This window comes from Nerophis lumbriciformis, linkage group LG12 (assembly GCF_033978685.3).
Source record: "Nerophis lumbriciformis linkage group LG12, RoL_Nlum_v2.1, whole genome shotgun sequence".
NCBI lineage: Eukaryota > Metazoa > Chordata > Actinopteri > Syngnathiformes > Syngnathidae > Nerophis > Nerophis lumbriciformis.
Window position 1 is genome coordinate 30,731,656 of NC_084559.2, and position 72,089 is coordinate 30,803,744.

At 40.1% G+C, this 72,089-nt stretch overlaps 2 protein-coding genes across 5 annotated transcripts in view; both read right to left on the reverse strand.

The window, feature by feature from the left end:
- Window positions 1-12,940: 12,940 nt before the first annotated feature.
- ap1b1 (adaptor related protein complex 1 subunit beta 1) lies at window positions 12,941-55,477 on the reverse strand. 4 transcript variants are annotated; one of them, XM_061986336.1, is made up of 24 exons: window positions 55,424-55,477; window positions 47,841-47,901; window positions 44,690-44,795; window positions 44,471-44,606; window positions 43,457-43,702; window positions 43,170-43,360; window positions 42,875-43,096; window positions 42,662-42,782; window positions 41,840-41,935; window positions 39,427-39,542; window positions 38,460-38,625; window positions 38,082-38,180; window positions 37,660-37,919; window positions 36,121-36,325; window positions 35,910-35,930; window positions 32,698-32,784; window positions 32,262-32,291; window positions 32,038-32,175; window positions 31,814-31,959; window positions 31,595-31,724; window positions 25,192-25,276; window positions 24,462-24,548; window positions 22,601-22,755; window positions 12,941-13,932 (listed from the first exon to the last, which is right to left on the reverse strand). In XM_061986336.1, the coding sequence occupies exons 2-24, from the start codon at window positions 47,875-47,877 to the stop codon at window positions 13,858-13,860; spliced, it is 2,955 nt and encodes a 984-aa protein (XP_061842320.1). In that variant the 5' UTR covers window positions 47,878-47,901; window positions 55,424-55,477; the 3' UTR covers window positions 12,941-13,857. The 4 variants fall into 4 exon arrangements, with proteins under 4 accessions (XP_061842320.1, XP_061842319.1, XP_061842321.1 ...); XM_061986335.2 differs by lacking the exon at window positions 55,424-55,477 and adding an exon at window positions 55,151-55,410; XM_061986337.1 differs by lacking the exons at window positions 32,698-32,784; window positions 55,424-55,477 and adding an exon at window positions 55,151-55,410.
- A 9,564-nt stretch (window positions 55,478-65,041) lies between these two features.
- gas2l1 (growth arrest-specific 2 like 1) overlaps window positions 65,042-72,089 on the reverse strand; it is an 85,097-nt gene continuing 78,049 nt past the window's right edge. Inside the window, exon 5 of the mRNA XM_061986339.1 lies at window positions 65,042-68,409. Coding sequence (XP_061842323.1) covers window positions 66,597-68,409 — 1,813 coding nt within the window. The 3' untranslated portion in view covers window positions 65,042-66,596. The remainder of the gene's footprint in view (window positions 68,410-72,089) is intronic.

Here is a 72,089-nt window from a genome sequence, read left to right on the forward strand (position 1 = left end):
TTGCCTCATTTGTATTTGAATTTATTAAAGGCCTACTGAAACCCACTACTACCGACCACGCAGTCTGATAGTTTATATATCACTGATGAAATCTTAACATTGCAACACATGCCAATATAAAGTGCAATTTTAAATTTCCCGGGAAACTTCCGGTTGAAAACGTCTAGGTATGATGACGTATGCGCGTGACGTCAGTAGTTGAATCAGACATTTTGGAATAGGTCGGTCACCAGCTTAAATCGTCTTTTTTCATCGGTAAATTCTACAGTATTCTGGACATCTGTGTTGGTGAATCTTTTGCAATTTGTTTAATGAACAATGGAGCCTGCAAAGAAGAAAGCTGTAGGTGCGATCGGTGTATTAGCGTCTGGCTACAGCAACACAACCAGGAGGACTTTGACTTGGATAGCAGACGCGCTATCCGACGCTAGCCGCCGACCGCATCGATGATCGGGTGAAGTCCTTCGTCGCGCCGTCGATCGCTGGAACGCAGGTGAGCACTGGTGTTGATGAGCAGATGAGAGCTGGCGTAGGTGGAGAGCTAATGTTATTAGCATAGCTCTATCGAGGTCCCGTAGCTAAGTTAGCTTCAATGGCGTCGTTAGCAACAGCATTGCTAGGCTTCGTCAGGCGGTACAGCATTAACCGTGTAGTTACAGGTCCAGAGTTTGGTAGTATTGTTGATATTCTGTCTATCCTTCCAGTCTAGGGGCTTATTTCTTTTGTTTCTATCTGCAGTTAAGCACGATGCTATCACGTTAGCTCCGTAGCTAAAGTGCTTCGCTGATGTATTGTCGTGGAGATAAAAGTCACTGTGAATGTCCATTTCGCGTTCTCGACTCTCATTTTCAAGAGGATATAGTACCCGAGGTGGTTTAAAATACAAATCCGTGATCCACAATAGAAAAAGGAGAGAGTGTGGAATCCAATGAGCCCTTGTACCTAAGTTACGGTCAGAGCGAAAAAAGATACGTCCTGCACTGCACTCTAGTCCTTCACTCTCACGTTTTTCATCCACGAATCTTTCATCCTCGCTCAAATTAATGGGATAATCGTCGCTTTCTCGGTCCGAATCGCTCTCGCTGCTAGTGTAAACAATGGGGAAATGTGAGGAGACTTTCAACTTGTGACGTTACGCTACTTCCGGTACAGGCAAGGCTTTTTTTTAATCAGCGACCAAAAGTTGTGAACTTTATCGTCGTTGTTCTCTACTAAATCCTTTCAGCAAAAATATGGCAATATCGCGAAATGATCAAGTATGACACATAGAATGGATCTGCTATCCCCGTTTAAATAAAAAAAAATTCATTTCAGTAGGCCTTTAAAGGGATTTATATTAATGTTTGGTGCCGCCGGCCCGGGGCATGAGGGGATAGAAAGAAAAAAGAAGGAAGACAGATTGTGGGGACAGGAGACGGATAAGACAGAGAGACAACAACAACAACAGCAAATACAATATGTACAAATATGATACCAAAAGTGATAGCAAAGAAGCAGTTAGTGAAGTAAATAATAATACAGAAATGACAATGAACATTATTGCACTACAAATGGAGATATAAAAATACCAATAGATATAGCACTATTGATGAATAATAATAATTACCTCTATTAGCAACAATACCATTGTTCAAATGCAACAATACATATATGTAATGATAACTTGAATCGCAAAAGAAAGCAGATAAATGGAGGGGAAGAAAGAGAAGCGAACTGGGGGCGGTAAAGAACCAAACCTCATGAATGTTTTTTTGTGACAAACAAGTATGTGCTCCAATCACTTTGTCACAAAAAAATAAGAGTTTTACAAATTATTGGAAACTCAAGACAGCCATGAAATTATGTTCTTTACAAGTGTATGTAAACCTTTGACCACAACTGTATACACAGTGCATAAATACATACACACACAGGCACACCTACACATACATCCATATCAGTGACGTGCGGTGAGGTTCATGACTGGTGAGGCACTGACTTCATCACAGTCAGATTTACAAACATATGAACCCTAAAGAGTATCTTATTCACCATTTGATTGGCAGCAGTTAACAGGTTATGTTTAAAAGCTCATACCAGCATTCTTCCCTGCTTGGCACTCTGCATCAAGGGTTGGAATTGGGGGTTGAATCACCAACAATTATTCCCGGGCGCGGCGCCGCTGCTGCCCACTGCTCCCCTCACATCCCAGGGGGTGATCAAGGGATGGGTCGAATGCAGAGGACAAATTTCACCACACCTAGTGTGTGTGTGACAATCATTGGTACTTTAACTTAACTTTAACTTTACACATACAAACTGTAGCACACAAAAAAGCACATTTAATAAAAAAACGTTATTATGGTCTTACCTTTACTTATAAGTGCGGGAACAGTGGTGTTCGTGTTGGAGGAGTTGTGAATGAATGAAATATGACATCCGTGCTGCAGTCTGCAGGTGTCCCTAATGTTGTGTCCCTGCAGTCGTTCACGGCTCCTCCGGCGCGAGCAATGTTGTTTTTGCACTTTTTGGCTTCTTGTTAAGTGACTTTTTTTGGGTGGATTCGGTCTTGCACGTGGAGGGTTTGGGTGTGGGCTTTGGTTGGTGTGGCGCTCCCGTCGGGGGGTGCACTCTGCGGCGAAGGTGCCTTAACCGGCACCAGGAGGCGGGGTTACGCGAGCCTCACACAGTGCGTCTTCGCAGCAGTTTTATGATTGCTCAGCACAATAAATACTTTACACACATACAGTTGTTGACAAAATACACTGTACATTATATACCTCAGCTAACTAAACTATGGAAATGTATAATATAATTCATATAGCAATACGGTCTCACTGCACAGCAGGCCAGCAGTTAGCCGAGTCCGCAATCCATGTTGAGGCACAACTGAGTGACGTGCCTCAACTGGCTGCTGATCACCGCACCGTCTCTTCTCAGTATTTGAACGGCAAATGTGAAAATTCAGCGATTTTGAATAAAAATAATCTAAAACTGGTGAAGTTAAATGGAAAATAACTTTATAGTATAATAATTGGATACATATAACAAGTTAATTATCTTTTTTTCTTTTTACATTTGGCCCCGCCTCACCTGCCTCTAGTGACCGCACGTCACTGATCCATATATACACACACATATACATATAATTAAAAGATGATTAAGAAAAAGATCAAATGAATACCACCTAAAAATAAAATAATAAATAAATACATTTTAAAAAGAGGAGAGGGTAATATCACAGGGCAGTTGGGCAGCGCCGCCGGGGCCCCAACAGAGGAGGCAAGCGACCACCCCAAGCCGACACCAGACGGGTCTGCACGGCCGCAGTGCAGGGCGGCCCAAGCCAGAACCCGCCCAACCCCGCCAGAGTATGAAGGAAGCCTAAGGAGACCAGAAGACAGAGGGGCACGGGCTGGGCCCCGCCCGACAGCGGGGAGCCTCCCAGACGAAGCCCCCCACCAAACCACCCAGGAGAGAGACAGTTCACCGCCAAACCCAAGGCGACCGCCCCCAGTCCCACCAGTCAAAATGAACAAGTAACACAGTAGATTTGGACCAGTTGATGGAGTATTCTGAACAAGAACTGAATTTTATCAATGACAGATTGTGTCTTGAAGAAAAGAATGTGGATTTTGTTGGGGAAAAAAAGTAATACATCATCAACATAAAGGCTTATTTTGATGAATGGTTGCCTTTAATATTTGCATGCTGTCAAATTGCGGTTGCAAGAGGTTCAATAAATATAGCAAACGGTGACGGAAAAAGTGGACAACTTTGCCTAGTGCCCCTCATAAAATTACACCTTGGAGAGATTTGGATGTTAGTTCTAACTGAAGCTGAGGGAAAACTATATAGAACCTTGATCCATGCTATAAATGAGTCTCCAAATCATAATTTCTGTAGAGTAGCTAGAAGAAAATTCCAATTCACACTATCAAACACTTTTTTAGCATCTAATGAAACAAAACAGCGGTTTTCAGATTATGAATAACAGAATAGTCTATCAGATTGAGTAGACGGTGAACATTGTTGTTGGACGATTGTCTCCCTTTGATAAAAGCCTGTTTGATCAGGATTTACTATTTATAGAATGACTTCTTATAATCTTTGAGCTAATGCTTTGCAGATCATTTTAAGATCAACGTTATTTAGGAAGATTGGCCGGTAACTGGACGTAAGAGTTGGGTCTTTATCAGGTTTTAGCAAGAGACTGATTATAGCAGAGTTCATATTTGACGGGCTCTGACAGTGGTTTGCGCGTATGCGCCAAATGGCAGTCCGGAGTACCCGACCTTCTTGAGGACCCTGGAGGACTGCGTCGTTCTACTGGGTGACTTCAACGCCCACGTTGGCAGCGACAGCGAAACTTGGAGGGGCGTGATTGGGAGGAACGGCCTCCCTGATCTGAATCAGAGTGGTGTTCTGTTATTGGACTTCTGAGAGAGCCACAGTTTGTCCATAATGAACACCATGTTCAAACATAAGTGTGCCCACAAGTGCACGTGGCAGCAGGTCGATAATCGACTTTAGTCGTTTCATCAGATTTGCGACCGCATGTCTTGGACACTCGGGTGAAGAGAGTTCAGGGTCTCCGTTGTGGTATTTTAGGGTTCATAATGCACCACACATTTTCAATGGGAGACAGGTCTGAACTACAGGCAGGCCAGTCTAGTACCCGCACTCTTTTACTATGAAGCCACGTTGATGTAACACGTGGCTTGGCATTTTCTTGCTGAAATAAGCAGGGGCGTCCATGGTAACGTTGCTTGGATGGCAACATATGTTGCTCCAAAACCTGTATGTACCTTTCAGCATTAATGGCACCTTCACAGATGTGTAAGTTACCCATGCCCTGGGCACTAATGCACCCCCAGATAATGGCTTTTGAACTTTGCGTCTATAACAATCCGGATGGTTCTTTTCCTCTTTGTTCTGGAGGACACGACATTCACAGTTTCCAAAAATAATTTGAAATGTGGACTTGTCAGACCACAGAACACTTTTACACTTTACATCAGTCCATCTTAGAGGAGCTCGGGCGGCGTTTCTGGGTGTTGTTGATAAATGGCTTTCGCTTTGCATAATAGAGTTTAACTTGCACTTACAGATGTAGCGATGAATTGTAGTTACTGACAGTGGTTTTCTGAAGTGTTCCTGGGCCCATGTGGTGATATCCTTTACACACTGATGTCTGTTTTTGATGCAGTACCGCCTGAGGGATCGAAGGTCACGGGCATTCAATGTTGGTTTTCAGCCTTGCTGCTTACGTGCAGTGATTTCTCCAGATTCTCTGAACCTTTTGATGATATTACGGACCGTAGATGGTGAAATCCCTAAACTCCTTGTAATAGCTCGTTGAGAAATGTTCTTAAACTGTTCGCCCCATCCTTGTTTGTGAATGACTGAGCACTTCATGGAAGCTGCTTTCATAACCAATCATGGCACCCACCTGTTCCCAATTATCCTGTTCACCTGTGGGATTTTCAAAATAAGTGTTTAATGAGCATTCCTCAACTTTTTCAGTCTTTTTTGCCACTTGTGCCAGCTTTTTTGAAACATGTTGCAGGCATCAAATTCCAAATGAGCAAATATTTGCAAAAAATAAAGTTTTCCAGTTCGAACATTAAGTATCTTGTCTTTGCAGTCTATTCAATTGAATATAGGTTGAAAAAGATTTGCAAATCATTGTATTCTGTTTTTATTTACGATTTACACAACGTGCCAACTTCACTGGTTTTGGGTTTTGTAGTAGGATCAGGTGGCGGGGGAGGATGCGGAACAGACTCAGCAGGCCCAAATGTTTAGTGAGGATAAGTAGGGAACGTTTGACAGAGGCTCCCGTCCGCCAGATCTTCAACTCGCACCTCTGACAGAGCTTCAACTGCATTCCGAGGGAGGTGGAAGACATTGAGTCCGAATGGGCCGTGTTTCGTACTTCCACTGCGGCTGCTGCTAGTCAGAGCTGTGGCCGCAAGGCGGTTGGTGCCTGTCATGGCGGCAACCCCCGAACCCGATGGTGGACACCAGAGGTAAAGGGGGCTACCAAGCTGAAGAAGGAGTCCTACCGAGCATGGCTCACTTGTGGGACTCCCGAAGCAGCTGACAGGTACCGACAAACCAAGCGAGTCGCTTCCTCGACGAGGGTGGAAGAAAAAAACTCAGGCATGGGAGAAGTTTAGGGAGATCATGGAGCAGGATTTTTGGTCAGCCTCAAAGAGATTCTGGCAGACCATCCGACGCCTCGGGATGGGGAAGCAGTGCCCTGTCCACACGGTGTACAGTGGGGGCGGAAACCTGCTGACCACAACTGGGGATATAGTTGGGCGGTGGAAGGAATACTTTGAGGATCTCCTTAATCCTACAGACACACCCTCCGTAGAGGAGGCAGAGTCTGAGGTCACAAACCCGGACATGTCCATCACTGGAGCCGAGGTTGCTGAGATTATCAAAAAAACTGCCCAGTGGCAAGGCTCCAGGAGAGGACGAGATTCACTCCGAATACCAAAAGGCTCTGGATGTTGGGGTACTGTCGTAGCTGACACGTCTCTTCAACATAGTTTGGAAGTCTGGGGCGCTACCACTGGATTGGCAGACTGGGGTGGTGGTCCCCCTTTTCAAGAAGGGAGGACGGGAGGGTTTGTTCCAATTATAGAGGGATCACACTTCTCAGCCTCCCGGAGAAAGCCTATTCCATGGTGCTGGAGAGGAGAGTCCGGCCATTAGTCGAGCCTCGTATTCAGGAGGAACAATGTGGTTTTCGTCCTGGTCGTGGCACACAGAACCACATTTATACTCTCGCTAGGGTACTGGATTGGGCACGGGAGTTTGCTCAACCAGTCCACATGTGTTTTACGGATTTGTAAAAGTCAGGGCGTGGGCGTGTCCAGTTTGGTGGCCAAAGGATCGCATCTCTGCTTTTTGCAGATGTTGGGGTCCTTGTTGGCTTCATTAGGCTGGGACCTTCAGCGTTCACTGGGGGGGTTTGCAGCGGAGTGTGAAGCTGCTGGGATGAGGATTAGCACCTCCAAATCTGAGGCCATTGTTCTCAGTCGGAAAAGGGTGGACTGCACCCCTCGGGTCGGGAGTGAAGTTCTGCCTCAAGTGGAGGAGTTCAAGTATCTCGGGTTTTGTTCACAAGTGAGGGAAGAATGGAACGCGAGATTGACAGACGGATTGGTGTAGCGTCGGCAGTGGTGCAGTTACAGCACCGGTCTGTTGTGGTGAAGAAGGAGATGAGCCAAAGGCGAAGCTCTCGATTTACCGGTCTGTCTACGTTACTACCCTCACCTATGGTCACGAGCTTTGGGTAATGACCAAAAGGACAAGGTTGTGAATACAAAAGCCAGAAATGAGTTTCTTCCGCAGGATATTTGGGATCACCCTCAGGGAAAGGGTGAGGTGCTTGGTCATCCGGGAGAGACTCAGATTAGAGCCGCTGCTCCCTCACGTCGAGAGGAGCCATCTCCCTGGCATCTACTACGGATGCTTCCTGGACGCCTCCCTGGTGAGGTGTTTTGGGCATGTCCAGCATGGAGGAGGCCTCAGGGCAGACCTAGGATACGTTGGAAAGACTATGTCTGGCCTGAACTATGGATGGATGGATGTGTGTATCTAGTTAAACCATATCCAATTGTATTTCCAATCCGCAAAGTATGTGAAAATACCATTTAAACATCACAAAATGCCACAATTTTAGACGGCCATTTAGAATATTCCGCTCCGAATGTCTTCGACAATTTTTGTAGATTCGGGGTAGGATGACATCACGATGGGAATGCTTCTGCACTCTGACCGTATCAGCATATCAGTCATACTGGAAATATGCAAAAATTATAAAGAGTAGTGCTGTCAATTATTCACAATCACTATGAACACATACGTTTTCTTTTTTTTTAATGCATTCTAAGTCGTAAATAAATACATACATTAATAAAAAGTCTGCTAACAATGGAGTTAATGGGGGATAACAATACTCTATTTACATATCGTGACCTGAATATTAACCAAATATTAGCAATGTTGTTGTTATAAGTGCTGACGCAGACAAGCTATTTTGATAACAAAGAGGTAACTAAAGCTTATGCTGCAGCATTGAGCCGGCCGATGTCCTGCTGCTGCCGCTGCTGCATTGTGTCTAGGCTCGTCAGAATCTGCAGTCCCTTCCAAAGGTTCTCATTGTTCCCATTGAGTTTAGGTTTTTTTTGCACAGATGTGGGGATCAGAGGATGTCATTGTGGTTTGTGAAACCCTTGGAGGCGTTTGTGATTAAATGCTATAGAAAATAAACTTTGATTGATTGATTGATGGATAATGGCTTCATTATAGAGGCAACTTGTTTTTCCATTCTACAGGTACTTTAAGTGGAAAGCACATCTTAGTTGTCTATTAAATTGCCATATTTGGAAGTGTTTTGAAATCGCTAACGCTAATTTCTTGCACGTACTGTATATGAGATATTCAATGTAAATTTGCTTCAAGCTAGCGCACTTATGTTAAAGGGGTAATTTTATGATTTTTTTTCTATATTTAAAACACTTCCTTGTGGTCTACATCAGTGTTTTTCAACCACTGTGCCGCGGCACACTAGTGTGCCCTGAGATATTGTCTGGTGTGCCGTGGGAAATTATGCCACTTCACCTAATTGGTCCAAAAAATATTTTTTGCAAAGCAATAATCATAATAATGTGCCGTTGTCTAGTGCCTGCGCTGTGTAGAGCTTGGCAATCCCAAAATGCAGAGCATAGCGGGAGACAGCGTGCAGGTAAAAAGGTATGTAATGCTTAAACCAAAAAATAATACAAAAGGCAAGTCCCGCTAGGAAAAAGCACTGAAGCATAGGGGTGGCTATGTAAAACAAAAGTAAAACTGAACTGGCTACAAAGTCAACAAAAACAGAATGCTGGATGACAGCAAAAACTTACAGCATGTGGAGCAAAGACGGCGTCCACAAAGCACATCCGTACATCACATGACAATCAACAATGTCCCCACAAAGAAGGATAACGTACGCACAACTTAAATAGTCTTGATTACGAAAACAAAGCAGGTGCGGGCAGTAGCACTCAAAGAAAGGCGTGAAGCTGCTACAGGAGAACACCAACAAAACAGGAAAGGCCACCAAAATAACAGCGCAAGACAGGAACTAAAGCACGACACAGGAAACAACAAACTGGGGGAGTTTCATTTTTTTAACCTTTTCTGCTGGTGGTGTGCCTCCGTATTTTTTTAATGAAAAAAATGTGCCTTGGCTCAAAAAAGGTTGAAAAACACTGGTCTACATAACATGTAACAGTGGTGCTTTGGTCAAAATTTGCACAGATTATGTTTTCTAGACCTTTTTCAATCCGCTTTCTGACCGTCTCTTCAGGATGCGTCGTTTTGTGGGCGGTCTTATTTACGTGGCTCCACTTCTACTGACAGATATAACTTAGAACTATTCGCTACTTTGTATTAGCGAAGGATGCATGTGCATGTACGAGCCAGTCTGCTCCACAACAAGAACATAAGAGAAAAATCGACGTCCCATTTGGGGTTGTGAGTTTTTCCTTGCCCTTATGTGGGCTCTGTACCGCGGATGTCGTTGTGGCTCGTGCAGCCCTTTGAGACACTTGTGATTTAGGGCTATATAAATAAACATTGATTGATTTATTGATTGAAAAAAGGAGCGTATTGACTACATTGTTGGACTACCATGCCGGACTTGTGCAAAGCTCTTCGGATACATTTTTACCATACAAGGAGATATCCACTGACGTCACATGTTGCAAAACGTCACAAATTAGGCAAATTCCAAGCAGCTTGTTTGGAGGGTGTATGAATGAAGGCAATATTGTTTTGTAAATATCTTCGACAAATTTAGCGGGCTTATGCACATCCCCAATACACAAAAACAGGTACCGATAAGTAAGAAAAGTTGGTTGTGCATAATATTTCCCCATTAATTGTTACAGAAAAAATACATGTTTAGGATATTATAAAGCAGATGTTTCAATGCACATCTTAGTTGTCTTGTCAATGTAATTGTCATGTTTGGAAGTGTTCAAAATCGCTATGTATAATTTCCAATGCTAATTGCTCGCACGTATGGGATTTTCAATTTAAATTAGCTTCAAGCTAGCGCACTTATGTTAAAAGTGCCACAGAGTAATTACATTTGAAGGCTCTCATATCAGATGTTTAAATGAAATGTGTAACGTCCGTTGTCTTCTTTATTTAATTGTCATAGTTGGACGTGTTTGAAATCACCATACAAAATCGCTAATGTTAATTGCTTGCACGTAAATGGGATTTTCAATGTAAGATAGCTTCAAGCTAGCACACTTATGTCAAATGTCACATAGAAATTAAATTTGAAGACTGTTAAACATCAGATGTTTAAATGAAATGTACATTTTAGCCGTCTTGTCTTTTTGTCATATTTTCAAGTGTTTGAAACATGTATATGGGATTTTTAATGTAAGTTAAGTTAGCTCTGAGCTATGATGAATGTCACTAATAAATTATTTTGTATGTTATGCAAGTTATGTCTGACACGCCTTCTTTGTGTTTGATCATTTTTGCAGTGCTTCAAAGTAAAGGCTCGGCAATGGAACACAACAGGAGTCTTCATTGAGAACCTGATATTGGTCTGCTGAGCTAGAAGACAGAAACCAATCTTCAGCGGGAGCAGAATAGAAAACCTCAACTCTGAAATCATTGTGAGTTGTTGATGACACCTCATTGTTCTTGAAATGTTCATTACTTGACCACATCATTTTTGCACTCTCAAATACAAGCTGCACTGCCTGTCCATAAAGTGAGGAATTTTAATTACAGTTTATTACAATACGGTAAGGATTGTCGCATGTTAAGAATGTGACGTTGAGTCCTGTAATAAACCAGAGAGAACCACTGTCGTGATCTTAAATTGTACTCATCAATCCAAACCCAATCAATAAGTGAGTCACCACATTGGACTTGAAGCTGTGCATGTAATTAAGCGTTCACTGGGGGGTAAAAGGACGTTTACGATTTCTGACAGTTTGCGTTTTCCACAAAGTATTCCATATAGAGTAGAAACTAAATGAATTCCTTGTTCAAATCAATATGGAAGTCAATCTTGACACCACGAATCTTGTGTCGAGTTCGGCGACGCCCCCTGTTGGCAGGCACTTACACCATCAGATCAATATTATTGATCATCCACAGAGCCGGGACAATAGCGACCGCTTTGCACACAGCACGACATTGACTGTGGGGAGGAGGAAGTGGAGCGCGGTCAGCAAATCAGCATGTGACCTTCATCACTTGAAGCGGCGGCCATGAGCGCACACGAGAGGGTCCTCGGTCTCTATTTAAGCCGAGCGGCTGAAATACTCGCTGAGCTCTCTAAAGCGACGTTTCAGAGAAGCCGCTCTGAATCGAGGATGCACTCGGTGGGTAAAGCTCAAAGACTTTAGTAGAGGAGGTCGACTCTGTATGCAGAGTGGAGGAAGCTGCAGCTTCAAGAGCCTAAAGGCCTCCAGGGGTCATGCAGTGCACTTTTTAATGCTTAAAGGACCCACTCTAATGCTGACAACATTGGCACTTATTTCATTTTTGTAGGAATGAAAATTATGTCTACAGGTAAAATTCCCCCCAAAATAGACACAATTGTAATTTCAGGCTTGTTTTCTAACAAGATTCAGCACATTTTGGAACACCGACTTTTATCTCCAAAATATGGGCGGGCCTGCATCAGCCTGCTGATATAACCTGCAGAAGACTGGCGGCCATTTCATATTGTGTAGTTTGTGCTTCGGTAGCATCTTCATCCGGAAATGTTTGCGCAGAATTTGAAAGAATTATGAAATATGGCTGCCAGATGCATTGTTGCAAGTTGTAGCAATGCAACTAAAGAAGGGGTTAGCCTGCATATATTTACAAATGATAGGATTATGAGGAAAGTATGGACCTCTCCTGTCAAAAAGTGATTTTACGAATCATTTTAATGATTCTAAATTCGAAGAAGATTCATCATGGCCGGAAAAAATTAGAAAAACTCAAGTCAAATGCAATCCTGAAAATCAGGAGCACCCTTGAGGGGAGAAATATGAGTCAGAATCTGCAGGAAAAGAGAAAGAAGAGCAGACCCGGCGTTTAAAAATGAGAAAAAGAAGCTAGTATACTATTTTGTGTTCTCTTCTGATGTTTTCTTCAAGATGCTTGAGGAAATGCTGAAAGAGCAGGCTTATCTGCAGATGCATTGCCTGCGGCCGGGGCCCGGTCAAGAATGGCCTCCCTTTCCTCAGCCTTGGCTTCAGGCTCAAGACAGTACAGTTAAAGTCCGCAAATATTTATATTCAGCTTCTTCGTCAGCATAATCCTAATAGAGTCTCCGACCCAGAACTTGTGTCAAGAGCCATCTTGCAAAGATGCCATTTTTGTCCAAACTAGTGTAATACACAATATTTTCAGATTCTTTTATATTTTTCTTTTTTGGCTCATAATGGCAACCGTATCAGTTTGGAAGTAATTATGGCCATGGGCGACAAAAACATGCAATGAAGTGATCAAAATGATAGTTTTACATGCCTTTATCCACACTGAATATACGTGGAATTGGGCTCCAGTTCTGTAGACGTCACACCAACATATCGAGTCAAGGGGCATTACAAGTACTTCATTATCTACCCATTACACAAAAAAAAATTTATAATATGAGAAATGACTGCCAGAATAATTTTCATGAGCAGAAAATACATAAAGTATTCAGTCACATTGATTACGTCATCACCTATGCTATTTTACAGCCACTCGGGTCCAATCTGTAGAAATTGCTATGATAGATGGTGATATAACCAATATTATATTTATTACCTCTCTGGCATTTTCAGTTAGCTGACAGCATCGCTTGGCCTTCAATTTAACGTTGAGTCATAAAACTGTTGAGGATTTGTGATGCATTGGCCTGAAACACACATAAAGAAAAGGCAGCGCATATGAATTGATCAATATTTTTTTATTATTTCTCTTTTAGATGATATACACACAAAGAACAAAATTATGTCAATCAAAAAAAAACACACGATCCAACATTATTTCTTACAGCGGCTGTCCATCACGGCCACCTGTGTATCGATCGATAAAGAAGGTGACGGATGCTTACATCCTGCAGAGCCGATGAAAAGGGCATCAGTGCCTTGACTGGAGGAAAAAAGGACTCCAATTAATCTGCAGAGTACGAGGGTGACACACAGTGTTGTTCTGAGCAACCATACTAACATGCACACTGATTGCTTGAGTGTTACAAACCACAACTTCATCATTTCTCCTCAGCCTTCATCTTTTCAGGCCACAGTGGTGCCTAAATGCAAATTAGACTCACTCCTCAACATCTGGACCAGTTTTCCACAAAAACAATGGAATGACTAGGATAGACAGCAGAGGGCTGCTTCAGTCTTAAAAAAAAAAATCCAGATATGAACGTAAACATGAAAAAAATAACATGATCTAGCCAAGACAGCCGACCTCCGCCTGATACCCACAGAAGCAGAGTTAAAGCCTGCATTGAATATCGCAGTTCAAAAACTGCAAATTGCAAACTAAAAACATGACAAGTTGCAAAGCTCGACGGCAATTTAACGCCTCTTAGCCACAGAAGCAGTCGAGATGATGAGGCGGCTGAGGCAGGGACCATCCTGGCTATTTAATACAGGACACATTAAATTAGGTAGGGAAAAAACAATCATTGATGAGAAAACCAGCAAGATAAATGTGCAGTCTCAAATAAAAGATGCACCTGAATAATAGAGAGCTGGACAAAAGACAAACTGCACTGCACGATAGTGTGACATGGGCCAAAAGGCTTAGAGGAGGACACCGACTGGCCCATCAGTGTTTTGTGTTTTTTCTTTCTCAGTTCTTCAGCACAGCTTCGTAGCTCTGGAACACACACTGGGAAACTTCGGGAGCTCTGCACTTCAGGGAAACCTGAGAAAGACAAGAACAAAAGAGCAGGTAGAACATGGTTATGCGATGTCACATTAGATCAGTTCTTCTCAAATAGTAAGGGGGGGTTTTTGTGTGCCGAGCGAGAGTTGGTCAGGTGACCTGGGGAGCCATCTTCGAACTGGAAGCACACTGAATGTTTTTTGTGTGACACCGGGAACATGCTTTATCAGTATCTAATAATGCTTTATCAAACCCTGCTTCAAAAAGCTGTGCACTAAAAAATGTGCTCATTGTAGCCATTAACCCGGACTTTCTCATTTGATATAAAAAAAAATCAGCAGTTAATGTTGCCGATCAATTTGCATTTAATCTTATTTATTGAGTTCATTATTGAGTGTACTTTTCAGTATCAAATGGTTCAAAACAGTTAATATTGTTTTATACTTTAAATAAGGATTTTTGTTTCAAGCAAATTGATGCACTTTTAAATATTTTCTGTTACAGATTAAAAACGATGTTCATAAAGTTATTATTTGCTGTAAATTGATCTATTTTTCTTTTCTTCAATGTTAATAGGGTTACAATGTTAGGCAGAGGTGTACATCTAACCATTTTATAGACAAATGATGCTATTTATTGCAACAGTGGAGAGTAGGTGGGATCAAAATAATTGAGAAACACTGCTTTAGAGTAACACGAGGTACAATTTTAGTAAAAGGTGGTTTGGTCTGTGCATGTATTGGAAAAAGTTTTAGAAAAACAGTCTGGATAGTGACATTCGAGATCTTTTAGCATGTAGATGAGGAAAATAGTTTTTTGTCAGTTTTTGGTCCTTTAAAGTACATGATACCACCATTGTGTATCATTACATCCCTTTGATATAAAAAAACATTAAAAAAATACATTATAATAAAAAAGTAATTCCTATAGTTATATTATGTATGTGAATTGTTGTATATTATATCATATATTTATTAATGTTGATGAACTTGCTGCAGTTTGCAATAAAATATTGAAACCAAAAGTTTTAAGTTACTATATTTTGTGTAAATTTAAAAAATTTACCACGGAGGTTTAACAATTTTGAGCGCAACAGTAGATTAAATATTATTCAAACTTTTATTATTCAAAAAATATTTTTATATCCATTTAATAGGGGTGTGCATCTCTACCTTAAATGGCGATCCGATATAAATCTCGATACACGGGTTACGATACAATTCACTAAAAATACTCTTTAAAACGTCACGATTCGATGAAGGTAGAAGCTTTGCATGGTGAAAAGAAAACGTATCATGTCAGAACAATGTCGTGTGTTTATTTTTTTAAAAGACATACAAAACAGGCGGTTCCTGTATTAATTATTAGCAAATAGTAGAACTATCAACTTCAAGGCATTGCAATCCATAAACTTGAAGAAAAGAACATGTGTGAGATAAAAAAAAAATGCAATTTATGATTCGATCTGTAAATTAATTTTCTTCTGTTGATTCTTTGTTTAGCTGTATTTTTATTTGTTTGACATGGCTAAATGTTAAAGTATAAAATTTGATCAAAAGACTGAAGGGTTGTGATATTCACAAACGAACTAAATCTAATGACTGGCTGATTAACATGAACGGTAGGTTTGGTTTTATTTGAGGTGTGACAGTGATCAAACAATTACATCTCAACCAAGGCAGAAACAGCGGCAACTTTGTACTGAGCAGGTGTGCGTCGCTCTACTCTGACGAGTATAGAATAGACTTCACTGTTATGGCACTTAAAAGTACAACAAAATGTATTTTCAGTACAAGCTGTCTAAAAGCAGACATTCAGTGGACAGGGGACTGACCGCCTGTGAGGAAAGGCTCACAGCAGCACCGCTTGTATGTTAAGGACATTAGAGTGTTAGGCGCTTTCATGTCTCCAAACATCCCAAAAAGTTGCTAGATTTGTCGCTAGTCGCTTTAGAAGAAGAAAGTCACTAAAAGTAGTTGGAAAGAGTCTTGATTTAGCGAGAAAGTCGCTAAGTTGACAACATGGGCTAAGGTGTGTGTGAAAATTAAAAACGCAAAGACCCGCCTTAGGTTGCTTCTGATTGGTTTACATTGCGTGGTGCCTTCCGTGGTTGGCTACATTTAGGCACAATAATTTATGAATTGGTCTGTGATTGGTTCTTTCGGTAAGTCAATCAGAATTACAGGATATGAAAGCTCCTCTTGAATGATGTAAATGCGCTGAGATTGCCTAAGAAATGTCTTTAGAAATGGATTCTTTAAAAAGAATTAAAATGTTTTCTTTATGTAAATTGATTTAGTTGGGTTTTTTTCAGCACCGTTTGTACATAGCATACTTCAGTGGCTGTGTCAGTGGTCACACAGTTGCTATGGCAACGCAAAATGACACAAAAGAGTGTTAAAAAAGAAAGACATGCCCCACTGAAACCTAAGAGACTGTAATCCCCACATCCCCCCAAAAAAGCAAATCTTAAATTTTTTCTTTCATTTCACTTTCATGACGTTGTTCTTGCCTTCAATTTAAGCTAATATTCAGTCAAACCTGACAGAAATGGAGTGCAGAACCGGGAGAAAGCTGTAATATGCAAGTACAAGGAGCGAAGCATCAAGGGAGAGCTGAAGCCAATTAAGTTGCTTCCTTTGGGGAGCAGCTAAAGTGAAACTATTAAACTTTTGTGTTCAGTCAGTGTAACAATTAGTGTTAACATATGCTTCAAAAGTCCCCCCCGAAAAAATAAAAAAATAAGCAGTGGCAGGACTTTATTCGTTCTAAAAATAGCCTCGGCTGGCCATGCCAAGGAAGAAAGTGCCGCAGCCAGCAGCTCGGAGGCAAGCGTCTGAACAAACAGTGAACATGGAACACCAGCTTGCTCTTTTCATCCCTAATGAGCAACAACCTCAACGTCGTGTCTAAAGCACACAGTGTGGCACACCCAAGGCAGGGCGTGAACTTAACGAGTGAACACGGGGAAGTACGATGCACACACAGCCAACAACAAATACTAAACGTAAAGTAACAAACATCAATAATTACAGAAGAAATCTGCTTTTACATCACTGAATGCTCCAATAAGGAAAGTCATTCACTGACCACAACATTAGGTACACTTGAATTATATACGATTAATACCAGTACATTTTTACTTAACACAGTTTAACAATAGATGTAAATTTATATACATATCATTAAGGTTGTAGTGGTTTCCTCACCCATTCCAAAATCATGCTTTTTAGATTAACTGGCAACTACATTTGTGACTGTGAATGATTGATTGTTGTGTCCTGTAACTGAATGGTGACCAGTCCAGGGTGTACCCAAATTCGGCTGCAATAGGCTCCAGCAGACTTGTGATCAAGGACAAATAGATTTAAAGGGGTCACATCATGATTTTTTTCCTACATTTAAAACACCTCCTCGTGGTCTACATAACATGTAATGGTGGTTCTTTGGTGAAACATTTGCATGAACTTTGTTTTACAGACCTATTTTTAAGCCAAATTTTTCTCCCTTTCATAACAGCTTGTTTTGAGAGGCAGAGTTGTTAGATGCAAATGAACCTCTGCTCACCATGCCCTCTCACACTGAGAGAGCATTCGACCCTGCTCGTTAGCTGTCTTGCTTTTATTGTGCACTATGGACATTGGTGACCGCCACCAGCCATCTGTTTTGAGTGACTTTCACCACAACACAACATCCCAGGTGATATAGCGAGATCAGCGGCTCGCCGTTTGTCGCCGCCAACAAGGGAGGAGGTGAAAATGCGGGCAGATGAAAGGAAGGAAGGAAGCCCGGCTGACGGTCAGGTCTGGAACTATTCCCTGACTAAGGTTAAACTTCGACCGAGTCTAACTTTCTAATGCTAGATCCTGGACGTTTACATGTGTATATTGACAATAAATAGGCTTTTCTATTCTATATCAAGCAAATAACTCTACTGCACAGCTGCTTTGAGTTGTAAACAACAGAGACTCAAGGCTATAAGGTACGCTACGACCTACATCGCGAACCAAATAACAGAATATATAACTTACTCGTCCATTGCCAAACACGGTAGGCACTGATCCAATTAAAACTATTTTTTAGGAAAATCCTTCTTTAGTTTTGCCAGAGAACAGTGATGCTATCGTCAGTAGAACGCTAACATAGCTACACGACAATAAAATCCATCTTTTTGTAAAGGTTTGTGGGTAAAGCATGACTCTTGGAACACACTCGGAGCAACTTTTTCACAGTTTAGGGCACATGGCCACGAAACAAAAAGGTTAGTTAGGCACCTTTTACTTTTTCAGATGAGACTGGAGGTTTGAATCGTGTCCTGAGTTACAACCAATAACATAATTTTCGTTCTTCAAGTCGTATAGCCATTTTGTCGTCCAAACAACAGATGCGCGCATAAACAAAAAATGTCGGACGAGCATAAGGAAATTTGGGTAGTTTTATAACATATACACAGTGACTGCTCGCTGTTGCTGTTGCGAAAAAGCTAAGTATCGTTCTATCTGTGTGCTTGTAATTGTTTTATAGCTTTCTTTACTACTTCCCAAACATACTTAGTAGTCTTACTTAACTTGCAAATCACCCGATCTCTGTCTCACCACCCCTCCCTCAGCTAGCTAGCTGCTAAGATAACGAAGCTAGCGCGAAGCTAGCGCGGAGATAGGCGGCGTCGGTTTGAAGGAATCAGCTCCCCGCACGTCGCGACCACTTCCCTGAAGACAGCAAGAACTTGACTCGGTGAAAGAAATACCGTGAGTATGGCTCCCTGCGCTTCATGCACCGTTCGCATGGATAGGTTGGCTCTGCTAGGGGGCCGTGTCCACCAGTTAGAGCAGAGTAATCTCGTAACTTTAGACGTTGCGGACACATTTGCTGTAGCGAGCTAACTAGCCCAGCTTATAGCAGCCTTAAGCGGCCTATAAGCAACGGTGAACCGGTTGAGACGCATAATAAAATTAGCCCTTTAGCTAGTCCTACACTCCAGTCTACCGGGCACCACACTTTAGTCATAGGGGACTCCATCACCCGAAACATAAAGCTTGGCAAACTAGCTCCATCCTATCTTGCTGATTGGTTTGTACCATATGTCCCAGCAAGAAATCTGCATTCAAAGAACTCCGGCTTATTAGTGATTCACAGAGCCCAAAAAAAGTCTGCGGGCTATAGAGCGTTTCTATTCGGGCTCCAGTACTCTAGAATGCCCTCCCGGTAACAGTTACAGATGCTACCTCAGTAGAAGCATTTAAATCCCATCTTAAAACTCATTTGTATACTCTAGCCTTTAAATAGACCCCCCTTTTAGACCAGTTGATCTGCCGTTTCTTTTCTGCTTTGCCACCCTCTCCTTCATGGAAGGGGGGCACAGGTTCGGTGGCCACGGATGAAGTGCTGGCTGTCCAGAGTCGGGACCCGGGGTGGACCGCTCGTCTGTGCATTGGTTGGGGGCGTCTCTGCGCTGCTGACCTGTCTCCGCTCAGGAGGGTCTCTGCTGGCCCCACTATGGACTGGACTCTCACTATTATGTTAGATCCACTATGGACTGGACTCTCACAATATTATGCTAGATCCACTCGACGTCCATTGCACCGGCCGCCCAGGGGGGGGGTGTCCACATCTGCAGTCCCCTCCAAGGTTTCTCATTGTCCCATTGGGTTGAGTTTTTCCTTGCCCTGATGTGGGATCTGAGCCGAGGATGTCGTTGTGGCTTGTGCAGCCCTTTGAGACACTCGTGATTTAGGGCTATATACGTAAACGTTGATTGATTGATTGATAGATAATCCGCTGACCATGTTCCCAATTAGTGACGTCACCAATTGTGCACATTCCAAACTGACTGTTTGGAGTAAGTACATAGGACGGCAAGATTATACAGCTGTGAATATTTGGAAACAATTTGATTCAATTTGATTAGATTCTTGGGGGCAACGATTCGATTCAATTTGATTCTCGGTTCAAAATCAATACTTTTTTGGGGTTTCCAGTTCAATGATTAACTACATTCCTCCATAAAATAGATAAACAGCTTTGATACATTTGTATATTACTTAAAAGAAAACTGGTTTTGTTTAATTAAGTCAAATACAAATAAGGCAACAAGAGAAGTTTTCCCCATTTCCATTTTCTGAGGTAAATCTGTACCGCAGATATGGGCTTCTACATCAACAATATGATTTGCCTGAGTGGCTTGACCGGACAGGTTAAAAAAAAAAAACATGAATAAAATATATTAAAAAACAAAAACAAATAAGGAACTTTTTTATTTGAGCCGATTAGGAATCGTAACAAATAAGAATAGCGATTCATCCGAAAAGCAATTTTTTTGGACACCCCTACGGGATTGTTTTGATAAATATCTCCACAATGCCTCCACGCTTTGATTTATAATTTTTGCAGAACCCAAATGCACAACAGCAGGTACCAATAGGTAATAAAAGTTGGTTTTGCATGATAGGGTTCAAGATGTACAAGTGTTTCTGTATACAGGGATAGTGCAACAGTTTCAAATTCAGATGGGCTAGTAGATGCAAATTGAGAAGTCTATCCTGTGCAAAACAAAAGACAGCTTATGAATAAAAAGATGATGTGAGGAGCAACAATAAGGAGGTGACACCAAGGTTGTCTTGTAGAAAATTCTAAGCCAAACATGATCCATCGAGGCGGGGAGGATTGCGCACACAACGTCACAAATAAACACACAATGACACCCACAAATGCAGACACGCACGCTAACAATAAGAGTCATAGAGCAATCATCGCCTGCCATCCCTCCCCACTCCTATTATTGCACATCAACATCCATTATGTCCTCCTCTTCAACTCTGTTTTTTGTTGGTGATCTACTTAAAGATTGTTAAGTAGGTAAATTTTAATGTTACTATAGTTGCTTTACAAAAATATTTGTCTTTAAATATAGAATTATTAAATTTACTAATTATAATTGTTTTCTTTGCATCAAGCCTATTGATAAATGCTATAATAACTCAATTTAATTATTTAATATTACAGTCATCCCTCGTTTATCACGGTTATTTGGTTCCAGATCTGACCGTGCCAAACACATTTTCGCAAAGTATGATTATTATTAATAAATTGAGTATTTCATTGAGCATTAAAAATTGTTCATGACCCAAAAGCTTCTAAATACTTTCAACTTTATTAGAATCATCTAAACATGAAATAACACTCGAATAAAGTTACCTTTACACTTGTTTTACCCATTATAGTAGCTTTGAGTGCTCTGACTTTTGTCAAGCGTTTCACCACGACCACTACGTGGAAATACTTCATCACATCCTGGGTAATTCCTCTAAGTTAGTTTCATGTACTGAAACCACAGGCGTGTGTTGTTCTGAAAAAACTTGGTCAACTTGACAATCACAGCGAAGATAGTCGCGTCGTCAGAATTGCTTGTCCTGTCGCGTTTCCACCTTTTTTCGTCATTCCACATAGCTCACGTCAAATGCTCACCATTGTCATGTGGAGCTGTGTTATTATCTTATCGAAGGTGAAGAGCAACAACAACGTATGTCTTCACATAGCTTTGCGCCGAGTCCCAACAAATCCTGCTACTTTGGACACGCTGTTATCTTTTGACATCGCTCATGTCAAAGGATTATCAATGTGGAGATGCGTTGTGTTACCAGAAGTTACTGTTAACACACAGGCGGAAGTCCCGCTTTGTGACCATCTCTCCTTGATCGCCACAAAATAATAATTAGGGGTGTCATATTATTCTATTAATTGCGATTAATTAATTATATATATTATTTTTTATCTCTTACGTTATGGCCTCTGTATCCCTGCAAGTGTCCTCTCCCTCTTCATGTGCTTTACTTGTTGAGGGTGTAAAACAATGGGTCAGTCACAACCTGAAGTGGTCATTTATTGGCTGTCATTGTGTTTGGACTTGTTTAGCAAAAGCTGATTGGCTACCATTGTTGTTGGGAGGGCAAAGGGAGGAGCTCGTCTTTTCACCGCAACGGAAACATCTCCGCTCCTAGCAGGTTGTGGGCACCGTTGATAAAAGAATGGTGATAGTCCTCTTTTGTTTACCGGTGAAGCAGTTCAAAGAAGCTCAATTCAAATAAGAAAAAAGAACCCTGATTTGTTCTCTGTAGCTATATCCCTTTATTTTGTGATGATGAACAGTAATAGTTTTGATGTTCCACTGCAACTTACAGCACTGTGATTGATGGATTTGTTTTATTTATTTTATATTAGGAAAAGCCGTTCAACAAAAAGTTCAACACTTGCTTTAGTATTTCTCATATTTTTACAGTTTTTTTATGTTTTTATATTGACCTAATGTTTTATTTTAGTAAATGGCTAAGTCTGCATCTGTTTCAGTCTGGTAAAAAAACAAAGGACTTCATGAATATTTTTCTTTGGTTATATAATGATCTTTTGACCTGCCACAATAATGTAATGAATTCAAATAAAAATACCTGAAGTTGAGGGCTATTATCACCTTATGTTTAGGTGAGATTAAAGAAGATTAATTAAATGTTTTAAATATCTTGACAGCAGTAATAACAGAAACAATACAGATACAACACTGTAATGCATACAAACAAGATATGTAGAATATGCTTTAAAAAAAAAAAAGCGATGTAACAGCAATATTTGAAACGCAATGTGGCGATAGACAGTTATAAATACATGTCAATGTTAGGCTGCATGTCAATGTTAGGGAAACTCAACATGAACTCACCGTGTAGTTGGGGATCCCAGCCTGCACTCTCAGCTCGGCTAGCACCCAAATTCCATTGGTGAGTTTCATGGACTGGTATAGCATGTCCTGACCCTCCACGGTTCGCTTAGCGATGGTGAAGATGTTGCTCCCCTGCAGTTTGCTTGAAGCCGCATCTGTTTAGAAGACAAAAAGGTAGAAAGGGATCAGTTTAGGTGAGAGATTTGACTGGAAAAGCTTGTGCTCCAATGATGATATCCAAACGCAACATCAGAATACTCCAGAGTAGAACTTGTCATCTCTCAACGCTGCAAAAGTCTAGTTAATAATTCACTAGTAAAACTTTCTTTTTTAGGCTTTCTGACTTGCTGAGGCGATGCAATAGCAAGTAAAACTTTTTTCTCCAATGAAAAAAACATACATTTGTGAGGGGAAAATATCCATTAAGTGGTTATTAGCAATTCCTCTCCAGCTCAGCTGCAACTTATGAATTATCCATAACTAGGGTGTGGAGGATGATGTATTGTCAGTAAAGGAGATGAGGATTTTCATCTTTTCTGACATATACTGTAAATGTTGTTACAATGTTGGATACTTTTGGATGCCTCTGCCCATGGAGTTTTGCAGTCTGGCTACGTTGGGATGTCACAGCCAAGCGGACGTACTTATTTGGACATTAAGTAAAGCTATCAAAGAGAGGATGCTGAGCCCTTCATGAGGCCAGCTGAGTTTAAGGAAACAATGTAAGATAATAAAATAGAATAGAATGCCTTTTTATTGTCACTATACAAAGGTACAATGAGATTAAAAGCAACTCCAGTATCAGCGCGACAGTCTATAAATATTCAAAACATAGGAAGGAAAGAAAATAAATAGTGCAAAAGGAGGTAAGGTGCACAGTCCAGTCCTGAGAACGAATGTTCTGAATGTGTTATTTAAATATTAAATATTATATACATAGAAGCATTCAGACTGTGGGTGGAATGTAAAAATTGCACACAGAGAGGTGCTAAACTATAAAATCAGTGCCTATAAGAGTTCAAGGATTATATTCACCTGATCTCGGCATGTGCATAATAACAGATGTGTGACGTGCAGTGACTTACTGTAAAGGCTGCTAAAAGCATCTTTTTTTTCCCATGAAGCGATGTATCAATCGGAGAGTGTGCAGGTGTACTTAATGTTGTGACCGGGTGAATCTGTATACTGTTTATGAAGTTTATTTTCGACCATGTCTAAAAAAAAAAAATAGCAGTGACGTTCGTTTTCAAAAGATATTTTAAACAGTACGTTTTCAGAGGATAAATGATGATACTTTTGGAGAGGGTTGGGAGTGGTTTGATTTGAAATCTGGGAACGCCGCCACAAACAAACAGTGCAGACCGGTTATCAATGTGACAAGACGTTCACAGTACAGGTAAATTTCAATATAATGCGGTCCGATAAAAAGCGATGTTCTATAAGATGCGGTCGTGCCACGGACCCCAAATTTTCACCCGGTTTTTTTTCCCCCACAAGAGTCAACCGCGTTGTTTTTTACCAACTTATTGAATATCTATACTGTATCGACCTACTGCTGGATAGCGCCCGCCCTATTCTGTGATGTGGGAGCACAATCCACCAATCATGTCACGTCTCATGGTGGGCTATCCACTAAACATCATCATTATCGCCATCAACCCCTTCGCCATTTTCCGGCAGTGACGTAACGCAGATGCGACAAATGTTTGTTTACTTTCAAGATGCCGTTTGGGTTTGCTTGACTCTTTTTTTCATTTGCCTGTCTACATCAAGAAGAAAACAGACCTTTTTGTCGTCGTTTCAAAGGAATGTAACTGTATTCGACATTTCTCAGACCGCTCTAAACATAAGTAATGTTCACCTGAATTGAGATGGCAGTCCTTGAGTTGAAACTGGGACTCGTTGTCATTAGGAATGTCTTTCCATGTGGCGAGGAACACCTGCCGCTCTGCACATGAAAAGACAAGCACAAGCCGAGTCCAAAGGTTTTGAGGAAATAAGACACAATGTGATTAAACAAAAAAGTGATATAAGGTTTCCTGTTATTGAACATTATCATACAGCCACACACACAAACTCACAAGACAAATGTAAATGTACAGTAGGGCTGCAACTAACAACTAATTTGATAATCGATTAATCTGTCGATTATTACTTCGATTAATCAATTAATAATCGGATAAAAGAGAAACTACATTTCTATCCTTTCCAGTATTTCATTGAAAAAAAAAACAGCATACTGGCACCATACTTATTTTGATTATTGTTTCTCAGCTGTTTGTAAATGTTGCAGTTTATAAAAAATAAAAATTAAAAAATAAAATAAAATTTAAAAAATTTAAAAGTAGCCTCTGCGCATGCGCATAGCATAGATCCAACGAATCAATGACCAAATTAATCACCAACTATTTTTATAATCGATTAGTTGTTGCAGCCCTAATGTACAGTATATTAAATTTATGACAATGTCCTCCCTACACATTTAGATTACACACTCTCTCAATAAGATGCACACACAGACAGGTGCGGGCCTTGTTGAGGTTAGTACGATTTGAGAACCTTGAGTGAAGTGCTGCAGGAAAAACACTCACCCATCCTCCCGTCCTCCACGAAGAGCATGCTGATAGGGTACTGGCAGCTGAAGTAGAAGACGTCTATGTTGTTTTTAACGGCCACCTAAGAGGCCGGTGGTGTTGGTGGAGGAAGATAGCAGGAGAAAGTGATACAAAAGTAATTAACTTGTCAAGTGTCTAACAGAGATGGACAAGGTTATTGTATGTGGTGTGTTTACTGAACAAGAGGCAGGAAGTATACTGTGCTGACTGGTATACATGAGTATTTAAGAGTTTAAGAGCCACCCATCATGACACCCTTTGTCAAACTAGAACAAATGTTTAATTTGCATTTGAGAAAAGCATGGATAAAACAGTTTGTAATGACATCAAACATGAGAGATGCATCAAACATTCTATCTTTACAAAGGCTAAAAACACTTTTAACTGACTCAAAGCAGATATTAATTTTAGGGATGTTCCAATCACTGTTTTATGCTGCCAATTCCGATACCGATCATCCATGAGTGAAATCAGCCGATACCAATACCGATAACGATCACAAAGATTACTTGTAGTATTCACAATGTATTTATGGTGAATGGGTGTTAATAACAGTCAACACAATATTTAAACCAGCTCCTTATTCTCTTTTATTACATACATGTGTTTAGAGAAAAAAAAATTAATAGTACACAACTAATCAAAAATAAAAAACTACCATCTACCACTCATTTAAATCCTTTGGTTTTCAGCCTCAAAGTCCTCCTGTGTTCAGGGGGTCATGGCCTGAGTTTGTAAACATTCACACAAAAAAAAGATTTTGAGAAAATACAAATATCAACCTAATCACTTTAGTATCAACCGTGTACTGAAACTTCCATTGGTATCAACACCACTAATTTATGGATCGAGTGTACTGAGTGCAACAATGCTGTCACAACAACAGTTGTTATATTATCTTCTCGTTAAACTCTTATTAATCTACTTGTTACAGTACCAGTAGAGTGGATAAACAAGTTGACCTTATATGCTTAATTGTGTTTCATTGTATCCATTAAACCATATCCAATTGTATTTACAATACGCAAAGTATGTGAAAATACCATCTAAACGTCACAAATTCAGTCAGCCATTTTGAATATTCCACTTCGAACCTCTTCGGTAATTTCATTAGATTGACGTCACTGTAGTAACACTTCTGTATTCTGACTATAGTATCAGATCAGTCATACTGGAAATACTCAAAAATTAGACAGATATGTGCTGTCGATCGTTCACAATCCTTATGTAAGACATGAACACATACATTTTTCTTTTTTTTAATGCTTTCTAAGTCGTAAATAAATAAATATAAAAAGTCAGCTAACAATGTAGTCAATGGAGGCTCTCTATTTCGCTCACAAAACCCTCTAAATAACCACCCAAAACCCAGCTAACAATACTCTTTATACATATCGTCACCTGAATATAAACCAAATATTAGCGATGTTGTTATTATAAGCGCTAACGCAGGCAAACTATTTTAAGCGGCGGATTGAGAACACACAGCTCAGTAGCCCTCTGCTGCATTACTATGAGCTGGCCGCGATGTTCTGCTGCTCCCACATAATCGTGTCTCGTTGTTCTAGATTATAAATCATGCCTCTCATCTGGATATTAGGAGGATTTATGGAGACAAACAAACACAACAAAAGACAGTGTCTGCAGGGAGACTTTAACTTCTTAAGCCTTCGTGTGCATGACGATTAATTCTTCATCTTAACAGGAAGATATGGATATCCTATCAGTCGTCAACGAAGTAAGAGCAGACATCGTACAGTTAGCTATCATTTTATTATGTATTTCTTGTTTAGCACTTAGCAATACTGCGACATGATGCTTAATGCTTCACTAAAGCTGGATCTGTTTAGCCGAGCTTCTCAAACTTGTAGCTCATCCTCCTTATATACAGGATCAAAAATATAAGGTTCTGAATCATAATTTTTCCCAAAGTAATCGTTGTTGGCGCTCACAAAGTCTGCATGATTTGCATTGTTGTTGGAAAGGATCTGTGGTTCGTACCGCTACGTCAAGCTCATTAACTGTTAAAATAGCTCGGGTATTTCCGTGAGATTGATACTATTTTGATCATATCTATTTAATCGCAAACTTTTTAAGTCTTTCGGTGTCATAAATCAGATATATAAGATAATAGCTTCAATATAGTGGAAACTTGTTTTTACAATCTACTGGTACTTCAATTTCGTATTAATAACTGCTTACTTTCTGCTGCAACGCAGTTTCATCTACACTTTTTAAACTTTACTAAGCACTTATTTATTTGTGTTGTTTGAAGCTCACTTAGCAGCTGGCAAGACTATGATCATGCCTGCTCCTGGCTTGCTCCTCATTGATAACATGATTAGCCTTGTCCTCCAGTGATAATGCTACTTGATAAGGATATCTAAGATACTAAGAAATGCAGTTTATTTGGCGTGATAGCGGTGATTATTATTAGCTGAAGGGAGCAATTGTTAAAAAGTACACTTATGTGTTCGATGGTGTCAATTAAAACCAGGTATTATTATTTGAAGGGTAGAAGTTTGACAAATTATATTGTTGCTTAATGTACAGTGCAATTTTATTTTGTTTAGCAGCTAGCCAGGCAGAGTTAGCCATAATTGAAAATACACGATTAAAAACAAATGATGAAAGACTGAACAAAAAAAACAAAAACAGGAGGTCCATCCTTCAAAATGAAAACAAAAATCGATGTTAAAAATCCGATGAGGCAGGCACATTTATAGAATGAAAAAAGAGCAATTGAAGAACATTTCACACGGCAGTTGAAAGCAGGTTACAGAGAATAACCCAGCAAGTTTGGCCAAAACAAGACAGCAGAATGAGTGCTTGCTGAGTATTAGATAGCCTTCCGGACTATAACGGAAGCTGCTAGTAACATTGTCTTTTTAATTTTCCTGAGGGAACTCTCCTGAAGGAATCAATAAAGTACTGTCTTCATGCAGTGTATTGAACTTCACATCCACAACGGACTATCCACTCTTGTCAAGCCAGTTGTTACTGAAGACCACCATAATGTGAACATCAGGAGGATCATTTTAACACAGCTTGAAAGATATAAAGTAGATATTCTGTATAAAGGATGAATAATTAATGAGACTGCAGTAAATGAAGCTATCTGCTATCTTAGCTAAACTGATCACTTGAGGGTTAAGCGCCCCGCTCGGCCCAGCAGGTGAAAACCATTAATTATGTATAGCCTGCAGTTGCAATACTTGCACCAAAGCTTCTCCCTTTAATGTGCAAATTTGCAATAAAATACATTTTAGGCAATGTGAAGGCTACTAAAACTGTGACCTCACATCAGTGGTTAAAAGTGCACTCCAAATATTGGTCCTAGACCTTCTATAAGGACATAAGAATAACTAAAGATTAAGGGGAAAAAATGATGAGTGGGTGTCTAACTAGCGAGTGGTGCATATCAAAGCGGACTAAAAAGACAGAGAGGGCCAAAAGAAACAAAAGAGTCACATGTTGTACGAACACTAATGGCTGCCCCCAGTCTGAGCGTCCCTCTAGAAGCTCTTATCTTCATTCTACAGCTGCACACATGCTGCATCTGTTTTTCTACCTGATCAAAAGCACTGCATGTCACTATTGTGACATGCTTTTTTCTATGTGCATGCTAAAAAGGCTGATGAGACTAACACAATGAACACATTGGGACAGTTTTTAAAATTATACCTTAAGAAGTCACCACTATGGATATTACTTTCTAGATATTACCTACTACGATGCATGCCTTAGATGAAAAGTGAGTCTCCGTATGAAATATTGGCAAATATGCAGAAGAATGAAGCTGAGACAGGCTCCAGTTACCCCCGCGATCCTGTGAGGGACAAGCAGTCGAAAATGGATAGATGGAATTTGAAATGATGAAACGATGTGAAGTTATGCATTTTTCCTCGCTGACGGCCATACTACAAATAGCTTTTTTTAAAACCAAGCAAAGATACTGAAAAGGTGTGTTATTGTTTGTTTGCCATCTTTTGGATAAGATTGTTTACTGCAGGTGCTGCAGTGCCCTTCTGTTTAGACTGAGCTTTCAAACGGAAGTACAAGTGCCGTTCCGTCTTCTAGACGTCCATAGCATTTCTATTTCTATGGATTCTTGTAAGAATTGTTTGTTATATTGCAAGACTTGCAATCATCACTCCAAGCAATGATTGCAAGTCTTACAATACAACAAACAATTCTTACCTACTAAACCGTACCATGTGTGATGTCTTTATGAGTCTTTTAATGCGTATTTGTACGTGTTATCGTACTGTAATGATGTTAGCGTCTCTAATATTAGCTAATATGCTAACACGTTGACGAGTGTCTGTGTAAGTATTAACTTTCAAAAGCATTCTCTTTGTATTGTTTCAGTTTTGTCAATTCACCAAAACGTTACAGTGGAGGTAGGGCTGGGCGATATATCGATATACTCGATATATCGCAGGTTTGTCTCTGTGCGATATAGAAAATGACTAGATCGTGATATTCGAGTATACGTTCTCACGCAGTTGCTTTTAGTTGCGGGCATTACACTACATGCGTTTCTCACTCTTTCTTGTCCCTCCTTCTCACAGAGATTTAAAACAAGCGCACCTTCTTACATACGTTACGTGAGCAACGTCACACGCTCCCGCGGAGCAGAGAGGTAGCGACATGGTAACGTTAGCTGTGATGCTAACGGTGTGGTGCGAGTGGTAATACGAGAGAGAGAAGGTGCAAATCTGGTAACAAATGGAGGAAGAATTAATTCCCAAGAAAAACAGCACGGGGTCCATCGTCTGGCGGTGGTTTGGCTTCAAGCGGGAATATGTTGAACATTTATGCGGCAAAAGCGTTGCTACAAAAAGTAGCAGCACTGCTAATGTGTAGCATCATTTGAAAAGTCACCCGCTAGAGAATGAAGAGTGCTTCAAACTGTGCATGTCAACATCTCTGTTCGGTGCCACACCAACAAAATGCCGAAGCAACTATTTCCACATCAACACCGTATGAAAAAAAAAATCAACAACAGAAGGAGATAACGTCCGCAGGAACCTACCACATAGCGAAGGACATATACTATTTGATATGCAGCTCATTTTTATGTGACACTTATTGAAATATCTTGTGTGACATCATGCACAAAAGTGCACTTTTATGTTTGTTTTTAACTATTGTAGTGGCGTTCCTTACAAAAAGTGCACTTTAATTTAGTGTTGTTTTGATATGTCATCTTAGTGACATCATGCACAAAAGTGCACTCATAGCTTGTTTTAAAATGTCTCTGACAATCTTGCACTTTCTGTTTTGAAATGACATGAATGTTTGTACCACTGCTTAATAACTGTTTAATAAATACAGTTTTGGTAAATTGACTTAGTTGTGATTTCCCTCTCTGCATGAAAGTTTAAAATGAGCATATATCAATGCAGTATGAACAAGAGTGTTTTAATGTAGACAAATAGAATCATCATACTGGTGTGATTATATGCATCAAGTGTTAATTCAAGGCTAAAGCAAAATATCGAGATATATATCGTGTATTGTGACATGGCCTAAAAATATTGAGATATTAATAAAAGGCCATATCGCCCAGCCCTAAGTGGAGTTATCTATTTAGCTGATTGGAGAGCTAGCTTCCAGAGCGAGTGGGTCCATGACGATGACGTCTGTTTTGTTTGATCAGCCGTTTACTGCCGTGTTACAGACACAGTTTGAAAACAAGGTATGTAAATAAATATTTACAAAATATTTTTGTGAAAATAACTAATATCACAACGTATATATCTGCGGCTTATAGTCTGGTTTATAATATCAATCCGATAATTATCGGTCTGATAATTATATAAGACCCCTACTTTTTTTAGGTTAATTTTAATTATGTTAGAAAGTAATTTACTGCGATTAATCACATCCATCCATCCATTTTCTACCGCTTGTCCGTCTCGGGCTCGCGGGGGTGCCGAGGGCCAATCCCAGCTGCATTCGGGCGGAAGGTGGGATACACCCTGGACAAGTCGCCACCTCATCGCAGGGCCAACACAGATAAACAACAGCCCTGCTCACATTATAAATCCAAATTCAAAAGTGTGATTTGTCTGATTTAAAAAAAATATAATTTGACATCATTTGATTTATCAATCAATCAAAATGTATTTATATAGCCCTTAATCACAAGTGTCTCAAAGGGCTGCACAAGCCACAACGACATCCTCGGCTCAGATCCCACTTAGATATTTTGATGTGATAGATATTTTGGGGGAAAGGGAAAAAGATAACATAAGTGTTTGACATTTTTGATGGTGAGAAATTTATATCATCAATGCAAAACAGGATGTGGCAGCAGACATGGCAAGTGTTCAGCCAACTTCAGTAGAAGTAACCATTTAGAAGGTGTTACCTGCAGGTTATTGAGGGGCTCCATCTTCATGACAGGTCCCACATTACTGAGAGGAAGGACCGCTTCTATACTCTGGTTTGGGCTGACTGGAGTAAGAACTTGGAGAGGACCAGCTGGAGCCAAACCGAAACTAAAGAAATCAGTTGAAAATCAGCATAAGAGACAGAAATGTGTGGATTCACTGATATCTCCGCACACTTCTTTTAAACAAGGTGTTACCTGTTTCTGTTAAATTGAATAGCAAAATCAGTCATAACACTCATTGCTTTGTTTGTGAGGGTCATCTCCATTTGAATGACCCCAGCCCGGCGGCCAAAAGTGCCTGATATCTCCAGACCCTTTGCCTTCATAGCTGGAAGCCAAACCTAAACAAAAAAACAAAATTTTATTGCAAACAAGGTCCATCAATGTTTCCACATTAGTGCATATCCTCTCATACTCACAGTTTTAGGGGGTACAAAAGATCCCATTGGCATACCAACTCCAACTCCAAGGTCAAACAAGTCATCCAGACCCCCACTTACAGGGGCAGAGAAAGAAGGCTGCACTGCAGCAGGCGGAGCACCAAACCCAGACGTCATCTGTGTATCACAAAACAACAAATTCAATTAATCCATTCAAAGCTACATGGAGTGATCAACGCCTGAGAGGAATCACAACAACTTACAGCAGGGCTTCCTCCAAGGTCTCCACCAAGCTGGAAAGTGGTAAGACAAAAGTTGTGGTAATTCATTTTTGCAACATAAAGGGATTATCTGCTGTTTTGAGGAGGGTGGATGATGAGGGAGCAGCTGCAAGCATGGGAACTAGGAGGATTAGATTTAACCTTTTGCTTGCCACACGAAGGGTTTGTGCATCATTGAGATGAAATGTCAACAAAACCAGCATAAAAATAATTAATAATACCAAACCACAACAATGGAAACCTACTGTGTGAAGGGGTGGTACATCACATTAATACACATTTTACTAGTAACTACACTGACTGTGGAAACATTAACAAAGGCCCAGTTCAGCGGAGTTGAGGTATCTAGAGTTCACAGTGGTACAGCAGGGGACAAGAGGGCTTTCTATCTGGTGCCAGTGAAGTCCCCTGGACCAACCTCTGTGGGGCTGTAATTTGGGGGCGATGGGGACTGATGGGTGGGCTGTGGTGACTGAGGGGTGTCCGTCCGCTGGGGAATGGGCGGCTGATTGAAAGATGGAAGACATCGAAGAACCCGTAGGTAAGTCAAGAGCTGGGACTCCAAATACACTGTCAATATCTCAGTAAAGGGTACGGAAAGTATTCAGACCCCTTTAAATGCTTCACTCTTTGTTATATTGCAAGCATTTGCCAAAATGAAAACAGTTCATTGTATTTCTTATTAATGTACACTCAGAAACCCATCTTGACAGAAAAAAACAGGACTGCAGAAATGTTTGCAAAATTATAAAAAAAAAAAAAAAACTGAAATAGCACATGACGGTAGGTATTTAAACACTTTGCTGTGACACTCATATTTAACTCACATGCTGTCCATTTCTTCTGATCCTCCTTAAGATGGTTCTGCTCTTTCATTGGAGTCCAGCTGTGTTTCATTTTACTGATTGGACTTAATTATGAAAGGCATACACCTGTCACACCTCACATTGCATGTCAGAGCAAATGAAAATCATGAGGTCAAAGGAACTGCCCAAGGAGCTCAGAGACAGAATTGTGGCAAGGCACAGATCTGGCCAGGGTTACAAAATAATTTCTGCAGCACTCAAGGTTCCTAAGAGCACAGTGGCCTCCATAATCCTTAAATGGAAGAAGTTTGGGATGACCACAACTCTTCTTTGACCTGGCCATCCAGCCACACTGAGCAATCGTGGGAGAGGTAAAAAAAGAACCCAAAGATCTCTGTGGCTGAGCTCCAGAGATGCAGTAGGGAGATGGGAGAAAGTTCCGCAAATCCACTGCAGCCCTGCAGCAGTGAAGGCTTTATGGCAGAGTGGCCCGACAGAAGCCTCTCCTCAGTGGAAGCATAGTTTGCCAAAAAACACAGGTCGGACTCCCAGACTATCAGAAATAAGATTCTCTGGTCTGATGAGACCAAGATTGAACTTTTTGGCTTCAATTCTAAGCTGTATATGTGGAAAAAAACAGGCACTGCTCAACTGCCCAATACAATCCCAACACTTAAACATGGTGATGGTAGCATCATGCAATGGGGGTGTTTTTCAGCTGCAGGGACAGGGCAACTGATTGCAATTGAAGGAAAGATGAATGTGGCCAAATACAGAGATTTCCTGGAAAAACATCTCTTTCAGAGTGCTCAGGACCTCAGACTAGGCCAAAAGTTCACCTTCAACAAAACAATGACCTTAGGCACATAACTAAAATAACAAAGGAGTTGCTTCGGAACAACTCTGCGACCATTTCTGACTGGTCCCAGCCAGAGCCCAGACCTAAACCCAATTGAGCATATCTGGAGAGACCTGAAAATGGCTGTCCACCAACGTTCACCAGCCAACCTGACAGAACTGGAGAGGATCCAAAAGAAGACTCATGGCTTTATTTTACTAGTTCGAAACTGTGCTTCTACTCAATACTGATCAAAGGTTCTGACTACTTATGACTAGAGATGTTCGATAATAAATGCTTTAAAATGTAATATCGGAAATTATCGGTATCGGTTTCAAAAAGTAAAATTAATGACTTTTTAAAACGCCGCTGCACTGAGCGGTACATATCCGGTAAAACACGGACGAGGGGGAAGTACAGAGCAGATGCGTCTCCCAGTCAGCAGACCCTCCCCTCTCCACTCTCCCAAACACAACACAGGAGTTGACGACTGCAGCATGATATGTTTACTGGCGACGCTTGATGACCTCATCAAACCGCCGCGAGCGGAGCATAACAACAACAAGAGTGTGTTGTTGCCGGTGCTGTAGCCGTGGCTAACAAGCGGGCTCGCTCGGTGACTGACTAACGACACCATGTCTATGGTTTGGGATTATTTTAAAGTGTGTCTGACGGATAAAAAACTAGCAATTTGCAATGACTGCAAAAAGTTGGTTATGCGAGGAGGAACCAAGACGTCTTCCTTTAATACGAGCAATTTGATCTCCCACCTCTTCAAGAATCATAAGGAGATACACGATGAATACAAGCGGAAGATGGATGAAAAGCAAACACCGAAAAAAAGTAGTACCACACAGTTGTCGCTTAAAGACTCCGCCGAGAAAAAACAAAAATACAACAAAAACCACCCCAAGGCGAAAGCCCACGCAATATGGCAAAACCTACGGTGGAGTTTGGTGTGGCTAGTCTGCCCTACATGGCGCACACTTTGCAGCTTGCAGTGAACGGCGGTGCCCTGTCTCAACGGAGCATTTCAGAAGCTCTGACTGACTGGTAGGCCACTTCAAGCACTCACCACTAGCTTGCAGCACATTTTTGATACTCATACAAATACGTTAGAGCAGGGCAGATTGAGCCCAGTTAATAATTTCCTGTTATACAGTATGCCAGGCAGTCTTGCACTAAAGGATGACTATGTTATTGTTTACTTTATTACTCTAGTATACTCTGGACTGAAGCTGTGTGCCTCATTGTTTTTGTAGCTGTTGTTTTGAGGCATGCTTAAAAAAAATAAAAAATAATGCACTTTGTGAAAGTCAAAATATAGTATTTCCCATAGTTATAGTGGGTATCAGGATTATCTCAGGGAGAACATGTCCCAAATTCCAAGCTGCTGTTTTGAGGCATGTTAAAAAAAATAATGCACTTTGTGACTTCAATAATAAATATGGCAGTGCCATGTTGGTACTTTTTTCCATAACTTGAGTTGAAGTTGTTCTCTTATTTTGGAAAACCTTGTTACATTGTTTAATGCATCCAGCGGGGCATCACAACAAAATTAAGCATAATAATGTGTTAATTCCACGACCGTATATATCGGTATCGGTTGATATCGGAATAGGTAATTAAGAGTTGGACAAAATCGGAATATCGGATATAGGCAAAAAAAAGCCATTATCGGACATATCTACTTATGACCAGGTAATATTTCAGTGTTTTTTCTTTTTTCTTTTATAAATTTGCAAACATTTCTATATTTGTTTTTGTCTGTCAAAATGGGGTGCTGAGTGTACATAAATAAGAAATAAAATGTAATGTAAAGTATTTTAGCAAATGGCTGCAATGAAAAAAAGACAAACATTTTAAGGGGTCTGAATACTTTCCGTACCCACTGTAGAAGATTATACATGGAGTAATGCATAGGTGGACAAAGTGATCAAAGCACACAAATTATTCTAATATGTGCCCTCCCCTCCATGTAGTTACCGGCTCGGACTCATCCCCCATCTGCAGATGCAGCATTGAACAAAGAAAGAACACATTCCATTGTGAAAAAAATGAAAGGATAATGCATCACAGTCGGCAGAGACATTTTCAGTGTCACAGTGACCATTAACACTTGGAACATTACTGAAGCGCTCCCAGGAATACAGTACATGGAACTGATTACACTGAAAGACAAGTCAAAAGACTTTACCAGGCTATCCAGTCCTCCTCCAAGAAGGTCCATAGCCCCCATCTGCATGCCCGAGGACGGTGGTGGTGGTCCAGTTGTGGATGTAGGTGTCAAGTCCAGATTGAGAAGATCTCCCAAAAGGTCTCCCTGGGATGGGATGACAGCAGGGGGCGTCTCAGAGGTGACAGCAGCGGAACCTGTGTCTGGGCTTTCCACGCTCTCCCCGCTAGCAGAAACAATAAAATGAAAAAAAAAAAAAAAAGACAGTCACAATTAGAGCAGGAAAGATTCATTAATTATACCGATTAATTTGATGAGAAATAAGCACCAATTAGTATACTGTTGCTTCGATGATTCGTTTAATGAGTAAAATACGCATACATTATTTCCACAAGACTGCTCCAAAGACACATGAACACATGAGAGCAGAGCACCTATTGGTGATGCAGTTCACAATGGGTGTGTGTGTGCGTGTGTGTGTCTGTGTGCGTGTGTGCGCGTGTGTGCGTGTGTGTGTGCGTGTGTGTGTGTGTGTGTGTGTGTGTGTGTGTGTGTGTGTGTGTGTGTGTGTGTGTGTGTGTGTGTGTGTGTGTGTGTGTGTGTGTGTGTGTGTGATGAGAACAGCAGACTGATGATAAAGTGATGGCTCAAAAATTTTAAAAACAACAAGGTGGAAAGACAGCAAAGTGCCCAAAGAAAACACAGAGGTTTTGCGATCATTTAAGACTGACTTCTGACATCTAAGACTGACATTGTGGTGAATTTTTTGCACTGTCAAATGGAGCTGGCATTTATATAGCAACATCAATGATTCAGCACAATACCAAAAAGCATTCTGCTTATTCAAGAACAGCAAGCAACCAAAAAAAGGCAAAATTCTATTTTTGTAGCTAACATCATCTTATATGTTTGACTTGCATAATGAATGAATTCAAACACGTGTGCATGTGAACACGTTAGCATCTACAGTTTGTATGTTAACGAGTAACGTTTGTCAAAAAATCAAACGCCACTCCTCTAATTAATATATTTTCAAAACTGTAGCCTATTTTTGTTAAATTGTTAAATACATTGCCAGTCAATGTATCATACTTTATTCGAGTCTTTTTGTTTAGTTTGTTTCTTTATTTAGTATATATTACCTGGTTATAGCCTCAGCAAGTTTATTTTGTATTACTTTTTAACTTTTTTGTAATATAAGTAATATGTAGTGATGCTGCAATTTCAATATTATGTGCATTTATTAAAGGAAAAAATAAAGGTAATTAAAATAAACTTAGTTATTTTCAACTATTTTCCGTAAAAGACGCGTTGAGATTACAAAGTGTTTTTTCCCCCCCCAATTACTGGATTACTAAAATAATCGATAGCAGCAGCCTCCTGTCAACAGTTAGACCTTGCTTTGTTCTATTTAATCTTAAGAAATTAAAAGCACCTTAAGAAACATAATTTATTCATTTTTAAGAATGTCATGCACCCATTGGAACCCGACAAGGTCACGATACAATGTCCATTTTAGATGTGCTCTGCCTATGTATTTATAAAAACAAAATAACTCACGATCCAGCACTGCCAGGAAGTCTCTTATGCTGAACGCCACGGCTGCCCTCCACAAAGGCGCTGGGTGGCTTGTGATAGACTGAGGCCAGAGTGCCAATGTGGCATATGAGCTCCTCCAGCAGTGTGGGTTCAATCAAGTCTGTCTCCTCAGAGATCAGAGGCTTCTCGGCCAGAACCACCTCCTTAGCGGCCACTGGATCGGTAGAAAGCAGACGCCAATAGATGTAGCCACGATCCCTAAGGTCTGGATTGTCAGAGTCCTAGAGAGGGAAAAGACAAGTAATTTCCATTCATCAATTTTCTGCCAATTTTCTTGCCCCCAGTCATCGCAGCTGACTTTGGGAACCATTGACTGATCATCAGTCAATCAATCCAGTCACATGCAATATTAATCATTGGTTTACAATTGTTCTAAATCCTACCTGAGTTGCCAGACTAAGCACCTGCTGCACCAGCTCTTGGGTCTCTGTTGGTTTCTTTAGGAACAACTTAACAATGGCGGTTAAAAGTTGCAACTGCACCTGAGCACAAAACGAACACAAGCATACATATAAATCATCACTAACATTTACATTAAATGCAACCAATTTTCTTTGTCTGAGGTTAACTATCATCTCACACACATTTCATAGCAATAAAATTGTCTTACTTCTAAGTTTTCCCATAAAGGCTACAATCTACTAGCCAGTAATTAGATGGTAAGTATCCAATAAAGTCTATTGCTACCCAACCATGGCACTGAGAACTTGTTGCATATAAACTTTAAAATGAATATTGAGCTTGCAGTCTCCTAAACCAACCTGAGTGCTTTCATCGTGGAAACCCTCCAAAAAGCTCTCCAGCAGTTCATCAGCGTTATCGATGCGCTCCGCGTACTCGCCCACAATCCAAATCATGGCTGCACGTGCCTCGGGCTCATCCAGTGAGTCCAGATTTTCACACAAAGTGGCAATCACACTCTCATACCTGGAAACAAAATGAAGGTGCACCAAACCGTTAAAAAAAATCATGAAATGCAACCACTGAGCGCAACACATTCCTTTATCTAGAACAGATACTGTACATTTTGAAATTTCAAGAAAAAAATAAATACAACTATGAGATATAATTATTGGCTTTTAAATACAAAATAGGTGCTCTAATTATGTCCAAACTAGAAGGACAAACGTTGCTTAGCCTTAAAAAACATGGTCAGTTCTGCCCTTCAGTACATATCTAATGTCACACATAAAAGGCAAATGCATGAGGATGTTGAGTGCTGGATACTGACTCTCTAGCGTGCATGACTAACATCTCAATTGCGTGAAAAATGGACTGCAATAAATGGTCCCAAGTGTCACTTCATCCAATGATGAGTGACGACAAGGCAAAGGTCAATTAATGCATGTGAAGCCGGTTATGCTACATATGAAACGTGACCAGACAGAAAGCATGTGATGAGTCATGTTTTTTGTTTTTTTTATATAACTTACCGACTTTGAGTACATTACTTTCTGTTTCATAAATACTTTTTTTTATACCATGTCATGTTTATATAAAGCATTGGTTTCCTCTTAAAATTATTTAAGGTGGATCATATTTTTGATAGGTGGGAACATTTTTGAGTTAATCTGATGATCAAAACAATAGTGTGTTGGATACTTAAATAAAATAAACCTGACACAAAAAGATGAATTTTGAAAACATGACCAGGCAAAACTAATATAATCCTCAAAGAATTTTAGAGATACACCCTAGTTAACATTTCCTCTCCATTGGGGTACTTACTTGTTAGGATACTTGCGAAAGATATCCTTGATGACAACAATGGCCTCCTGAACCACATAGTTGACCTTGGTCTGGATGAGGTCGAGCAGTGTGCTTACACAGCGCTCTGCGGATTGCTAATGATAGAAAAGAATGTTATTGATCAAGACAGTTATACAGTATGTACACATAGTGGTCACATCCTTCAGTACACGTACTGTACACAATCAAATGTGCATAAGTACAAACGCAATACTCGCAATATGAAGTGTTTGTAATTGTTTCTTAAAGGTCCAGTACTGAAAGGCTCTGACAATTCTCCACACCAGTGTACTAAATGTTGTGGCAGGTGATTGAAGGTATGTTTTAGAAAATGGCTTTGTCATCTTGATGCAATACTTTGAGAGATAGCTTTCTGTTAGTAATATCTACTATCATTATTAATTTTTATTATGTCAATAATGTCATTATTAAAATCAAGTTTGATAATCAAATTATGTAGCATTTAAGGGACTTATGATTAATGTTCTGTTTTCTGACTTAAATGGTAGATACTTGTGTTAAACAATGCCACAGTGTCAGTTCAAAAGGTTAATGAATTTTGGCGTGAGCTTGCGCGCAGTTTTGGATGCCTCTGTTTGCGGGGTTTTGCAGTCTGGCTAAGTTGTGACGTCACAGCGAGGTCACGCTCTCAGCATTTCCCTGTGCATAATAAGGCCATCGTGCGACATACAGACATAAATGATGGTAAAAGCAGCTTTTTTAATGTAGAGTCTGAATCAATCAGAGAGTCTGCAGGTGTACCTAGTGTTGTGACCGGGTGAATGTATATATAGTTTATGAAACGTATTTAATAACTGAACTTTAAATAAATATATATTTTCGACCGTAATATATTTTATATTTTTTAATTATGTATTTGATTTTAATATATTTTTGACCGTATAGGGCAGGGGTCGGCAACCTTTACCACTCAAAGAGCCATTTTGACCAGTTTCACAAATTATAGAAAACAATGGGAGCCGCAAAATTTTTTTGAAATTTTAAATGAAATAACTCTGCATACAAAGTTTTTTTTTGCTTTGTGCTATGTATAAACCAGTGGTCTCAGACACGCTGCCCACACCTTTATATGGAATTTGAAAGCTGGTGCAGCACGCGGGTTTTAAATGAATGGCGCTTGTCAGCGTCATGCGTGTCGTGATGGTACAGCATGTAGCACCCACTACAACCAGCGTGCCTGATCAGCCACAAGTTGTATGAGGCTTCCGCTTGCACACATACGTGACAGCAAGGCATACTTGGTCAACAACCACACAGGTTACACTGACGGTGGCGGTATAAAAAAAAACTTTAACACTCTTACTAATAATGCGCCACACTGTGAACCCACACCAAACAAGAATGACAAACACATTTTGGGAGAACATCTGCACCGTAACACAACATAAACACAACAGGACAAATACCCAGAATCCCATGCAGCCCTAACTCTTCCGGGATACATTATACACCCCCGCTACCAAACCCCGCCCACCTCAACCGACGCACAGAGAGAGGGGGGGGGGTTGATGTGTGAGGGAGCAGGGTTGGGGTGGGGGCAAGGTTTGGTGGTAGCAGGGGTGTATAATGTAGCCCGGAAAAGTCAGGGCTGCATGGGATTCTGGGTGTTTGTTCTGTTGTGTTTATGTTGTGTTAAGGTGCAGATGTTCTCCCGAAATGTGTTTGTCATTCTTGTTTGGTTTTGGTTCAAAGTGTGGCCCATTATTAGTAAGAGTGTTAAAGTTGTTTTATATGGTCACCGTCAGTGTAACCTGTGTGGCTGTTGACCAAGTATGGCTTGCTGTCACGTACGTGTGCAAGCAGAAGATGTATATTGTACAACAAGTGTTGGGCTGGCACACTGTTAATGCAGCTTGTAGAGGTTGCCAAATGTTGTACCATCATGGCACGCCCTTATTATAGCTGTAAGGGTGAAAATCGGTGAATATTAATCCCGGGAGTTTTCTGCGAGAGGCATCGAAATACGGAAGTCTCACGGGGAAATTAGGGGGTTCAGCAAGTAAGCTGCTGAGCCGCATCAGAGTGATCAAAGAGCCGCATGCGGCTCCGGAGCCGCGGGTTGCCAACCCCTGGTATAGGGGAAACAAATACGTGGCAATTTACAGATATACAGTATATTCAACAGTGCACATTTTCAAAATATAAATTATGATAGTTTTGAGAGGGTGGGGTAGTTCTATTTGCAATGTGGGTATGCCTACAGAATACAAGATCTTGCAGACAGACTCCAAAAACGGGTTATGAAAGTGACTAGAGCAACATTAACGCTAAATTAACACCTTGGCAAATCCAATACATATTATCTAGACAACTAGGAAGGGTGTTAAATGTAAAGTTAAATCATCATAGGTCCCTTTGAACATCACCTCACCTCTACTTTGATGGCACACCGTCCAATGGCTCGAACGGCTTTACGGACAAAGTCCACATCCACCTCAGTGGCATATTCCTTCAGCTCAGCCAGCACCTACAGAAAGGCAGGAGGACTCTTAGACTCACATTTATGTATTAACACTTATAGCTACCCTTAAGACAGGGTTTCTTAACCAATGTTGGGCCGCGCGCTCCCCCTAGAGGGCCGCCAAAAAATATGTTTTTCAACTTTGGTCCGTATGGGCCGCAAATGTACTAAATTGTAACACTTTTCCACCACTTGTGGCAGTACCGTAATATCAATCTCAAAAACAAACAGATGAAGTCTGGAGCTAAAGTCATAGAAACATTTCTTAAACAATATATATGACTTAAGTGGTGATGCTGTATTTTCATTTGGACTTTTAATTTATTGACAGTTTAGTTAAGAAACATCATTTTAGTTTAGTTTAGCACAACATAATTGTATGTAAAGGTATTTTGTGTCAGTTATTTGAGTACCGGTACTTTCTTATGCAGTATATTTGGTTAGTACTTGTTTTTCTAAATCAGACTGACCTAAGCCTAAGGTCTATGTGTTAAATAAATAATCTTTGTGATTAACACATGGTTTCATATCATTTGACAAGGTTGTAACTTTAAATAGATTGGATATAATTATTAATTACGACTAAAATCAAGATTAAGATTACCAATTCAGTGTTAATATTTGAGTGGGTCCCAAGAACCTCAGTAGTGAAAAAGTTGTGGACCTGAGGTCAAAAAGGTTGAGAACCTCTGCCTTAAGAGTTTCAAAAAAGGTTTTAGTTATGTTGTGTACCTGGGCGATGTTAGCTTGTGATGCTAAGCGGATCATGATGTCCAGCTTCTCCAGTTTGACATAGATGGGGTCATTGTACTTCACAAAGAAAACTTTCATCTCATGTTTCAGGATCTCAGGCCTGAAAATTACCCCCAAATTCATAATTTTTGGATGTCATCGGGGTTATATGAAGCGGAACTAACTTATTGTAAAGATGTAACACATATTTACCGTCTCTGTACAATGAGGTTGATGTTTCTCAGCGCTACATATTGCAACTCGGGCTCTGCGGAGAGGAGAGTGACAAGAGGAGGGGCCAGCTTCTTCAGCAGGGTTCCATAATAGTCCAGGTCTTTAGGCAACATCTCCATGAACTTCATCAAGACTTTTACAGCAGACAACACCACAGCAGAGTTTGCATGGGAGAGCCGTGGTGTGACACGCTCACAGATGCTGGTAAATGTCAAAATATTAGATGACGATGGGAAGAGTGGATTAAACAATTTGGTTGTAGTGCTGCTCTTACCTTTGAGACTCGCGGTCATCTCGAGGTGTGTAATTGGCCAGACAGTCAAGAATAAAGATCTGACCCCACTCTGTGCACTCATTTAAAGCAGTCAGTAACTTGTTGATGGTCTGAGGATTCAGGTCCAATAGATTGCTGTTGGGATGAGACTCTGCAATCTCTGACAGCGCTGCCACTGCATTTGCAACCACCTAAACATGAAAAGTAGAAGCCAGCTGTTGTATTAATATGCCTGAGAGGTGGAGAGGCCAAGCTCTGACTAGCATGTTGCCCACTAAGAGTCGTACCATGGGATTAGAATCCGAGATTAGGTCTTTGAGGGTATCCAAGAAGCCCTGATCCTCCACCAGCTGTGCATTGATATCATGGAGTTTTGCTACACACACAGCTGCAGTCTTCCTCACATAGGGGTCCTCGTCCTTTAAACACTTTCTCAGGGGCTCACACAAGTATTCTGTGATCTTGTCCACACGGATGCAGCCCATGGTACGAACAGCCAGGGCTCGAATCAAAGGATTAGGGTCTTCACAATCCTAGAAAGATTGATTCAAGCTATTATTAAAGACGTTAAATGTTCATTTGATGTTGTTGTTCTTACAAACCATCATTTCCTTTCTATGTTAACCGATGTGTAAGATTAAGACTGACTAATACACATTTTACACACAAAAGGGATCTGCTCAAGAAAGTGTCATAAATCAGCAATCTTTTTTTTTCTCCCTTTCAACACTTGAAATCTATTAACAACTTCAGATCTAATGATTGATATAACGTTTGTATTAGTTTATGTTTTTCTTTCATTTTGGAAGTTTTTTTTTGTCAAAAATAACTTTGGATTGGAATAGTTGAGGTTGTGTAACTACACCCTTGAGTAGGTCAATAATTAATTACAATATTGAGTTTGATACAGTAGACAAAAAATATTTTTACAGTGCCTAAAAAGCTAGAATGAGAAAAAAAACAAGCAGGACTTTAGTTTATTGAGTTCATGCAAGTCTTTCATATACCCGGTATAACTGCCACGTTATATATACTGTAACTGCCCAAGATAATTTTTATTGCATTTCAGAGGTTTAATTGGAGTTTAACTCATTTATATATAATTTATATGCCAGGATTACAGTCTGTTATAATAGTCAATGGGGTGTATTCTATTCTAACAGTGATGCAGAAAAACACAATGCAACACATGGGAACACATGTAATGCCTGTTTTCTGATAAGGAACTCCTGTCACACAAATGGTGTATGTTGGGACTGATTAGGATGCATCATTACACAGAACAAAAAATACTTATGTACCTTGACAAAGGTGTTTACAGCCATGATGGCCATGTCTGGCTGACTCTTGGCATAGTTCATCAGATAGAGGTAGACCAGTTTTTTCAGTTCCAGGTTGTCTGTTTGCATGCAGTTCACAACATCGGGAAAGAGGGCACTGGGGGGGGGGCAACAAAATGCTTGTAAGCAACCACAGACTCAACTTTTTCAGTGCGTAAGTTTTCAATCACCGTCGCTCACCTGACATCCTTGCCAACTGTCATAGATGCAATAACCTTCTTCACTGCCTCCTTCTTTTTCTCTTTCTTATCACTGTTCAGCTCAGCCTTCAACTCAAAGATCTCACCTGTATGCATAATAAATGATGTGAAGGAATGATTTGAATCATAAAACATTAGTATTGTAATATAAATGTCATTATTTAAAGACAGTTAATAAAGATTTTATGAAGAAAGATTATCCTATCGGAAGAAAGGGTTGTGTTGGGTCTTAACGTTTCACCGCACACATTATAAATGGACCACATTAAACATTGGACAAAACTCCAGGATGAGGACTATCAGTAAGAGAAGAAGCTGCCTGGAGGACAGGAGAAAATTACAAAAAATCTATTTAACAGATTAATACAATTTGTGTTTCTGTAAAAATGTGCATTGAAGGGGCTAGTGAGAAAGAGGCAGTAAACCAGTAAGAATACAGACCATGAGTGAAAAGCATTGGGAACTAGGGCTGCATGACATAAAAGAAAAAAAAGGATATTGCGATTTTTTTTTAACCCTGCAATTATGTGTGATACTGTATATATTACTATAAATAAAATATAGGAGGTTTCACCGGGTGTCTTGATTAGCACTTTGTTATGCTGCACTTCTGTCATCATAAACCTGTACAGAATTTACCTCTATTTTTGAACATTAAGTTCGGCTTCTGTCTGTATTTTACAGATCTTCTTATTGTTATATTTTATTACTTGTTAATATTGTGCTACGCTCTGAATACATATTTCGTTATACTATGTGCAAATGGGAATTGAATGGCAATAAATACTTTTGAACCTTTAGGGCTCTCCATCTTAAAATGGAAGATCCATCCATCTATCCATTTTAGCCTATCCCAACTGCACTTGGGCGGAAGGCGAGGTACACCCTGGACAAGTCGCCACCTCATTGCAGTAAAATGGAACATTCAAGCGTAATCAATATAACATAATACAATTATAATAATATATTACTATTATTAATTATATTAAGTAACTGTTATGAGACTACTGTTTTGTGTGGGTATCAAATATTGTAGATTTTTCTCGACATTACGTAATTTGTAATACAATTGTCTAATAAATAGACTATATAAACGTTATCCATATATTTAAAGACACATCTTAATGTTTTGTTTATTATTAGTGTTAACATTTAAAAAATAGCTATGGTCCACAGGGCACCCGCGCATCATCAATTGGACACCTTCACTTGACCTAATATGCATTTGAGAGTTTGTAGTGCAAAACATGTATATTAAATGACAAAATTACCAAAATATAGCATTATTTAGAGTAACAATAGTATTCACGTGAAAGAGTCCTTCAATGCACAATAACATTTCCGCTTTTCTTTGATTCATACGCACGCACAGTTGCATGTGGTGCACGTCTCCCCAGAACACGAAAAGTGTTGGCACTCGACGGAAAAGGGCCCTAAGACTCTGTTTAACACTATGGCTAGCCGTTAGTCTTGCTAGTGGAACTCCAAAGAGATGAGCAAAAAATAGACAAGGGAAAATATTTTTAATGCCAGCAAACGGGGTTGGTCGGCTTGGTCATAGAGCTCTGTGCCCATACACAATAATGTAGGCTGCTTTACAGGGCTTCAAGACAAGCCACTGTTCAAGGGATATTTTCCATGTTAAAGCAGAGTGGAATGCATAGAGTGTCTCATTGCCTGTTCACTTTGTTTTGTTCAAGGACAAAAGTACACCCTGTGTTTTTATTTTTGCAAGTAGAAACACAAAATATCTTATTTGGTTTCCATGGTGGGAATATGTGCCAGGTACGTGAAAGCAGACATGGTTAACTTACAGTTTTGATGGCGTGAAGCCCAAGCAAATCCGCTTGAGAGGGAATGGACAAAAGCACTGAAGAGTGGGACCATTGAAAGAAAACGCGCCAGACTTTGTAGGGCACGGTGTTCTCTCCAGCGCTGGTATTACTAATGTTTGCACTTACTCCATTTGTGGAATAACTTCAATTTTAGTCTCTTTGCCTTATTCAAACAATCTATTAGAAGAAAGAAACCTGGGAGAACATTGCCCTTTAAAAGGGGATATTCAAACACTGCTGTTGCTGTCCTGCTGCCGCAGGCTGTGAATTTGCTTGATTTGATATGAAGCGGAGCCTACTTTTTAAATGTTAATATAGCCGACGATCCCCTTCATTTAATCATGGCAGTCAAAATCGTGATTGTGATTCAAATCTGATCCCCTGGGCAGCCCTGGGCATTCTGTGAACTCTAAATAAAGATCGCTCCACAAAAGTAAACCACCACAGTCTATGTCCAGTTATTTCCTACACTCAAGCAGCAGAAAAGCAATCCTGCATTAAGCCAGTGCTTCTCAAATATTTTCTGTTGCGCCCCCCCAAGTAAGAAGAAAGTATTTTCTGTCTAAGGTACACTTATTAATGATGAAAAAGTATATCTATCTGCGATTAATCGCGATAAGTTTTGAGTTAACTATGAACAAAATGTGATTAATCGCGATTAAATATTTTAATCATTTGACAGACCCAACATATATTCATATATATTATAGTGTCTTCAAAGTGTGTTGTTTTTTTAACCAAAATAGGGACTTTGTCGAGGCTACAACCAATTATTCATGTTTCCATTGATTCTTATGGGGAACTCTGCTTCAGTATACAAACTTTTGGAACGACGAACCATGTTAAAGAACCAATTAAGTTCGTAAATCAAGGATCCTTTGTACATTAAACTGTCTTCTATGAGTGCATTTCACTAAAATAGGGACTTTTGTCAAGGCTAGAACCAATATTTCATTTTTATATTGGTCCTTAAGGGGAACTCAGTTTCACTATACAAACTTTTCGGTTTATAAACCATGTTCAAGAACCAATTATGTCCGTAAATTGAGGTTCCGCCGTATCTATGCATGCTATTCTCTCACTATAGTGCTTATCTTGTTGGTGCTGCACTTTCATGTTATAGCTTCATTCCCCGCCAGCATTATACACTTTAAAATGAATTATTGATATTAATAAATGGATTCAGAACGTTTACATCTGCATCGCGATGCCTCTAAGGATATAAAGATAGCTTATTTTCTACCCCTGGCTGAATAATTTAAAAGTTACAAATCAATAAAAAAAAAATATTCTGACCTTTCTTGGTGGTGGTGAAATATTTGGAGTCTGTCATCTTGGATCCAAATTGTCGATTCTCCTAAAAAAGAAAAGAAATGAAAAGGATGAAGCGTAAATATTTTCCAGTGAGGAAACTTGGCAGCTTGACAAAAGCAACAGGGAAAACTAAAAGTGCCATCACATGGAAATTAAAGGACGTCCTGCATTCTGCTTGCACACTTGAGCACGTGTTTGTTTTCAAAATGAGAAAACAATGGATTTTGCTGAAGACAACATTTCTAATCTTCTAAGTCAGCAACTAAATGGCCAACAATCATTCTAGAACTGAACTGACTTTAAATAACGTCCTCTTGATGTTTATTTGTTCATTCAGTATGTCAATATTGAGTCATCACTGTTTATATCACTGTTTGTGTTAGGCAGCAATTCTCAACATGGTGCAAGTTCCAGTTGGCAAAAGATGTTTAAACCATGTTTACAATTTAATTTTTTGGGTTTAATTCTCTCAAAGAAAAATCTGGGTAATCTCTAATAATATTGGCTAGCACAGCACATATTCTTAAAATGAAAAGCAGTCCTGGGGTGCCCTGAAGCAATGTACATCAGGCTCATACGTGTTCTCACTGCCACCTCTCCCTTGCTCGATTACCGAAAGGATCAAGAAATATAGAAATATATACACGTGTGGTGCATGTATATTAGAGGTGGGGGAAATATTCGATTTTTAGATGCATCGCAGTCCTGACATAAAAAAAATTATAAAATCAATTAGTAAACATCAATAATCGATAACTGTTTTTTTTTTTGTAAATAAAGTAATGCAGACAGTTCTAAAATTTGGCTGACTGCAGCAAACCACCTCATCGAAAGTTCCGACAAGCTCCTTTATTACAGGGCACTTATATTCCAATTTTGCACACATTTCCATGAATTGAATAAATGTGATAGGAATTTCTTATTACAAATGCACTGTTTTTAAAAGTTGCAAGTGATAAACACTTGTTTAGAGAAACAAAAATAAATTTAAAACTACATCAATATACATAAATTAAAGATGCATCAATCGATTTTTAATCGAATCGTAGCTCCTGCATCATAATCGAATTGTGAGGTGGCCAGAGATTCCCACCACTAATATATACAGTATGTGCACTAAAAACAGTACAAACAGTAAAGGTCTGAATCTTTGGGCACCTCACGATTACATTCCGATTTTTGGGGGGGACGATTTGGTTCAGAATCAATTCAACACCGTTCTCAAAAAATATTATTTGGTAAATAAATTATGATATAACCTTTTCAAAACAGGTCACAAGTACAAGTTACAAAAGCGCCTCTTGGCTGCTGACATACAATTTAAATGTGCAGTGTTGGTCTAAAAAAAAATTATATTCACAAAAATCACAATATGTTAATCAAACTAATAAAACAAATGAAAATAGGGAAACTTCAACCCAACCCCAGCTTTACAATACTTGGAGTGGACGTACAAATACAATACTAAAACAATTAAGGGACACCAAAACTTAATAAAAGCAACAGTATTAACAATATTTATTGTTTTCAATAAAAAATGGACTCTTAAAAAAAAAAAAAAAAATGTACAGTACATATATATAAAATTATTATTATTCTTTTAATTATTATATCAAATACAAATCACAAATTGGATGTCAATGGATTTTTTGAGCACCCCTAATTAATAGATTTAATCAGTAGAATCATGTTAAAACCAACAAAACTTTTTGATGTAAACTGAAAAAAGCAATACAATCATACAGGGTAAAAGGTTGTCTCTTGATTTAGATTTTTAATCTTTTAACTGGTAGCAACCTGCCACAAGTAAATTACTAAATAATAAACACTGCTGTATTACACTAATATTGACAATTTCTAATGAAAATGTATTTATCACAGTGGTTCTTAACCTTGTTGGAGGTACCAAACCCCACCAGTTTCATATGCGCATTCACCGAACCCTTCTTTAGTAAAAATAAAATGTTTTTTTTTTTTTAATTCAAGACAAAGTTATATGTTTTTGGTAACACTTTAGTATGGGGAACATATTCTAAGTAACAAAGACTTAATTTAGAGTTATTTGGTTAGGGTTAGGGTTAGGGCCAGGGTTAGAGGGTTAGGGTTATAATAAGGCCATGCCGAATAAGGCATTAATAAGTACCGTATTTTTTGGAGTATAAGTCGCACCTGCCGAAAATGCATAATAAAGAACAAAAAAAAACATATACAAGTCGCACTGGAGTATAAGTCGCATATTTGGGGGAAACTTATTTGATAAAATCCAACACCAAGAATAGACATTTGAAAGGCAATTTAAAATAAATAAAGAATAGTGAACAACAGGCTGAATAAGTGTACGTTATATGACGCAAAAATAACCAACTGAGAACGTGCCTGGTATGTTATCGTAACATATTATGGTAAGAGTCATTCAAATAACTATAACATATAGAACATGCAATACGTTTACCAAACAATCTGTCACTCCTAATCGCTAAATAATATTATTTGACATTTTACGGTAATGTGTTAATAATTTCACACATAAGTCACTCCTGAGTATAAGTCGCACCCCCGGCCAAACTATGAAAAAAACTGCGACTTATTGTCCGAAAAATACGGTACTTAATAATGACTAGTTAAGAGCCAATATGTTACTAATTTGCATGTTAATAAACAACTAATTAATGGTGAATATGTTCCCCATACTAAAGTGTTACCATGTTTTTTTACTGGTGCACAAAATGAACCGTGCATGAACATCACCTTGTTCAAAGAACAAAACCAACACAGTGCATAAACTCACAACAAATTACACACCTGCAAATCAGTGTGACTTCTGCTGTTGCCGTATCCGCAGTAAGCCGATAGGGAGACGTTTTTATTTACACGATGAGTCGGGTGTGTCTTGACCTCCGCCGAAACCCTGAGCCCGACTCACCGAACCCATAGGGTTCGATCGAACCCAGGTTAAGAACCACTGATTTATCATCATACAAATTAGGTAAAGAGGGAAGGAAGTAATTAGGAAATGTTCTTAATGATGTAAAGGATTAAATTAACGTAGTTGTTGAACACTTAAGAACTACCATGAATTGTTTATTGACTTAAACAAGTTGAAAAACTTATTCGGGTGTTACCATTTAGTGGTCAATTGTATGGAATATGTACTGAACTGTGCAATCTACTAATAAAAGTTTAAATCAATCCAATTAATCAATCAATCAAACCAAATTGTGGGAATAGTGACGCAAACCGCTCAGAGGGAGATGTTTTCTAGCATATATTTTCTGATTATGATCAGCTGTATCCGTGACAATTAGCGTCATGGGTAAATGATTTAATATATTAACACTAAATTGGTCAGAGTGTGTGAATGTGGGTGTGAATGTTGTCTGTCTATCTGTGTTGGCCCTGCGATGAGATGGCGACTTGTCCAGGGTGTACCCAGCCTTCCGCTCGAATGCAGCTGAGATAGGCTCCAGCGCCCCCCGCCACCCCGAAAGGCACAAGCGGTAGAAAATGGATGGATGGATGGATGGATGGAGTTGTTGGACACTCAAGAACTACCATAAATTGATTAACGTAGACCCCGACTTAAACAAGTTGAAAAATGTATTCGGGTGTTACCATTTAGTGGTCAATTGTACGGAATATGCACTGTACTGTGCAATCTACTAATAAAAGTTTAAATCCATCAATCAATCAATCAAACAAACCAAATTGTGGCTGATTAAGATCAGCTGTATCCGTGACAATTAGCGCCATGGGTAAACTATTTAATATATTAACACTAAATTGGCCCTAGTGTGTGAATGTGAGTGTGAATGTTGTCTGTCTATCTGTGTTGGCCCTGCGATGAGGTGGTGACTTGTCCAGGGTGTACACAGCCTTCCGCCCGAATGCAGCTGAGATAGGCTCCAGCGTCCCCCGCTACCCCGAAAGGGACAAGCGGTAGAAAATGGATGGAGTTGTTGGACACTTAAGAACTACCATGAATTGATTAACGTGGACCCCGACTTAAACAAGTTGAAAAACTTATTCGGGTGTTACAATTTAGTGATCAATTGTACGGAATATGTACTGTACTGTGCAATCTACTAATAAAAGTTTCAATCAATCAATCAGTCAATCAATCAATCAAGCCAAATTGTGGGAATAGTGACGCAAAACGCTCAGAGGGAGATGTTTTATAGCATATATTTTCTGATTAAGATCAGCTATATTCGTGACAATTAGCGTCATGGGTAAACGATTTAATATATTAACACTAAATTGGCCCTAGTGTGTGAATGTGAGTGTGAATGTTGTCTGTCTATCTGTGTTGGCCCTGCGAGGAGGTGGTGACTTGTCCAGGGTGTACACAGCCTTCCGCCCGAATGCAGCTGAGATAGGCTCCAGCACCCCCCGCTACCCCGAAAGGGACAAGCGGTAGAAAACTTATGGAGTTGTTGGACACTTAAGAACTACCATGAATTGATTAACATGGACCCCGACTTAAACAAGTTGAAAAACTTATTCGGGTGTTACAATTTAGTGATCAATTGTACAGAATATGTACTGTACTGTGCAATCTATTAATAAAAGTTTCAATCAATCAATCAGTCAATCAATCAATCAAGCCAAATTGTGGGAATAGTGACGCAAACCGCTCAGAGGGAGATGTTTTATAGCATATATTTTCTGATTACGATCAGCTGTATCCGTGACAATTAGCGTTATGGGTAAACTATTTCATATATTAACACTAAATTGGCCCTAGTGTGTGAATGTGAGTGTGGATGTTGTCTGTCTATCTGTGTTGGCCCGCGATGAGGTGGCGACTTGTCCAGGGTGTACCCCGCCTTTCGCCCGAATGCAGCTGAGATAGGCTCCAGCGCCCCCCGCCACCCCGAAAGGGACAAGCGGTAGAAAATGGATGGATGGATGGATGGAGTTGTTGGACACTTAAGAACTACCATGAATTGATTAATGTAGACCCCGACTTAAACAAGTTGAAAAACTTATTCGGGTCTTACCATTTAGTGGTCAATTGTACGGAATAAGTACTGTACTGTGCAATCTACTAATAAAAGTTTCAATCCATCAATCAATCAATCAAACAAACCAAATTGTGGCTGATTAAGATCAGCTGTATTCGTGACAATTAGCGTTATGGTAGGGACGGCGTGGCGCAGTGGAAGAATGGCCGTGCGCGACCTGAGGGTCCCTGGTTCAATCCCCACCTAGTACCAACCTCATGTCCGTTGTGTCCTGAGCAAGACACTTCACCCTTGCTCCTGATGGGTGCTGGTTAGCGCCTTGCATGGCAGCTCCCTCCATCAGTGTGTGAATGTGTGTGTGAATGGGTAAATGTGGAAGTAGTGTCAAAGCGCTTTGAGTACCTTGAAGGTAGAAAAGCGCTATACAAGTACAACCCATTTATCATTTATAAACTATTTAATATATTAACACTAAATTGGCCCTACTGTGTGAATGTGAGTGTGAATGTTGTCTGTCTATCTGTGTTGGCCCTGCGATAAGGTGGCGACTTGTCCAGGGTGTAGCCAGCCTTCCGCCCGAATGCAGCTGAGATAGGCTCCGGCACCCCCCGCTACCCCGAACGGGACAAGCGGTAGAATATGGATGGATGGATGGATGGAGTTGTTGGACACTTAAGAATTACCATGAATTGATTAACGTGGACCCCGACTTAAACTTAAGTTGAAAAACTTATTCGGGTGTTACCATTTAGTGGTCAATTGTACGGAATATGTACTGTACTGTGCAATCTACTAATAAAAGTTTCAATCAATCAATCAAACCAAATTGTGGGAATAGTGACGCAAACCGCTCAGAGGGAGATGTTTTATAGCATATATTTTCTGATTATGATCAGCTATATCCGTGAGAATTTGCGTTATGGGTAAACTATTTAATATATTAACAGTAAATTGGCCCTAGTGTTTGAATGTGAGTGTGAATGTTGTCTGTCTATCTGTGTTGGCCCTGCGATGAGGTGGCGACTTGTCCAGGGTGGCCACGGCACCCCCCGCCACCCCGAACGGGACAAGCGGTAGAATATGGATGGATGGATGGATGGAGTTGTTGGACACTTAAGAATTACCATGAATTGATTAACGTGGACCCCGACTTAAACTTAAGTTGAAAAACTTATTCGGGTGTTACCATTTAGTGGTCAATTGTACGGAATATGTACTGTACTGTGCAATCTACTTATAAAAGTTTCAATCAATCAATCAAACCAAATTGTGGGAATAGTGACGCAAACCGCTCAAAGGGAGATGTTTTATAGCATATATTTTCTGATTATGATCAGCTATATCCGTGAGAATTTGCGTTATGGGTAAACTATTTAATATATTAACAGTAAATTGGCCCTAGTGTGTGAATGTGAGTGTGAATGTTGTCTGTCTATCTGTGATGGCCCTGCGATGAGGTGGCGACTTGTCCAGGGTGTACCCCGCCTTCCGCCCGAATGCAGCTGAGATAGGCCACGGCACCCCCCGCCACCCCGAACGGGACAAGCGGTAGAATATGGATGGATGGATGGATGGATGGAGTTGTTGGACACTTAAGAATTACCATGAATTGATTAACGTGGACCCCGACTTAAACAAGTTGAAAAACTTATTCGGGTGTTACCATTTAGTGGTCAATTGTACGGAATATGTACTGTACTGTGCAATCTACTGATAAAAGTTTCAATCCATTAATCAATCAATCAAACCAAATTGTGGCTGATTAAGATCAGCTGTATCCGTGATAATTAGCTTCATGGGTAAATTATTTAATATATAAACAAGACATCTGTGTTGGCCCTGTGATGAGATGGCGACTTGTCCAGGGTGTACCCCGCCTTCCGCCCGAATGTAGCTGAGATAGGCTCCAGCATCCCCCGCGACCCCGAAAGGGACAAGCGGTAGAAAAATGGATGGATGGATGTTATTTACTATATTCGTCTTCAGCGAGCATTCGTACTGTACTCAAGTTGGCCACACACGATACTCATAAGGTCGTTAGCTAACCAGGCTTAGCTGCGGAAATTGAGCAGACAACACCTCCAACTGCCTTTAAGACTATTATGTGTACATTTAAATTGTTTACGAACCAGCTCGGTGTGTCGCTCACTTGAGCTGGCAGGTTGTTCATGCAGCCTAATAATGGAATTGATGTGTTCGCTAGCATCACACTGCCGTGTTAGCATAGCAGCTGGCACTGAACGAGACCAAAATAAAACGACGCATTTAACTGAGAAGTTTGTTCAACTTCTGCTCTGTGTCGGCTGTTTGCATCCAGGCATTACTTACGCATAGTTGGTTGGCCCATTCCTGCATGTTTACAGCGTCGGACGGAGGGATAGCTAAGTGCTAACGTTAGCTGCTGTCAGTGTCAGCTAGCTACTTCTTCTCCAGCGAGCTCCGCTGAGACATGACCTTCCGAGCACAGGCTTAAGGAAGCCTTCGCCGGGATAGTTAAGCTCTTAATCTGTCGGCCTATTTTTAAAATGTACACAGCGAATTAGCGCGCACTCTGGATTTAGAATCGAGACGTAAACACAGGAATTGGGGGAGACATCTTACCGTGACAGTCGTAGTTGAATGAACTGTGTGTAATGACGATTAAACTCCTCCCACTTGCTTCACTTCCGTCTTTACTTTATTTATTTTTTAATTTACTATACGTCATGGGTGTCAAACTCAAATACAGAGTGGGCCAAAATTTAAAACTGAACAAAGCCGCAGGCCAAGGTTGAACAAATTAACCTTTTAATCAAATACAATTTAAATAAAAATTGAATGCCTCTTTTCTATTTGCAGCCTTCTGAGGTAAATATCAACATTAGCTTTTTCCACAGGCTAATACATTTGAAAATAAAATAACAATGAATAAACCAACCATTCAGGACTTTAAACTGCTCAGTTTGCAACACACTGATCTAATCTGATGTGCCCAAGCCAGATACCTGGCATATTTTCTTGGATGCTAGTTCATTAATGTCGGGGCTCAGGCTTTGAGCTGAGGCAACCTTCATTATCGAACGAAGGTGTTCTGCAGTCATTATATCTTGTAGTCCACCCGGACCACAGTCTTGGGGGCGTGCCTTAAAGGCACTGCCTTTAACGTCCTCTACGAGCTGTCGTCACGTCCGCTTTTCATCCATTCTAACAACGTGTCGGCCCAGTCACAAGATTTGTGCGTCTTCTGTACGCACACACGTGAATGCAACACATACTTGATCAACAGCGAAACAGTTTACACTGAGGGTGGCCGTATAAACAACTTTTACACTGTTAGAAATATACACCACACTGTGAATCCACACCAAACAAGAATGCTTGTATATAATCGGCGGGCCAGCTCTAGTGTTAATGTGATATCGCCTCAAGGGCCAAGTGAAATTACACGGCGGGCCAATTTTGACCCACGGGCCAGAGTTTGACACCCATGCTATACGTGTACAGCTCTGGTAAAGGCTACATTCGCACCCACCTGCACAAATGTACTTCAAAATGTAACAATCAAAATATATATATATAATATGCATTAGTTTGACCATTTAAAATCAACGATAATAAAAAAGGAGATGCTTGGAAATAGCATCAAAATGCCCCACAAACTTGGAAAAACGCGATTCAAAGCGTTACTTTTTGGTGTAACCATCATGAGCGTTCTGTTCGGGTATATTTCTTTTATATTTTGATAAATCATCATATTTATGTATTACTAAATTTAAATAGATATTGATCAATATTTAAGCTGTGTGTATTTGATTTCAGTTTGCTTTCGACATCTTATTTAGAATTGTAGTTGAAACTTTTACAACCTTGCGTTGCGCTCATGATGGCGTAACCAAACTAGATTTCATTTAATGATCTTATTTTGAATATTTATTCCCTTTTTTACATTTAGTATATTTAAATATAATGTGTTGTATGCTTTTTTTCTTTTTGGAACATGTACTATACATATAATACAATAAAGTCCCATATAAAATTATGTTTCTAGCAATACTTTAATTTTGCCTTTGAAAGTAACACTCCAATGTCCATTAGTGGAGCTGTACACATACATAAAAAATGTTCATATTTTTTATTATTATTATTTATAAATATTTAATACTCCATCTGTATTTGCTTTTGTTTTTCTTTCCTTAATGTTGAAAGTGCCTCGACTTTTGTGTGAATTATAAATGCATGTTTGTTGTTCAATAAAATAAATGACAAAAATAAATTAAAAAAAGATGTGCATGTGGGATGATGGTAATATAGAATTTTTGTCAACATTATGATGGTCCAAGCTAAACATTTTCTACATAAATGTCGATTTATGAAAGTAAAACCTACATTTTCTAATTGGCTTAACAATTTAAAATGATGAATTCAATCTTGGAAACTTATTAAAAATACAAAAGCCCTGAAATTGATTTCGTTATTGCAGACATTTAAAGTGATTTAGATAAGCCTTTTTTCCTTTTTTTATTATTATTTTTTTATGTTCGACTTGTATTTGCTTTGGTTTTCTTTACTTTACATGTTTTGCAAAAGACAGTATTTGCTCAATTTGGATGTTTGAAATTGTTGAGATTTGTTGAAAGTGCCTTGGTTTTTATGTACATTGAGAATATATGTTTGTATGTACATTGTTCAATAAATAAATACATACATAAACTTACTATACATAAAATACACCAGGAACGTTTAATCACCGTATCAAAATAAAAAAACAATATAATATCATTTTCTGGTGGTCAAATTGTTTGACTCTTTCCGAGAAGTTCTCTGCCCTTTAAAGCAGGGGGTTATTCGGGGGGGGGGGGGGTTCGGTTATTTTTTATTTGTAATAATAAGCCGTTTTTTCCATTTTGTTACTGCAGTCGGACCGGACGTGACGCATGACACTATTTTTGCGAAGCCGGAAGTTTGTGATTCGTTCGAAAAGAGACGTTTTTCACATGAAAAGTGACATAAAAAAAATAAAAAAATGTTTTATTTCTTTGTCATACCCGGTCCAAAAACATTAACAAAATGAAAAAAATGTCTTACAATAAATTATTATCAATGCAACACCAAGTAAATATATTTGTACGTGAAATTTTTCAAGATCCTTTACTATTTTGTCCCTAAGTCGTATAATCACAATAAAATACGGAGAAAATAGTTTTGCAAAAAAATATATTTATTAAATTCAACAATAGGCTTTTAGAAATACTGCAATACAGTCAACTAATAACAAATAATGAAATTATTCTCCTAAACAATTGTTAAAGCAGAGTACACTAGTACCTCAACTTACAAACTAAATTGGTTCTGAGACAGAGCTCTTAACTAAAAACACTTGTATGTCAAATCAACATTTTCCATTAAAATCTACTGAACACCGATTTAGTTGGTGCTTGCCTCCCTCAAAACAACACAATTTTAACATGCAACATACCTTTAAAAAAAAAAAATACTACTTCTAGATAATAACTATTATTATAAAATATTATTTAAAACATTACAATAGAATGTACCACAAACAACTACAGTAGTTTCATGAACAAATGTAATACTGATTTACAGCATTTACCTTGGAGAGTGGACTTCCACAGTATCTCCTTCCAGCTACTGTACTTTTCTGTCAAACACACCATCAGCAGCATCTCCATATTTTCATGGATAAATGTCCGCTGTTTATATATAATTTTAACGTTCTTGGCTGGCGTTAGACTCATTCTGCTTCAGTGTGGAGCAGACTAGCAGTGATACGCTTCACTAATTGGCAGCACACTCGGCTGTACTCCGGCGGAAGGCAGGGTACACCCTGGACAAGTGGCCCCCTCATCGGAGGGCTCATAGACAAAGACAGACATTCACACTGGAGATAGCTTATAGTGCAGTCAATCAACCCACGCAGTCATGGGGAGAACATGCAAACACCTCACAGAGAAAGACCCCAAACCCAGCAATCGAACTTAGGACTTTTTTGCTTTGAGGCACGAGCGCTAACCACTGCTCCGCCATGCTGCCTCAATGTAACAATGTGAACAACAAAAATCATATTTCTGATAATCAACGCAGAAGAAAACTGGAAAATATTGATCACATCATATTTATATCGATCCAACACTGATACTACCCTTTGGATCAATACAATCAATACCTATATTGCTCTGCCCTAGTTTTTAAAGTGTGCCACAATAAGTCACCCATCAGAGAATGTATCACGCTTAGGTCCCTGTCTAGAGCCGGAAAAAAAATATTTTCTGGAGTATATTTAGTGGAATATTCCATGTAGTTATAGCTATACAAGTTTAAAACATGTTTTTCTTTACTTTACTCAAGCTGTTGCAGCTCCCCTGACACGTCGCATACTTTGAAAACACCTGTTTTAAAGGGTTATAGTTCAGTAATACTTCAATTTAAGAGTGATTTGAGATTAGAGCTGTCTCTCGGCTAATTGATATGCTTTAAAAAATGTAGTTGGGATCATCTCCGCCATTAGTTGGCGTAGCAAACCCCGTATGATCCAAACAAAACATCCAGTATTATTTGCTAGCATAAGCTTATAACAAGAGATGGACACAACTTTATTTCCCAACCATTAGAAGGAAGGACGTGAGTGTGAAGGACCGTGCTGAGAAGATGTGAATTAGAAAAATAAATCATTAAAAAAACAACTTAGCTGCTTGGATACTGAAGCAGAATGAGTCTAACGCCAACCAAGAATGTTAAAATAATATCTAAACGGTGAACATGTATCCATTAAGATATGGGAAAGCTGCTGATTGATTTTTGATTTTGATTTTGATTTATTGTGACTGCGTGGGTTCCCTCCGGGTACTCCGGCTTCCTCCCACTTCCAAAGACATGCACCTGGGGATAAGTTGATTGGCAACACTAAATTGGCCCTAGTGTGTGGATGTGAGTGTGAATGTTGTCTGTCTACCTGTGTTGGCCCTATGATGAGGTGGCGACTTGTCCAAGGTGTACCTCGCCTTCCACCCGATTGTAGCTGAGATAGGCTCCAGCGCCCCCCGCGACCCCAAAGGGAATAAGCGGTAGAAAATGGATGGGTACCCGTTGGAGAATTTCATTTTCACTGCCGTACATTTAAACAATAGACATTACACATCACGAACAAAAATAACAAAAAGACATCATACATGACCAACACATTTACAGGCTTGTCAGACAGGTCGGGCCTGCTGTTTAGGGCGGCTATAGCTGCAGGGATAAGGCTTTTCCCGAGACGGGCCCTCCGGAATTTGATAGTTCTGTACCTGCGCCCTGATGGTAGTGGGATGATGTATTGGTGTAGTGGGTGAGTCATATCCTGGACTATTGTGTTTGCCAGTCAAATGATGGACCTGTGGTTTAGATCTGAAATGTTGGTTGTGGGTAGGCCGATGATTTTAGCTGCTATGTTTGTAATGCGTGTGAGTTTGGTCCGGTTGGTTACAGAAAGCATAGTGCAAAAAACATGTGGAACAGTACAGAAGGTTGGGTTGAATGATGTTTTGGTACAGTAATAACAGGAGGTGAGGTGCAACGTATAGTCCTTTAAGTTTGCGGACGGCTGACAGTCTTTGTTGACTTATTTTTTGAAAGAAAAGTCAACAATTTTTGATGGTGTGTTTGACGGAAAAGCAGTTGGAAGGAGATATCGTAGAAGTCCACTCTCCAAGATAAATGCTGTACAATATTATTACTTAACTCATACTTGCCAACCTTGAGACCTCCGATTTTTTTGGGGGGGAGGGCCCTGGGGGGCGTGGTTGGGGGCGTGGTTAAGAGGGGAGGAGTATGTTTACAGCTAGAATTCACCAAGTCAAGTATTTCATATATATATACAGTATATAAGAAATACTTGACTTTCAGTGAATTCTAGCTATATATATATATATATATATTTATTTTATTATATATATATATATATATATATATATATATATATATATATATATATATATATATATATATATATATATATATATATATATAAGAGAAATACTTGAATTTCAGTGTTAATTTATTTACACATATACACACACATAACACTCATCTTCTCATTGTTGAGTTAAGGGTTGAATTGTCCATCCTTGTTCTATTCTCTGTCACTAATGTTCTAACCATGCTGAACACCCTCTCTGATGATGCATTCTGCTTCGTCTCCTTGTTGTGTGCGCAGTTGTGCACTGCACTCTTTAAAAGCTGTAGATGTTATTGTCACATATGCATGTACAGTAGATGGCAGTATTGTGCTGTTTAAGAGTGTCACAACATTGTTGTTTACGGCAGACGAATTGCTTTACGGTAGACGAAAACGTGACTGCTGTTGTTGTGTGTTGTTGCCACGCTGGGAGGACGTTAATGAAACTGCCTAACAATAAACCCACATAAGAAATTAAGAACTCGCCCTCGATCGTTCTACAGTTATAACGTGATTGGGCAGGCACACTGTTTATATTGTGGGAAAGCGGACGTGAAAACAGGCTGTCGACACGTCACTCAGGTCCGCCTGAATTTCGGGAGATTTTCGGGAGAAAATTTGTCCCGGGAGGTTATCGGGAGAGGCGCTGAATTTCGGGAGTCTCCCGGAAAATCCGGGAGGGTTGGCAAGTATGCTTAACTTCATACAACTACTATAGTTGTTTGTTGTACATTCTATGGCTGACCTGGGCAAAATACGGCCCGCGGGCCACATGCATCCAATTAAGATTTTCAATCCGGCCCGCCGTAAATTCTACATCAATTTTTTTTAGACCTTTATCATCAAAACTGTAGCCGCCATTATGATGTGCAGTGCTGTTTTTAAATCACCGTAAGTCTTGAACTATAGAAAGTAATTCAATGGTTGAAATCTGCCCTTTTGAGTGTTATACGAGTTATTACTTCATCACAGCAGCTCAGGCGAGGAAGAAAGCAGAGTGGGCGGGGTTTGTTTTCAGAGCAGCCAGCCCCAAATGCATTTGTCAGGAACAGATGCGAAAACAAATTTCTGCATCCATCCATCCATTTTCCACCGCTTGTCCTTTTTTTGGGGTCGCGGGGGGCCATCTCAGCTGCATTTTGGGCGGAAGGCGGGGACCGGGTACACCCCGGACAAGTCACAGACAACATCCACACACTAGGGCCAATTTAGTGTTGCCAATCAACCTATCCCCAGGTGCATGTCTTTGGAGGTGGGAGGAAGCCGGAGTACCCGGAGGGAACCCACGCAGTCACGTGACATGCAAACTCCACACAGAAAGATCCCGAGCGCAGGATCGAACCCAGGACTACTCAGGACCTTCGTATTGTGAGGCACATGCACTAACCCAGGGGTAAGGAACCTACGGCTCTAGAGCAAGATGTGGCTCTTTTGATGACTGCATCTGGCTCTCAGATAAACCTTAGCTGACACTGCTTAACGCGATAAGTAGTGAATAATTCCACTGGTAATCACAGTGTTAAAACAACCATGTATCAACCAGACTACAAAGCCATCAGCAAAACCATGCAACACCAGAAGTCACATTAATGGTAAGATAAGAGACTTATTATACTCTAAAAATGTTGGTCTTACTTAAAAATGCACGCATTTAGTGGTATTCATTGTTAAAAAATATTATACGGCTCTCACGGAAATACTTTTTTAAATATTTGGCTTTCATGGCTCTCTCAGCCAAAAAGGTTCCCGACCCCTGCACAAACCCCTGTGCCACCGCATAAAAGGGATAATATATCATATTGTAGGTGTTTATTACCCTTTGCATTCATATTTTGCTGTTTGTTACATTTTTGTTGTGTTTTGCTTGATTGTAAAAGAGCTACTGAGGAGCTTGTCTGAGAAGTAAAAGATGTTCATATGTTGTTTTGATTGAAATTGATTGAAACTTTTATCAGCAGATTGCACAGTACAGTACATATTCTGTACAATTGACCACTAACTGGTAACACCCGAATAAGTTTTTCAACTTGTTTAAGTCGGGGTCCACATAAATCATTCATCCATCCATTTTCTACCGCTTGTCCCTTTTGGGGTCGCGGGGGGCGGTGCTGGAGCCTATCTCAGCTTCATTCGGGCGGAAGGCGGGGTATACCCTGGACAAGTCGCCACCTCATCAAAGGGCCAACACAGATATATGTTAATACCCAATGTTTTATTGTTCATAGTTAATATTGTAAATCTCACTTTCTTTATTTTCATGTACATTCTGGGTATCTCATTCAGTAAAAAACTGTAAAATTCCATTCTGTTTTTTTTAGGTGGTCTGTCATAACTTTTTTAGAATTCTATCAGACATTGTGACTTTTGGTATTAGTGTTCCCGAAAAAAGGGACCCAAACACACATACTGTACAGCATTTTTTTTACAGCTAAATGTGTATATATCATGTATACACACCAGTGACGTGCGGTCACTGGAGGCAGGTAAGGCGGGGCCTCACCTGCCATCATGGAAAGAAAAAAAAATGTAAAAAAAAAAAAAAATTAATTAAATTGTTATATGTATTCAGTGATTATACTATAACGTTATTTTCCATTTAACTTCACCAGTTTTAGATTGTTTTTATTCAAAATCGCTGAATTTTCACATTTGCTGTTCAATTACTGAGAAGAAACGGTGCAGTGATCAGCAGCCAGTTGAGGCACGTCACTCAGTTGTGCCTCAACATGGATTGTGGACTCGGCTAACTGCTGGCCTGCTGTGCAGTGAGACCGTATTGCTATATGAATTATATTATACATATCCATAGTTTAGTTAGCTGAGGTATATAATGTACAGTGTATTTTGTCAACAACTGTATGTGTGTAACGTATTTCTTGTGCTGAGCAATCATAAAACTGCTGCGAAGACGCACTGTGTGAGGCTCGCAGTAATCCCGCCTCCTGGTGCCGGTTAATGCACCCCCGCCGCAGAATGCACCCCCCGACGGGAGCGCCACACCAACCAAAGCCCACACCCAAACCCTCCACGTGCAAGACCGAATCCACCCAAAAGTCACTTAACAAGAAGCCAAAAAGTGCAAAAACAACAATGCTCGCGCCGGAGGAGCCGTGAACGACTGCAGGGACACAACATTAGGTACACTTGCAGACTGCAGCACGGATTTCATATTTCATTCATTCACAACTCCTCCAACACGAACACCACTGTTCCCGCACTTATAAGTAAAGGTAAGACCAGAATAACGTTTTTTTTTTAATTAAATGTGCTTTTTTGTGTGCTACAGTTTGTATGTGTAAAGTTAAAGTTAAGTTAAAGTACCAATGATTGTCACACACACACTAGGTGTGGTGAAATTTGTCCTCTGCATTTGACCCCCCTGGGAGGTGAGGGGAGCAGTGGGCAGCAGCGGCGCCCCGCCGGAGAATCATTTTTGGTGATTTAACCCCCAATTCCAACCCTTGATGCTGAGTGCCAAGCAGGGAAGAATGCTGGTATGAGCTTTTAAACATAACCCGTTAAATGCTGCCAATCAAATGGTGAATAAGATACTCTTTAGGGTTCATATGTTTGTAAATCTGACTGTGATGAAGTCAGTGCCTCACCAGCCATGAACCTCACCGCACGTCACTGATACACACATACACATTGGCCCACCAGATAATTTTTTTCTTTCAATGTGGCCCCCCGAGTCAAAATATTTACCCTGCTCTGTTCTTTGGTATTGTTTTACACAATATTTCTTATCTAAAAGTTAGTTTTTTCTTTTTAAAAGGCATGTTACATGTTAAAATTCAGATTTTTTTTCAGGGTGGGCGGACGGGGGTTGTCCAACATCAATTCAATGAATTTAAATGTGAGACGTTGATTTGAGATACAAGTGTTTTGAGTTAGGAGCTCCGTCACAGAGCCAATTCAACTCGTAAATTGAGGTGCTACTGTACAGTAGTTCTTGAATGAGTCCTACAATGGACGAGAAGGAGCTATTGAACGTTAGGTCAAGTACACAACTCCATAACTGTTGAGTGCATTTGAGGTCCAAAGGGGGGTGGTGTCTGACACACACAAGTGCTACATACTTACATATAGATACTTATGTAATAGCATGGTGAGGGCTCTACACTGGTGGAATGTAATGATCGTAGTGCTTATGCTGTGACGTAAAATACATGATGACGTCATATTAACTGGTCCGCACACATGAACAAGACGACACCTCTGGCATGAACACTCCATTCAAACCCTGCAAAGACAAAAACGACAACATAGTTCTGTTCATTCTTAAACTTCAGAGAAAAGTATTTATTACAAGAACAACGCCACAGCATTTTCACCTGTGAAAGAAACAACAACCACTGTGAAGTATTGCAGTTTTCTTTGTACATCAAAAGGTTCACAAGTTGTGCATTTAATAGACCGACTTTAGGCATCAGCGTCGAAGACAATTCGGAACATTCAGATTTTGCTGGTTTGGGGGCAGAGAAAAGACCGTTAAGTTGCAGATTAGATTGAAAAGTTGACTCTCTTTGCTGACAGACTTTTATCTGTATTTAACCCATTTTAAAGACCTTTACAAGATAAAAATAACGTATTCAGATTTGCAAGTCTACTAAACAACTAACAGTTTGAAAGTGGTATGATTTTTTTTTAAAACAATTAAAATTAAATAAAGGAAGCACAGAAATACATGTTTTTTTTCCTTCTTTCGTCCAGCATTCATTTACAGTACCAGTGAGACATCACTTTATAAATAAATAAATAGGACCATCTTTCATTGCGCTCATTCAATATGTACACATGTATATATATGCACAGTCCTTGTAAACCCAGTTAAGTGGCCTGAAATGTCTCATTAATCCAATTTCATTACACAAATTATAGCTCGTGTTGTTACTGCTGCTAATATAACCATTTTGAAAGGCCCTGACACCAACAATCCTCCCCGTTTTTCCACTTTCGAATGAACTGTAGCGGAAGCCTTTAAATCGTGTTACATAGCGGTGTTTGTGCAGCTTTAAAAATCACTCCTTATCAATCTGAAAAGAGGCTTTTGATCAATTAGCAGCAGAACATTTTCTCCTGTGGACGATAGGCCTGTTTTTGCACTTATGACCACATTTGGATTGGTAGGCATGAATTGTACATTGAATTCAAATTGGCCAACATTCTCTCATTCTGATAACCATTCATGATGGCCATGTAGTGATTTTGTAACGAAAACATTCAAAACTTAAACCTGTGAGAATATTTTAAGGCAAAAGGGAATCGTCAAGGCAATTTTGTTGTTGTTGTTGTTGTTTTATCACCGATATTGCATAGCTAAGGCAGCCCAGGACGTCTTAATACACCAGCTATGTACATTGCCATCTTATATACACAATGCACCCACAATGCTCAGCGGGGGCACAAAAACATGTAGTTTGTATATTTACACATTCACTCTAAGCTGTACATGTCTATCACACAGTTTGGTTGGAGGCAAATAAGCACATTTATGTCAGTGATAATAACAGCCTAATGACCTTGAATGGATTTACTGCATCTAACAAAAAACATGTGTGTATTGGAAAATGTATGCTGAGTCCAATCCAGACTTCTAAAATGGAAGGGGGTGACTTGCAAGGCCAAAACAGACCACAAGAGGGCGCCAAAGTTGTATGTTCTGGACAGTTTTTAAACCTTCTGGCACTTGACCACACCCCTTCATGGGGCACATGGTTGCTCTGCAAATGTTACAAATAATTGGCAAAAATGTTCCTTTGGTAATAAATATTTTGGCTTGAGTGCAAAATAAAAGCAATGTGACATGCAATACAGTCTTTTTTTTTTTACCCAGTAGTCTCACATCCAAGCTTCAGTGTCTAAGCTCCCGGACTTGGCAGGGAAGGTGCGATCTTTGCAGCCCATGGCGGGAGAACAAGGTTGCGGACGAACCACATCGGTGATCAGGATGTTGCGAGGGCCACGGCGGGAGGTCTGAGGGGAGAGTGGCGGCGTGCGGCAGGGTGAGACCTGCGCGTCCCTGAAGCTGACAAGCGTCGGGATACGCGAGGGACTGTTTGCCGGCCCGTTGTCGGCGCGAGGTCTCATCTTTGTCAGCTTGTGCTTTGAAATCAAACTGTCGCTCTTCTTTAGCTCTTTTTTAGCGTGCGGCCCGTCTATAGACGTGTCGCCGTTGGCGAGGGGGGACGACGGCGGCGGGGATTCGGAGTGTGACTCGCTGAGGCTGAAGCACATGGAGGAGTTTTCGCTGGATGAATCCTGGAAGGAGCAGTCCTCGGACGGAGGGACGGTCTGTGGGGGCGGGACTCCATCGCTGTCATCGCTGTGTGCATCATACGGTAAGCTTAGATGGGGATTCTGTGGAGTTGTGCGCCAGCCGGGATCTGGTTGGCCCTCTGGAGGAGGACTGCCGTGGTCTCCATTCATAACTTGAGGAGCTCCCTGGTGGACAAGTCTTTTTGGGTCCTCCACGGATACGCTAGGAATGGCCGGGAGCTTCTTCAAACCAAACCCCCTCCAGTGTTCAGTCTCTCCTTGACCAAATGTGTGTGATCCCCCAAAGGTAAGTAGATTCAAGGGGTCTTCTAGGGGTCTTTTGGACTCCTTTAGGTTCGGCAGGGCACCTATCTTGGTGCCCGAGGAGGAAGAGGACGAGTTCGAGGAGGAATAAGCAGAATCTGTGATGTTGCAATCAGTGAGTGTTGGCACTGACTGAGTTCTAGGACAATGTAGGCCAATTCCTCTGGTTTGTCCTGTATTGGCTAAGTACTCGGCCTCCAAGCTGCGATACAGGTCTTGCTCTCTCTGGGGGTCCAGCGATGGAAGCATCTGGAGGCCCAATCCTTCCCCTTCAGGCTGTTGATGATCCAGCCCAGAACAGTTCCTACCGAGGCTTCGCCCGTTAGGCCGAGCGCCATGGGACAATCGGAGAGCGCGTGCGGGTTGATGGTGAGTATTCCGTGGGGAGGAATGAGGAGAACGGCGCCCCCCTGAAGTAACCGGGGGCAGCAGTCTGCCTTTTCCTGTGGATGGTGAGCGAGGAGGTCTAGGCGTGTTTACTGACTTTTTATTGGGGCTGTTTTGGACTCCTTTAATGGGGGAGTTGGAGCACGAGGATGATTGCCTCTTGGAGAACACACCGCTGATTCTAGGGGAAGAAGGAGGAATCTGTTTGTTGCGAAAGTCCTCCCGTCTCTCTGCCGGTAGAGGTTCCCTGTGGCAGGGACCAGGCCCTGCTATGACTTCAGTGGACCGAGTATGTGCAGGCACCTTACCCTGGCTGTGAGAGCGGGGAGCGTGGAACCTTCTGGGGCCTTCGTTTGCAAGGGATCGACCCCTCTCCGTGCGCGAGCCCCGTACGCCGTCGGAGGCTTGCGGCGGGCTAGGTTTCAGTACCGATGTGAGCGCCGAACGCTCCCGAGACTGACTACGGGCGCGGGGCAACGCGCTACGAGGGGAGCTCTGGTTCCCGGGCCTCTCGATCACATGCTTGCCCTCCTTGCGATTGACAAGGAGGACGACTTCTTCACTAGAGCGGGGTAGTGTCCCACCGAGGGAGGCGCGTCCACTTCCTCCTCCTTTGGAGGAAGCTGTGGAAGAGTCACTGTCTGCTGACAGACGACGGGTCACCGGCAGCTTTGTCTCCCTATTCCTGAAACATGAAGAGGAGAGACAATCATTAAATGTCCAATATTCAAGGATTCAAGAAGCTTTATTTGTCACACCCGTGCACATTTGCACACATAACACTCCCAGTAGACATTCACTTCTCATATTTCTTGCATCATGCTTGGTCTGAGTCATCCTTCGAGGAACCAACACACTTGTGGGGAATACACACTTGTGGGGAATTTCATGCTGCAGCATTTCCCACAGGACTGCAATCTATCTGTGGCGGTGGATATATAATGTCACTGTCTAACATGCATAATTAGCCATGATTGTTGTAACTTATGGGTTATATAGTTCATGTGTGAGGATCATTCATAATTTGCATGCTTGATTTAATTGCTGATAAATTAATCTATTAGTATTTACAGTTAAAGAGTTAAAAGGGCTGCGATGAGGTGGCGACTTGTCCAGGGTGTACTCAACCCTTCCGCCCGATTGTAGCTGAAATAGGCTCCAGCGCCCCCCGCGACCCCAAAGGGAATAAGCGGTAAAAAATGGATGGATGGAGTTAAAAGGGAATTGATTTCATTTATACATGTATTTGATATTGATTATTTGAGAAACACTGACACTGAATTGAGTTGTTTTCTACTTCATAGCCTAACAAAGGGTTAACTAAAATGCTGCATGTTCCACAATTCATTGCGGCAAACCGGATGTAAGAAAGACCGGGAGCAGGTGCATTGTGGTTGTTGAGATTGAGGATTACGGGCCTACGGGTGAATGAATGAACGACAGATAACAAGATAAAAGGATCATTTTGTACCGTTTTGTATGCCCATTTTTTTCTTATATAAAGTACAACTTTATTTACACATTTCCAACGTCCTGTCCAATACTTTTGATCGTAGTTAATCTACAATGATACATGTGCATTTAATTTTCAGACATTTTCATGTATTGTGGGAGGGACAAAAAGTGAGCAAAAATGTTTTTAAAAGCCAAACAAATATGTTTTGAAATTATGGTTGTCCCATTACCAATATATGGTACCAGTACCAAAATGTATTTTGATACTTTTTGATTCTTTAAAAAAATAAATAAACATTTTTGGCTTTATTTTAGCAAAAAATATTATGATGCATTTATAATGTTTCTTATTCCAATAAAATAACAATTTTGGCATTAAATAACATAGTAAACATTCTTGATAACTTCTCTTTTAGTATTAAGTGTTATGTTTGTTGTCTTCTCCCTGCCTTCTCTATTGGTTTGTCAGTTTCTTCCCCAGTCTTTTGTCCCCAACGAGGCACACCTGCTGCTAATCACTTCCTGGTAGCATTTAAGCGCGTCTCCACCAGCTGGTCCCTGCCGGTTATTGTTCCTGAACTCCGCTCTGACATGTGCTACCTTGATTCTGCTTCTCTGGTATGTTGCCTTCGCATATTTCTGTAATATTGACCTCGTTGTGTTTTTGTTTTCCTAGCCACCTTGTTTTGAGAGGACTAGTTTTTGCCACGCTGTGTGCGTCCTGACCTTTGCTCCGCCAACCTCTGAAAGAGACTACTTTTGTTATATTTCCCATGGTGTGCACTTTTGCCCCATCACCCTTAGTTACCATTTTGGACTTATTAAATATTTTCATTTTTTATCGCATACCTTGCCTCCATTCTCTGCATCCCGGGGTCCACCCTTGAACTCAATCTCAACATTAAGTCATGAAACAGGTTTGAAAGGCTCTTAATTTGGCTGCTGATGTATGCAGTAACATATTGTGTCATTTACCATTCTATTATCTTGTCAAAACTATGAGGGACAATCGGTAGAAATGGATGGATGGATGGATCTGGTTATTTTCTATTTCAACATGTTTATCTACAATTCTGTTAAAATGTAATAATCACTTATTCTTCTGGTTGATGATGATTGATAATAAATTGAACTGGAAATCTCATGTAAAAAATATACGACATAAAGTAGCAAGAAACACGTCAATAATGAATAAAGCGAAACATGTTCTAGACCAAAAATCACTTTATATTCTCTACTGCTCGCTAGTGTTACCATAACTGAGTTATTGTGTAGAAATATGGGGAAATAACTACAAAAGTACACTTCATTCATTAACGGTGTTACAAAAAAGATCAGTTAGAATAATACATAATGTTGGATATAGAGAACATACAAACCCTTTATTTATTGAATCAAAAATACTGAAATTCCACGACATAGTGAATTTGCAAACAGCTAAAATTATACACAAAGCAAACTATAAACTGCTACCCAAGAATATACAATTCTTCTCAAAAAAAGAGGAGAAATATAATCTTAGAGAAAAATGTAATTTAAAACATTTGTATGCACGTACAACACTTAAGACCTTCAGTATATCAGTATGTGTATCATGTCTGTGTAATCATGTTTTGTTTTCGTCATGTTTTGTTTTGTTTAGTTATTGGACTCTTTAGTTTCTGGCTTTTCACTCCCTTGTCTTGTTTCCATGGTTACCCATTAGTTTCACCTGTTCCACGTTTGGACTCATTGTGCACTCTTGTTTGTCACCATAGCAACCCATTAGTTTTCACCTGCCCTCACGACTCACGCACCTGTCTTTAATCATGTCACTATTATTTGTGCTCGACGTCTCAATCATTGGTATGTTTTCATCTACAAAACCATTCTGGGTATCACTCCATCTTATCTGTCTTGTCTTTTAACAAAGAAACAAGGAAGTCACAATCTTCGTTCAATGAATGTTCTGCAATTTGTCGTCCCCAAAGTAAGAACTGAACTGGGCAAGAAAGCATTTAGGTTTTCAGCACCGAAGGCTTGGAATAACCTACAATCGAACATTAAACTTCAAACCCTAGTTACGTTGAATGAGTTTAAAGCTTCTGTGAAAGGACTGCAGTCTACCTTGTCTGTATGCACATGTGTCATGTGAGCAAGTTTTTATGTTGTAAATGTGATGTTTTATGTATTTGTTTACTGTTTTTAATGTAACCTTGCTGCTGCCCTCTTGGCCAGGTCTCCCTTGGAAAAGAGATCTTTGATCTCAATGGGATTTTACCTGGTTAAATAAAGGCTAATAATAATAATAATAATAATTTAAACCCATTGTTGCCAGGAAGTGTCCCTGGCGACACCATACCCCTGACTTTCTGCTTCTCACTCTGTTTACGTCTGCGCACTTCATGCCATGTCAAGTAAGTTTTTTCTATTCATGCCACAGTTAGCGACTTTTGTTCATGTCCATAGTTTTTTGCCCACGTGCAAGTCTTTTTGTTTCGTTAGTCAAGTTTGTACTTCCGCCTTGAGCGCGCTTTTTGTTCCTTTGTTAGTGTAAAATAAATAATGTCTTTACCTTCACGCCTTGCCCGCGCCAACTTTCATTTGCATTCCGGGAAAACAAACCCCAAAGTCCAAGTCTTGACAATGTGGAATTAAATTATGGAATGGATTAAGCAAAGCAATCAAACAATGTACTAATATGATCCACTTCAAGAAACTCTTCAAACTTAAAATGTTTACAAAGTACAAAGAAGAAGAACCATGATAAACATTCTGAATTTATTTCATCCATCCATTCATTTTCAAAATAATCTTACTCATCTCACCATATGAAATATAACTTACTTCACCGAGTATTATTTATTTATTTTATATTGTGATTACTTATGGAGTATATTGTGAATAAATTGAGAACAGGAAGTGAACAAA

Bases quoted from the DNA above. Each gene is read 5' to 3' on its own strand.
- ap1b1 (XM_061986335.2), bottom strand. From the start codon at position 55,177: ATGCAGGAATGGGCCAACCAACTATGC. The intron at 44,607-44,689 runs GTGAGCGACGGT...CCCCCCCCCCAG, and splicing joins ACAGTTGGCAAGGATGTCAG to TGCCCTCTTTCCCGATGTTG. The intron at 38,626-39,426 runs GTAAGTACCCCA...TTTTGTTTCCAG, and splicing joins TTTCGCAAGTATCCTAACAA to GTATGAGAGTGTGATTGCCA.